The following is a 72089-nucleotide window of genomic DNA, read 5'->3' on the forward strand; positions in this document are numbered from 1 at the left end:
TAGATTGTGCATATGAAAATTGAAAACTCTATAAATACAAAACTATTGCTGGAGTTTTCTACAGCTCTTCTATAATTCAATGTGCTGAAAATTGATAGAGACACCCCAAAGTCTTTCTCTTGTTCTTTTCTCTCAATTCCATCAACTAGTTTTGTTTTTTGAAGGTCAAAGACAATCATCCAACTACGCTCCATTGATCTAGACACATATTCTCATATTATAATCTGATTTAGATCATATTATTAAGTGAACAAAGAGTTGTACATAAGATCCTTTGTGCAACAAAAGGAATCCATCAATTCAACTTGTGGTTTCACGTCGATTAGATCGTCGGCAGATTTTTGAGGAGTAGATCAAGCGGACGTGTTATTTTCTACAACAACTAAAGGTATTTATATTTGTGTTAGAGCAAAAATTTTGTTCTACACGGTTTATTCTTTCGCTACGTGTAGGGATTTTGCTTGGGATTTTTTCAACCTTTCTAACATCAATATAGGTACTGTCCTATTATCCCAAATCGAGCCCGTATTTTGGTTATAGAATTTGAAGGTGTTAGAGTCGGAATGGTTTTCACCCCCAAGCGAAATCGCTACACGCAGCGGAACTAGAAATTGCATAGAACAAAAAATTTCTCGCCAATTTTGCCTGTTAATCCAGGAACCTAGGGACTAGATGATCTGATGGTGATTCAAATAAAAATATAACATATGAAAATACCTTTGTAACTGGCCGTAATATCAACATCTGCTTGATCTACTCCTTGAACTGGCACGATCGTTTCGAACACCGCAAACCTGTAAGTTGAACCGATGGATTCCTTTAAATTGCGTGAAGGGGAGTTGAAGAAATTTTCTTCAAACATATGTAATAATATATATCAATACCTTTCGATGGGAATTTGAATTTTTGAAATTAAGGTCTAGGGAACCAAGGGCGGGGTGAATTGGTTTTCTCAAAAGTTTATCCCATTTTAAATTTAAATATTAAACCTAATTCAAATTATCTTTTCTTGCCTAGTTTTTTTGTTAGCTCAAGAAGTATCAAAATACACAATGCACAACCAAAACTCAAAACAAAGAAAGTGCAAAGAAGAGAAAAGAACACACCGATGTATAGTGGTTCGGGCAAAGTCCTAATCCACTCTTCTCGAGATCGTCTTCAAGGATTTCCACTATATGAGCCCTCCATGATGCCTGGCTCCGAGGTGATTTACAATCCTAAGGGAATTAAATAAGGATGTCCTTGCCACCTTTACACCGACTCTCCTACTTCGCCGAGTTCTAAGCTCTCCTCCCTAGAGTATTAAGAATAGGATGCCATAGCCACCTTTACAATGAGGAAGAAGAAGATTGCTATGCCTTCCTTTAAGGCTTTATGCCCAATGAAGTCCCCTTGAATGCTCTTCACAAAAGATTGAAAATAAAAGCCCTAAATCCAAACTCTAGAGATTATCCAAACTCTAAAGATTTGCAAGTGCAAGGCAAGTTTGGTGGAGAAAGAAAAACCTTACGCCAAAAGGCTTTGCAAGTATTTTTGAATGCTTAGGATTGTTGGTAAATCATTCAAGAGAGTTAAATGAACCTCTTGAATGTGTATTTACAAGCCCACAATAATATATGACCGTTTGAGGGTGGAGATAACAAAAACACCCCAAAAATCAATTATCCGTTTGAAACACAACGGCTATTTTTTTTGCTGTCGCGACGTTCTCGAAGTTCCAAGAACATTTCTCGAAGTTCCGAGAAATTCTTGGAGTTCCGAGAAATTCTCGGAGTTCCGAGAAAACACACTGAAAGCTTCCTGGAATGTTTCTCGGAGTTCCGAGAAATCAAACAGTACATGGGACTTAATCCCTGGAATGTTTCTCGGAGCTCCATGAGATTTCTCGGAGCTCTGAGAATAATTCTCAGAGTTTTAAGAAGCCTATAACCAGCAGATTTTCAAGTTGTTTGAGCTGATTTTCTTTTGGCTTTTGGAACTCTATTTTTATGATAATTTGGAATGTTATGAGGTTCCCAACATATTGGTCCACCACACAAACATTCACTTAACCAGTTAAGTTTAATACGGGGAGTATTAGTCTTTTTGAACAATATATTTTGATAAGCTTGCCTTGACTTAGAAATCCAAAGAGAAAAGGATGTACAACAAGTCTAAGTGTAGCTACACTTCTCTTTGGTCTTGGTCTTCATAGATCTTCCATTTGTGTGATTGCTTTGCTTGAGTGTGTTGAGGTGAGCTCCACATTGATTGTTCTTCCAAGGTAAGTTGGCCCATGTGATCTCTAGCTCCTTTGACTTCTGTGTTCTACGTCTTCAAGCACGACCAAGTGGTGTGTTGGTTCCTTCCATGATTGTCCTGTCTTAAAACAACACTTCAAGGCAAATTGATTAGTATTCAAAAACATGATAAATTTAGTTTGGGAATCATCAAAACAAGGTAAGACGATGAGCCATTGTGCTTACAATCTCCCCCTTTTTTATGAGGACAAACAAAATTGATTATGAGGTGTGTGTGGAGTGACATAATAAGCAAGTGAATGCACATACTCCCCCTCAACATATGCACAAATGAAAAATAACAAGTGAAAGCAGATAGTGCATTTGGAACATGAATAGATAATCAATTTCCAAAATTCTCCCGCTTTTATCATCGACAAAAAGAAGAATTTATCAAGTTTAAGCGCATACATGAACAAGGATATATCCATTAAGTGATTCATGTTGATTAGCTATAAAATCCCCCTTTGAATTTTGAATGAGGCAAACGAAAATGTATAGAGCAAGTGTTAGTAACCTAAGTCTCCAACCATCAATTTTTTTTTTAATAGCATGAGATAGGGTATGAGTGTAAAACTATCATGAGAAGCAAGGGTAAAGTATTGGCAAGTGAGGGACTCACCCGGAATCATTGCATGTGGTACAAAGTAAATATATGTTAAGTAATGCACATATACCTGTTCATGATCGAGATGCTGACACAATGCCAAATTATTAGGTATTTTAATTAAGGTGAAAGTACCTTTCCCTCTTAGAGAACTAAGAAGGCTAAGAGTACCAATTGAGTGACTTTTAAGATTAAGGTGTGACATCTCATTCATGTAGATACTACCAAACAAGGATGATACGTATATACTATATAGATAAGCAGGTGAAAGCCATGAAGTATTTATCTGGCAATTTCTTTGCTTTATCTGCACTCCAAATGTTTAAGGCACTTCTGATATAACATATTATATCATCACTAAGGGATTTTGTAAAGATGTCAGCCAATTGTTCCTCAGTATTGATATACTTTAGGCAAATGTCCCCTTTTGTGAGTGATCTCTAACGAAGTGGTGCCTAATCTCAATATGTTTGGTTCTAGAGTGTTGTATGGGGTTCTTTGTCAAGTTTATAGCACTAGTATTGTCACATTGGATGGGAATATTTTTTAATTTAATTCCATAGTCCATCAATGTGCTTTTCATCCATAGGACTTATGCACAGCAAGCCCCAGCTGCCACATATTCTGCTTCTGTTGTGGACAGGGCGACTGAATTATGTTTCTTACTGAACAATGAAACAAGTGATTTGCCCAAAAATTGACAAGTCCACTAGTATTTTTTCTATCCACTCTACATCCAGCAAAGTCTGCATCTGAATATCCAGTGAGAGTGAAGTCACTAGATCTTTCATACCATAGTCTCAGACTTTAGGTTCCTCTTAAGTACTTGAGACTCCTTTGGATCCGATTGAAACCGAGCACAGAGATAGACAGTAAATATAATGTCTGGTCTATTGGCTGTCAAATAGAGTAGACTACCTATCATACCCCAGTACATTTTTTGGTCCGCTGACTTGCCAAATTCATCCATTTCTAACTTAGCTGCTGTACTTATTGGAATTTTTGATGTCTAGCTGCTATCCATACCATACGTCTTCATTAACTCCTTTGTATATTTTTCTTGATTCGTAAATATCCCATTTTGGTACTGTTTGATTTAGAGTCCTAAGAAGTATGTTAACTCACCCATCATGCTCATTTCAAATTCATTTTTCATTAGATTTGCAAATTCATCACACATCATTTGATTAGTTAAGCCACATATGGTGTCATCCACATAGATTTGGACAAGTAGGATATCTTGATTTTCTTTTTTGATAAATAAGGTCTTATCTATTTTGCCCATCTCAAAGCCCTTTTCTACAAGGAAGGTACAGAGTCTCTCATACCAAGCTCTCTTGTTTCAATCCATATAAAGCTTTATCAAGCTTGAAGACATGATTTGGATCTTTGTAGTCTTCAAAATCTGGAGGTTGCTCAACATACACTTCCTCTTGGATATAGCCACTTAGGAATGCACTTTTGACATCCATTTGATATAATTTAAATCCTCTGTGTGATGCATATGCCAAAAGTATCCTAATAGCTTACATACGGGCAACAGGAGCAAATGTCTCATCATAATCTCCCTTCCTCCTGATTGTACCCTTGGCCTACAAGCCTAGCTTTATTTCTAGTGATTATTCCATTTTCATCCATTTTGTTTCTATAAACCCATCTTGTGCCAATAACTGGATGATCACTAGGTCTAGGCACTAATCTCCACACCTTGTTCCTTTCGAATTGATTCAACTCTTCTTGTATATCTATCAACCAATATTCATCCTTTTCGGCGTCCTTGATGGACTTAGGCTCTAATTCGAATAGGAATGCCAAATTGTTATTCATAGTTCTATAGTATGATCTAGTTCTCACCGGCGATGTGGCATCACCTAATATTTGGGATTCTGGATGATCGACCAATATTCTCCTATCCTTAGGTAATGAGTTGTCCTCTACACTTTCAACTTCCTCACTAGGTAATGTATCACTTGTAGACTCTTGGGGAGGAACATTTGTCTTAGGTAAAAGGAGTTCAATGTGTTCATCCTCATCATGCGGTATTTCTTGAGTTGTTGCCTTTCTCTCATCAAATGTAACATGTATGGATTCTTCTACAATTAGGGTTCTTCTATTAAACACTTTATATGCTTTGCTATGTGTAGAATACCTTAAGAATATGCAATCATCCGACTTTTTATCAAATTTATGGAAGTTGTCTTTGATATTCAAGATGTAACATCTACAACCAAACACCATAAATTAGCTTATATTTGGTTTCAAGTTTTTTCAAAGCTCATAAGGTGTTATACCCTATTTATGATATAGCAAGCGGTGCTAACCACCTCCGCCCAAAGATATCTTGGGAGATTATTCTCATGCAACATTGTTCTAGCCATTTTTTGGAGAGTTCGGTTCTTTCTTTCTACAACCCCATTTTGTTGAGGTGTCCTAAGTGCCGAGAAGTTGTGTTTTATGCCATGATCATTACAATAAGTGTTGAAGTGTATATTTTCAAATTCCGTTCAATGGTCACTTCTATTGTAAGATATGGCTATACCCTTTTCATTTTGGACTTGATTACGCAACTTAGAAAAAATTTCATAGGTGTCATCCTTAGGTGTCAAAAATATGACCTATGTAAATCGTGAATAGTCATCCATAATAACAAGTACATACCTCTTTCCACATAAGCTACTTGTCTTCATTGGTCCAAAGAGATTCATATGAAGTAGTTGTAAGGGGTAAGTGATTGAGATCATATTTTTAGGGGAAAATGAACTTTTTAATTGGTTGCCTAACTGACAAGTTCTAGAAATGTGATCTTTGGTGTACTTAAGCTTAGGCAAACCTCTAACTATGTCTTTTGAGGAGAGGGTTGTGTAGACACCCCCATTTTGCTACGCTTTAAAAAGCAAAAGATTCGGTAGTATCATCGAGTTTTGAATCCGTATTCAGCATTAGATTAGGCATCAATGCATTTTAGGGTAGATTTCATTTCATTATGGGAATTTTGAAGTTGATTCGCGATCCTGAAGGTCTCTAGGGGGTTCCTTTGGCCTCTGGAAGATGAAAGTTCAAGTTTCCAAGCAAATGAAAAAAACCTGCTATTTTTTGAATTTTCAGGGTTTCCCTCATTTTTGCTTATTTTGCACTGCAGGGGTATTTTGGTCATTCCCGATGTGTCTCGTTTGACCCCCGAGTTATATTTGAGAAATCTTGAGTGATTTTACAAATTTTGAAAAAACTACTATTTTTAGAAACTCATGGGGCTTCCACATATTCATCATCTTATGGATATTTCAATCATTTCTCATATGTCCAAAACCATCTCGAGGGTACGGCTGATGGATTAAGAGTAATTTCGTAAGAGTTGGGAAACCTGCTAAATTTAGATCTCCCAAGATTTTCTCTTAGTCTTGCACTTCGGGGGTATTTTAGACATTTCCAAACATATCATATTTGGTCTCTAAGTTGTGTCTAAGAAATCTCGAGTCCGTTCATAAATTTTTGAAAATTTGCTATTTTTATAATTTCACAGGGTTTTCCCTAGTCTCGCCAAATTCTAGCACCTCGGGGTAATTTGGTCTTTTCCTGTGTAATTCTTTTGATCCCCGAAATATGTCTGAGAGATTATGAATGATTTCTTGAATTTTGAAAAACCTGCTAAATTTAGAATTTCTCAGGAGTTTCGCTTAATTTGGAAATTCTAAGTGTTGAGGGCATTTTGGGTATTTTCAGGGAATACCAAATGATCCTGTTTAATATTGCTCACCGAAAGGACCCAATTTTAAAAGTTTCTATTTTTGAAGCTTGACCGCAAAGACTTTCCATTTTTAATATTTTCCTTTAGGGGTGAATCAATCTGAGGGTATTTTGGTCGCATTTGGATGTCTAACAGTCAAATAGGGGCATTTTGGTCCGAAAAGTTATTTTCCAAAAAAGATAGTCCGATCATGTGTGAGGGATGCACCATAAATGTCAAATGGGTTGGGTCCATATATAGAATGTTGAATTTAGAAAGATTTTATTGATTTTTTACGGAAAAACCCGAAACCCGTGTGAAATGGCCCATTGGGCTAATGCCCGCAAAGATGGAGTTCATGTGGGTTCACCCATATGGGTCAACCACCATGGTGGGCGGCCCACATGGTTGACCCACATGAGTTGAGCACCCAACCTTGATGATGTCACAATAGTGACATCATATTTGTTAAAAGAAAAATAAAAAGAATAAAAAATGAAAAGAAGGAAAGAAGGAAAAGATGAATGATTGCTTAAAAAGGTTTTCTTCCAAAGAAGCAATGTGGAATGAGAATAGCATGTCTTGATTGACAAGAAATTAAGATTGGAATCAAATCTAATTTGGAAATAAGAAAGAAAGAAAGAAAGCAAGAGGGGTAAATTGGAAACAAGCCAAAAAGGGAGCTCTCACATTGGAAATTACTATTTCTCTCTTAACCCTAGCTTTTTTTGTATAAAAATCAAAGCAAACAATCCTAGAAAAGATTGAAAAAAATCCAAATTTGTCATTTTTCTCTCTCCTCCGAAGAAAAAAAAAACCTCTTCTCTCTTGAAGTGTGCTCATATCTCTTAAGGGTTCTTCACAAAAGGGATTCTTAAAATCCCTTTTCTTCTTCAACAAATCACACATCAAGGATCTTCGGGGTGTTATTTGGGTTTTCTTCATCATATAAAAGGGTGCGACAAAGCGTATACCTCGGATCTACACACCCTAGAGACAAGAAGCGCGATCAACGGTAGGATCTTTATCTTTGCAATATCAAAAGTAGAAAAACATGCTAGGGTTTTACTTTTGATAGATCAAATCAATGAATTTTTCCTTGAAATTTCAGTATGTTATAATATAGATTATAAGTTTTCAAAATTCAAAATTTCACCAAAAAATTAAATTTCCTCCATTTAATAGTGATTTTCTTTCATTTTTTATTCAATATGGATTTAAATCGAATTATCAAAGCAAGTGTTAGAAAATGTGGGTTTCTTTAAAAACTGATATTTTTTGGGATTTATATAAAATTACTACTGGACACTTAATTTCCAATCGCGGTTTGGCGGTTTTAATTTTCATACTATTTTTCAAACAATAACCCCGGATTGCCTTAGTGATTGCCTTAATTTTCATTCTTAAAATTCCTTTTGCGTGGAATTCGGATTGCCTTAGTGATCCCAAGTTCACGGAAAAGATGAATTAAATCACACCTTGCTAGGCTCGGTGGCTTACCCCTACCCTTATGGGTACTGGGTTGCACGTTTGTTTGCACCCTATGGCTTGGTTGGGTAATTAAAATCAATAATAAAAAGCACACGCCATTCGCGTGGGTATGAGAGACCAAGAGAGAGTGTAGCGCCTTGCGCGCTAGCGACCCTCTTGCGGGATCGGGTTCCACAGGTTGAAATGAGATCCATTCCGGCTTGACCCAACCTCCTATGCCATAGCCAAGAATCTTCACTAATGGCATTGAGACATGTTACATTCTGTAATCTAAGATCATCTAACCCAACGGTGTAAATGTTATTGTCTCTAGAACCTATGAATTGCACCTTTCCATCTATCTTATTTTTAACAATGCATTTGTCAGGGTTGAAGACTACTTCAAACCCATTATCACATAGTTGATTAATGCTAATAAAATTATGAGATAAGCCATCAACATAGAGTACATCATGAATGGATGAGTTAGAATTACTTATGGTGCCTTCTCCTGTAACCTTTCCCTTCTTGTCATCTCCAAAGGTAACTTCTCCACCATCCTTGAGTGAAATAGATGCAAATTGAGTGGGGTCTCGGGTCATGTGCCTAGAGCATCCACTATCAAGGTACCATGTGTTCTTCATGTTGTAGCTTCTAAGACATACTAACATATGAATAGGCAAGTGAGATCCCTTAGGTACCCAAATCTTTCTAATCTTGCTATGTCAATTTGTTTCTACTTTTGCATTTAATTTGATCTTGTCTTGTTTAGCATACATGCAAGCAACCCTATAATGTCCTTGTAGTCAACAATAAAAATAAGTTTTAGTATTACTAGAAGAAGCTTTCACAAATTTATTTTTGTAGTTTGACATTGTAGTATCCCATTTGTGTCCAAGTCCACTCTTATCACGTGACCATCTTTGAAGGTTAACAATTCTATCCAGTTTTAGTGAATCACTCTCAAGCCTTTCAAATAGTTTCTTCAAATCATCATATTTGTGAGATAACTCACTATTTTCATGCTTTAGTTTGTTGTTTTCAATGGATAACTCTTGTCTATTTTTATTCAAATTCTTGATGGTAGCATTCAAATTATGAATTTCAAGTTTAAATTTCTCACTTTCTTCTTCTAGAAATTCATTATCTTTCTTTAACCAACCAAATTTTTTTGGCAAACTACAAAGAGAGATTTTAAGAGATGCATTTTTATCAAGTTCAATTTCTAGTTGATCATGTGCACTTTGTAAAGAATTAAGAACTTATTTTAAAGTAATAACATCATTTGATGTACTTACTTCTTTATTGTCATTTGTTGAAGCCATGAAGCACACATTCCTTGCGATCGTGCAATTTTCTCCATCATCCGGCTCACATTCGCTTTCATTGTCTTCATCCCATGTGGCGATTATTTCTTTCTTGCCTTCTCTCCTCTTGAATTGATTGTTTGGAGTAGGCTCATTGTTGAGTAAACAATCCGGACGAATGTGTCCAAGTTTCTTGCATCCGTAGTATCGGGGTTGAGATGATCCGTCACCGAACTCTTCTTTCTTCTTGAATGGAGGATTGGCCTTTCTATTCTTCATGTTTCCCATATTCCTTTGTAAGAAGTTGATTCTTCTTGTTAGGAAGGCTACCTCATCTTCCATATCTCCTTTCACTTCTTCATCATCACCTATATTACAAGTGAAAGCAACACCTTTTCCTTTTTCCATTTTATTTTTAATTTCGGGTGCTTTTGTTTTGAAAATTATTTCATGAGTTATCAAGGACCCTATTAGTTCATCTAGATTTAATGTGTTCATGTCCGTGGCTTTGGTAATTGCGGAGGTTTTGGATTCCAATGATAGAGGTAGGGATCTAAGGATTTTGGTTACTAAATCTCTGTTTGAAAATTGTTTCTGAAGTCTCCTTAGCTCATTCACTAAGTTAGTGAATCTAGTATACATATCGGCAATGGTCTCATCGGGTGTCATTTGAAAAAGTTTAAATTGCCTAAATAGATGATTCATTTTAGATTCCTTAACTTCGTTAGTTCCTTCATGGGTAATTTCTAAGGTGTCACAAATTTCTGTAGCCGAATTCAAGTTTGAAACTCTATTTAATTCTCCGGGTGACAAAGCACAAATTAAAGAATTCATGGCTTTGGCATTATAGTTTGAGGCTTGTTGTTCGGCTTCGGTCCATTCATTTAGATTTCTCGTGGGCTAGGCATATCCATTTTGAATGGCTCTCCAAATTTGGTAGTCTTGGGTTAAAAAGATTTTTATTTTGGTTTTCTAATATCTAAAATTTGTTCCATCAAAATAAGGTGGCCTAGTGTTTGAGTAACCTTCATGGTGTTGAGGGTAGTTTGCCATTTTAGGATCTTTCCTCTAGACCGGTTAGGGTTTTAAAAAATAGAGACGAGGCTTTAATACCAATTGAAATTAAGGTCTAGGAAACCAAGAGGGGGGTGAATTGGTTTTCTAAAAAATTTATCCCATTTTAAATTCAAATATTAAACCTAATTCAAATTATTTTTTCTTGCTTAGTTTTTTGGTTAGCTCAAGAAGTATCAAAATACACAATGCACAACCAAAACTTAAAACAAAGAAAGTGCAAAGAAGAGAAAAGAACACACCGATGTATAGTGGTTCGGGCAAAGCCCTACTCCACTCTTCTTGAGATCGTTCTCAAGGATTTCCACTATATGAGACCTCCACGATGCCTGGCTCCGAGGCGATTTACAATCCCAAGGGAATTAAATAAGGATGCCCTTGCCACCTTCACACCGACTCTCCTACTTTGCCAAGTTCTAAGCGCTCTTCCCTAGGGTATTAAGAATAGGATGCCCTAGCCACCTTTACAATGAGGAAGAAGAAGATTGCTATGCGTTCCTTTAAGGCTTGATGCACAATGAAGTCCTTGATTGAAATATTAAATAACCGCAAGTGCACGGATCGTGTAAATACGGGTCGAACTCAAGGAAGAGAAATCTAGTTGTCAATCCTATTCTTTTACCGATTAGAATACTAGCTATGATATAATGTTGCCTGGAATGGACTCAGGATTTCCGTGGACTTAGACCTCGGAGTCAACACTATATATAAGCGTATATTCTATTCAATCTAAGAATCAAATTTAACTAAGATCTTTTTTGATTTAAAATCCTAATTTAGGCAAAGTGTACCAAATTTTAATGATCTCTATTAACTACTTATCTAATTTAATTAGAAAACTAAATTCTAAGGGCTTAAGTAAATTGAAAAATTGCAAAAGTAATTTAGAATAGTGTAAAAACCTTAATTCAATATAAAAGATTACTTAGGGTTAGAATCCACCATGGGTTCGGATTAAATTGATTAATTAAAACAACTCTTGAATTGGGTTGAAAATTCGATTAACTAGTCAATAAGGAATAAGATCAAAGGGATGTCATTCCTTATAAGTAATTAATCAAATCCACTTTCCAATTTACATTGATTATATAGAACTTTATATTTGTTAATCAACAATCATTCATACGAAAGGGGAAAGCCAATGGCATGAATGATTGGGATTTTCCAAACACAAAATCCTACACAATTTTTCAATTGAGTAGATTGATTTAATTGTAAATATTTCTCCTTCCCCATGGTTTCAACTAAACCCTAAGTAAATAGGATTTAGTTACTCATGAAGAAGGGAAGAAAAACAAAAATAAACGAGATAGATAGGAGAAGAATTGCCATATAGAACTTGAAAGAAAATTAAACAAAAACTAATTACTTCTTCACTAACTTGAATTGAAACAAAATTACATCAAATTGAACTTAAAATAAATAACAAAAATTAAATAGAACTTAGTCTTTTTCTCCTCCAACTTTGGTTGAATCTTCCTCCTTCAAGCTTTAATGTCACCTTGAGTTTGAATGGTGGATGATGATGCCTTGGATTGAGAGGAGAAAAGAAAAAGAAAAAGAAAGAACAAGAAAACCTAAGGGAGAGAGCTTGAGAGTAGTGGAGAGAAAAAGAGAAAATAGAGTGAGGAAAGCATGGGAGAGCAAGAGAACTTTTTTAACAAGAGGGCATAGGGAGAATATGTAAGAGAGAAGGGTGATAGAGAGGAGAGTTCTTTTTTATTCTTTACACCAATATATGGAGGGAATCTCTTTCTATTTACAAGCCCCAAGGAAGTTCACAAAAATAACTTGGCATCTTTGAAATTTTAGCAACTTCCACCTTGTGTGTATAATTTCAGCAACTTTGTACCTTGTCTTGGTAATTTGGGCCATTTTTGTTGACTTTTTTCCTCTTCTCTTACGTAGAAATGGGTGGGAATTTAGCAACTTTCTCTCATTCTTCATGGTGGGCCCAACCTATATTAAATGTGCAAACAAGTAAAACAAGTTAGTAAGTGGATCCCATTTGCATTATATAACATATAAGACAAGCTATTTTTGAATCCAAAACCGTGGAATGCTATTTTTAATCTTCAAGTGGGTCCCACAAATGCATGTATAGCAATTAGGAAGTTGCTATTTCTTTCAAAAGGAAACGTGGGTTGTAGAGAGTTTTGCATGTATTTGGTAATTTCCAAACTGTAAATGGGTCCCACTATTGTTGTAACACAATATGGCAATTGCCAAAGTTGAGGGCTGCTTGTTGATGATATCCACACTCCTTGTTTATTTTATACTCGCACCCCATTCTAATATTAAAAGTTTCTGCCTTGGAGCACGCTGGATTTGCAAACATCGTTAGAATAACGTGGGGCCCACCATGAATATAAGGAAACTGATATTTACGCCCCCTCAAAGAACCTTCTTTAAATATAATATGTGAGTTGAGAAAGTAGGCCCCAATACATATACGGATATTTCTTCAAATTCGAACCATCTCTTTCTTAGTGCAATTCCTATTTAAGATATTTGGTTATTCTCTAAATGGCAAAACTGCCCCTCCATCATATATATGTCCAAAAATCCCATAAGCAACTTCCATATGATGATGTGACCGTCCATTTATTTAAAACCCCCTTCCATGCAGAGAGGCTATGCCCCTTAATCATTTCTACAAGGCAATCTGAACTGTTCATTGGATGGTCCATAAATAGATCCCTTGGATTATTTCCGTAAGATGATCCAAACCGCTCATTATGTTGGGCTACAAGATAAATTAATGACGCACCTCACCCATTGTCGTATGATGATCTAAACCGTACAAATGATGGGCGATAATATAGAGTGGTTGCACCCCTAATTCATCTTCGTAGAACGATCCACACTGCCCATTTAAAAGTCCCCAAATTGGTTTTCATAGGACAATCCAACCGTCCAATTTGTTGGCTGCAAGGTAAATAGGATTGTGCCTTTTGAATAATTCCAAAGAACAATCTAGACCATCCAAATATTAGTGATAAAAACTACTTTTAGGGGCCACTTGTTCGCTAATCCAAACCATCTAGACTATGAGCTTTGACGGACTTCTCCCAAACCATTTCTATTGGATGATCTAAACTATTCATTTAATGGGCCGTGATGGTAATCAAGTGCACCCTCTAAATCATTTCCATAGCTGATCCGAGCCATCCAATTTAATGGTCCACCATGTAACTTGATTGCTTCCCTTAAATAACTCCAATAAGGTAATCTGAACCGTTAAATTCAACCCAGTTAGAGCATCTTGAACTCGGCCACCAAAGTATCTTGAAATTTTAGATTTTCTTGAAAATTGATTGTTTTCCTTAGGAATTTCATCTCCTTAGCTCTATTTTCCGTGAAAATCCATAAATAACCCTGCAACACCAGAAACACACAAAATACATTAGTAGCACCGCTTTAATTATCAAATATGCATGCTTTTTACACCTACAATTCACACATAAATGTGCTCATCAGATTCCCCCATACTTAAGTTTTGCTTGTCCTCAAGCAAACAAAAAGAAAAACTAAAACAAACACAAAAACTAAATAAAAATAAAATCCTAACTCACTTTCGTAGGAATCACGATTGCACTTAGCGCGTGCAACAAGCCTTTAAACCCCCAGGTTACCCTAGTGGACGAGTTGTGTCTCGTGAGTGTTTGCAGTGAATATACACACAAAATTCTAAAAGTAAACTTTTCTTTTTAAATCTCACTATAGAATAAAGCCAAAAATTTCTAATCCTTTTTATTTGTTTGATAAATTACTCAAAATAGAAGAACAAGAATACATATATACTTAAACTTTGCATCCTATCCCAAGTCGGAAAAATTAGAAAAATATTTTAATCAAGGAATCCTCTTTTGAATTTGTCCTACTTTGCTCCCTTAAACTTGTCTCTGATGTAATCGTACCATAAAAGAAATTTGATTCGGAAACTTCGTAGAAAACTTACAAATTTATATGGTCCACCATACTTTCAACTTTTCCCATAGTTTCTAAGAATAGAACTCATTTTTTTTTTTTGTAATCCTCTACTGCTTTTGGCGTGAATGACATGCAGGGCATGCACCAGACACCCAGGCTACTAAGCAGTGTCCGACTAATCTTTGATTTGCATATGTCATAGACATTGATGCATATGAGTCCAAACTTTACCTTTGATTACGTGCAATGCTTTGATTTATTAAGCTTTCTAATTGACCCATGTATGTAGTTTTCAGTCAGTTGCTCTCAAGCCAGTTGGCTTTGAGGAACTAGGCATAAAAACCCTTCAGACTTAATAGCTCAAGTCAAAAAGGCTACAAATCAAAACTATAATCAAGAAGCAAACTTTCTAAAAATCATTCTTTCTTTCTTTTGTTTCAACCTTTCTTTCCTTTTTATCCATACCATATAAAAAGCAAGTTTCTATTTCTATTTCTTATTCAAATCCTTTTAAAAGAAAGATTCCAAAAGAAAGCAAAACTAAGAAAGGAAAGTATTCTTTCTAATTTTTTAAATTCCAAAATTAAAATATCCACAAACTTTCTTTCTTAAAATAGGAAAACAACTTTCTTTTTAAGAATACCAAGTTCTTTCTAATTTGAAAAATTACCAAAAACAAAAGGAAAAGAAAATTTCTAACTTTAACTATAGAAAAGATTAGAAAAGAAAGTTTCTAAAAGCTACCCCCCCATACTTGAATCATGCAGTGTCCTCAATGCATGCAAAAATAGAAACAAGGACAATAAAGAGAAGAGAGGGGCGTACCTTGTTCTTTTAAGAGAGATTTGAATAAAGAGGCTCATGAAGATCCATGACCTCTTCTAAATTAGATCTTGGTAACTCAACAAAGGACTTCAATCTGAGTAAATGAAACTTGTCCTTCCAAGTAGAGTCCTTATTTTCTTTTAAAAAATTAATTAACTCTTCTTCTTGGGTCGAGTTTAAGTCCATTTTGATTGTCACAGGAGATGTGCAAGTCTTACCCAAATATGCTTTTCTTAAATTTGAATGCAAAGGCGGCAAATTTAACTGTGGGGCCTTTTTGGGTGGAGGCTTGGGAATGGGCGGAAATAGGGATGCTCCAAATTCTATTTGTTGGATGCTAAGGTCATCAGAAAAGGAGTCCCCTATATCTCTTGCATTCTCCAAGCCTTCTTCATCCAGAGCTTCTTCAAATCCTGCATTCAAAATATTTTCACAATTAGTCTCAGGAGAGGAGTGCAACATATTAATTTCTTCTTGTAAATTAGGTTGCTTACCTAATCTAAAAACATTAAAGTCCATGGAAGCATTCCCAAAAGTTAATTTCATTAAACCATTTCTACAATCAATTAAGGCGTTGCTCGTAGCAAGGAAAGGCCTACCAAGAATTATAGGAATTTGATCCTTGATATTAGCAACGGGCTCAGTTTCTAGCACAATGAAATCTACAGGAAATAAGAACTCTCCTACTTTAACTAAGACATCCTCAACCATCCCTTTCGGTTTCTTCATTGATCTATCCGCCAACTGAAGAGTGACGGTGGTGGGTTTGAGTTCTCCTAATCCTAATTGTTTAAAAACAGAAAGAGGTAATAAATTCACACTGGCCCCTAAATCTAAAAGAGCATGATTAATATGAGTATTTCCAATAGTGCATGCAATGGTAGGACATCCCGGGTCCTTGTACTTAGCCATCATCTGTTGAGACAAGATGGAACTAATGTTTGCAGCCAAGAATGCCTTCTTGGGTACATTAGACTTGCGCTTTTGTGTGCACAAGTCTTTTAAAACTTTGGCATAAGTCGGGACTTCGGAAATCGCATCTAACAATGGAATATTAATTTGCACTTGTTTAAACATATTTAAAATTTTCTCCTTAGCAGCCACATTTTTATTATTAGCAAGTCTCCTTGGAAAAGGAGCTTTAGGCACATACTCTTTTTCAGGTGGAGAAACTGCCTGCTCTGTACTTACCGGTTCGGGCTCTTCTTCTAAACCAATGGAGGATGACTCTTTACTTACCTTAATTGGAGATTCTTGAGCATCTTTAGAAGGTTCGGATCTGCCCTCCTCCCTTTGATATTCTCTGCCACTCCTTAAAGCAAATACAGCGTTACAGTGATCGGAGGGCTCCTGCTGCGGCAAGTTTGGTTGCATGGCATTCAACTGATTTACCTGTGGTTGTTGATTCCCATTTATGGCCACATTCCTTGGATTAGGAACTGGTTGACTTGGCATCTTCCCCTTTTCCCTTTCATGCAAGGCCATGGCAAGTTGGGAGATTTGTTTCTCCATATTGTGTTGGCTTGTCATGAAAGTGCTAGTGAGAAGTTCTATGCTCTTTTCTAAGGAAGTTATGCGTGCCGACTCCTCTTGTTTTGGAAAACCCGGTGGTTGCTGATTTGAAACATTATTTAAAATTGGGTTTTGAAAAGGTGGAGGTGTGGTTAGGGGTGGTCGAACATTCATAGAAGGGAAGGTGGGCCTAGGTTGGCCAAATTGGCCTTGACCTTGGAAATTTGATGGCCCTCCTTGATAATTCCCTTGATTCCAAGAAAAGTTGGGATGATTCCTCCATCCCGGATTATATGTGCTACTATATGGATTATTTAAAAACATGGCACTTGCATTTTCATTAGAATTACCAAATTTAGCAAGAGTTGGGCACTCTTCCATGACATGGTCCGTGGCTTGACACCAATTGCACATAGGAACACTATGTGCAATTTGATGGACCTGTGAAGGTCCTTTGACAACTATTGCTTCTAGCCTTTTGATTAGGCTATCAAGATGGGCCTCCTTAGCCACGGCACCCTCTATTAGAAATCCCTTACCTGTGTTGGCTCTCTCACCTTCTTGAGTGGATTCCCACTCTCTTGTTTTTTCCGCCAAATCAAGTAAGAAGTTCCATGCCGCGGCCTCATCTGTGAAAGATGTAAAACCGTTAGGACACATGGACTCAAGAAGTTGCTTTGTTTGGTAATCTATGCCCTCATAAATAATTTGGCATAAATGCCACACATCAATTCCATGGTGAGGACACTCTTGGAGTAGGTCCTTGAACCTCTCCATAAACTTAGAAAATGACTCTAATGGCTTTTGTTTGAATTGTAAAATATCATTCCTAAGCTTATTAGTTTTATGTAATGGAAAAAACTTTTTTAGGAAAGCGACGGCGAACTCCTCCCAAGTGGTGATGGAGTTCGTTGGTAAGCCATAGAGCCACTTTTTAGCTCCCTCCTTGAGTGAAAACGTAATAAACCGCAACTTTACCGCATCATCGGTAAGTTGTTGCATCTTAATTAAAGCACATACATCTTCAAACTCACGCAAAAATAAATAAGCATCCTCCGAAGGGAGGCCATGAAAATGAGGAAGCAAAGAAATAAATTGCGATTTTAGCTCAAAATTATTGCCCTGCGCAACTGGCAATCTAATGCAAGAAGGTTGCGCGGTTCGGGCCGGATAGAAGCGATCGCGTAAACTTTTTGGCGGCTCTTGTTCTTCCGCCATGGCTACTTGATTTGGATTTGGTTCGATGTCTTCCTCCGTCTCTAACTGGTTTGCTCTTTCTAGTCGATTGGCCGAGTTCCGCACCCAACCTTCACTCATAAACACAGGAAAACCAAGTAAGAGAGATGGATAGCCAAGAAACCAAAAAATATAACTAAAATAAAAATAACTACTAATCTAACACTTCGAATAATTAAGATTCTAATGCAACTCTCTTCCCCGGCAGCGGCGCCAAAAACTTGATTGAAATATTAAATAACCGCAAGTGCACGGATCGTGTAAATACGGGTCGAACTCAAGGAAGAGAAATCTAGTTGTCAATCCTATTCTTTTACCGATTAGAATACTAGCTATGATATAATGTTGCCTGGAATGGACTCAGGATTTCCGTGGACTTAGACCTCGGAGTCAACACTATATATAAGCGTATATTCTATTCAATCTAAGAATCAAATTTAACTAAGATCTTTTTTGATTTAAAATCCTAATTTAGGCAAAGTGTACCAAATTTTAATGATCTCTATTAACTACTTATCTAATTTAATTAGAAAACTAAATTCTAAGGGCTTAAGTAAATTGAAAAATTGCAAAAGTAATTTAGAATAGTGTAAAAACCTTAATTCAATATAAAAGATTACTTAGGGTTAGAATCCACCATGGGTTCGGATTAAATTGATTAATTAAAACAACTCTTGAATTGGGTTGAAAATTCGATTAACTAGTCAATAAGGAATAAGATCAAAGGGATGTCATTCCTTATAAGTAATTAATCAAATCCACTTTCCAATTTACATTGATTATATAGAACTTTATATTTGTTAATCAACAATCATTCATACGAAAGGGGAAAGCCAATGGCATGAATGATTGGGATTTTCCAAACACAAAATCCTACACAATTTTTCAATTGAGTAGATTGATTTAATTGTAAATATTTCTCCTTCCCCATGGTTTCAACTAAACCCTAAGTAAATAGGATTTAGTTACTCATGAAGAAGGGAAGAAAAACAAAAATAAACGAGATAGATAGGAGAAGAATTGCCATATAGAACTTGAAAGAAAATTAAACAAAAACTAATTACTTCTTCACTAACTTGAATTGAAACAAAATTACATCAAATTGAACTTAAAATAAATAACAAAAATTAAATAGAACTTAGTCTTTTTCTCCTCCAACTTTGGTTGAATCTTCCTCCTTCAAGCTTTAATGTCACCTTGAGTTTGAATGGTGGATGATGATGCCTTGGATTGAGAGGAGAAAAGAAAAAGAAAAAGAAAGAACAAGAAAACCTAAGGGAGAGAGCTTGAGAGTAGTGGAGAGAAAAAGAGAAAATAGAGTGAGGAAAGCATGGGAGAGCAAGAGAACTTTTTTAACAAGAGGGCATAGGGAGAATATGTAAGAGAGAAGGGTGATAGAGAGGAGAGTTCTTTTTTATTCTTTACACCAATATATGGAGGGAATCTCTTTCTATTTACAAGCCCCAAGGAAGTTCACAAAAATAACTTGGCATCTTTGAAATTTTAGCAACTTCCACCTTGTGTGTATAATTTCAGCAACTTTGTACCTTGTCTTGGTAATTTGGGCCATTTTTGTTGACTTTTTTCCTCTTCTCTTACGTAGAAATGGGTGGGAATTTAGCAACTTTCTCTCATTCTTCATGGTGGGCCCAACCTATATTAAATGTGCAAACAAGTAAAACAAGTTAGTAAGTGGATCCCATTTGCATTATATAACATATAAGACAAGCTATTTTTGAATCCAAAACCGTGGAATGCTATTTTTAATCTTCAAGTGGGTCCCACAAATGCATGTATAGCAATTAGGAAGTTGCTATTTCTTTCAAAAGGAAACGTGGGTTGTAGAGAGTTTTGCATGTATTTGGTAATTTCCAAACTGTAAATGGGTCCCACTATTGTTGTAACACAATATGGCAATTGCCAAAGTTGAGGGCTGCTTGTTGATGATATCCACACTCCTTGTTTATTTTATACTCGCACCCCATTCTAATATTAAAAGTTTCTGCCTTGGAGCACGCTGGATTTGCAAACATCGTTAGAATAACGTGGGGCCCACCATGAATATAAGGAAACTGATATTTACGCCCCCTCAAAGAACCTTCTTTAAATATAATATGTGAGTTGAGAAAGTAGGCCCCAATACATATACGGATATTTCTTCAAATTCGAACCATCTCTTTCTTAGTGCAATTCCTATTTAAGATATTTGGTTATTCTCTAAATGGCAAAACTGCCCCTCCATCATATATATGTCCAAAAATCCCATAAGCAACTTCCATATGATGATGTGACCGTCCATTTATTTAAAACCCCCTTCCATGCAGAGAGGCTATGCCCCTTAATCATTTCTACAAGGCAATCTGAACTGTTCATTGGATGGTCCATAAATAGATCCCTTGGATTATTTCCGTAAGATGATCCAAACCGCTCATTATGTTGGGCTACAAGATAAATTAATGACGCACCTCACCCATTGTCGTATGATGATCTAAACCGTACAAATGATGGGCGATAATATAGAGTGGTTGCACCCCTAATTCATCTTCGTAGAACGATCCACACTGCCCATTTAAAAGTCCCCAAATTGGTTTTCATAGGACAATCCAACCGTCCAATTTGTTGGCTGCAAGGTAAATAGGATTGTGCCTTTTGAATAATTCCAAAGAACAATCTAGACCATCCAAATATTAGTGATAAAAACTACTTTTAGGGGCCACTTGTTCGCTAATCCAAACCATCTAGACTATGAGCTTTGACGGACTTCTCCCAAACCATTTCTATTGGATGATCTAAACTATTCATTTAATGGGCCGTGATGGTAATCAAGTGCACCCTCTAAATCATTTCCATAGCTGATCCGAGCCATCCAATTTAATGGTCCACCATGTAACTTGATTGCTTCCCTTAAATAACTCCAATAAGGTAATCTGAACCGTTAAATTCAACCCAGTTAGAGCATCTTGAACTCGGCCACCAAAGTATCTTGAAATTTTAGATTTTCTTGAAAATTGATTGTTTTCCTTAGGAATTTCATCTCCTTAGCTCTATTTTCCGTGAAAATCCATAAATAACCCTGCAACACCAGAAACACACAAAATACATTAGTAGCACCGCTTTAATTATCAAATATGCATGCTTTTTACACCTACAATTCACACATAAATGTGCTCATCAGATTCCCCCATACTTAAGTTTTGCTTGTCCTCAAGCAAACAAAAAGAAAAACTAAAACAAACACAAAAACTAAATAAAAATAAAATCCTAACTCACTTTCGTAGGAATCACGATTGCACTTAGCGCGTGCAACAAGCCTTTAAACCCCCAGGTTACCCTAGTGGACGAGTTGTGTCTCGTGAGTGTTTGCAGTGAATATACACACAAAATTCTAAAAGTAAACTTTTCTTTTTAAATCTCACTATAGAATAAAGCCAAAAATTTCTAATCCTTTTTATTTGTTTGATAAATTACTCAAAATAGAAGAACAAGAATACATATATACTTAAACTTTGCATCCTATCCCAAGTCGGAAAAATTAGAAAAATATTTTAATCAAGGAATCCTCTTTTGAATTTGTCCTACTTTGCTCCCTTAAACTTGTCTCTGATGTAATCGTACCATAAAAGAAATTTGATTCGGAAACTTCGTAGAAAACTTACAAATTTATATGGTCCACCATACTTTCAACTTTTCCCATAGTTTCTAAGAATAGAACTCATTTTTTTTTTTTGTAATCCTCTACTGCTTTTGGCGTGAATGACATGCAGGGCATGCACCAGACACCCAGGCTACTAAGCAGTGTCCGACTAATCTTTGATTTGCATATGTCATAGACATTGATGCATATGAGTCCAAACTTTACCTTTGATTACGTGCAATGCTTTGATTTATTAAGCTTTCTAATTGACCCATGTATGTAGTTTTCAGTCAGTTGCTCTCAAGCCAGTTGGCTTTGAGGAACTAGGCATAAAAACCCTTCAGACTTAATAGCTCAAGTCAAAAAGGCTACAAATCAAAACTATAATCAAGAAGCAAACTTTCTAAAAATCATTCTTTCTTTCTTTTGTTTCAACCTTTCTTTCCTTTTTATCCATACCATATAAAAAGCAAGTTTCTATTTCTATTTCTTATTCAAATCCTTTTAAAAGAAAGATTCCAAAAGAAAGCAAAACTAAGAAAGGAAAGTATTCTTTCTAATTTTTTAAATTCCAAAATTAAAATATCCACAAACTTTCTTTCTTAAAATAGGAAAACAACTTTCTTTTTAAGAATACCAAGTTCTTTCTAATTTGAAAAATTACCAAAAACAAAAGGAAAAGAAAATTTCTAACTTTAACTATAGAAAAGATTAGAAAAGAAAGTTTCTAAAAGCTACCCCCCCATACTTGAATCATGCAGTGTCCTCAATGCATGCAAAAATAGAAACAAGGACAATAAAGAGAAGAGAGGGGCGTACCTTGTTCTTTTAAGAGAGATTTGAATAAAGAGGCTCATGAAGATCCATGACCTCTTCTAAATTAGATCTTGGTAACTCAACAAAGGACTTCAATCTGAGTAAATGAAACTTGTCCTTCCAAGTAGAGTCCTTATTTTCTTTTAAAAAATTAATTAACTCTTCTTCTTGGGTCGAGTTTAAGTCCATTTTGATTGTCACAGGAGATGTGCAAGTCTTACCCAAATATGCTTTTCTTAAATTTGAATGCAAAGGCGGCAAATTTAACTGTGGGGCCTTTTTGGGTGGAGGCTTGGGAATGGGCGGAAATAGGGATGCTCTCCACAAAAGATTGCAAATAAAAGCCCTAAATCCAAATTCTAAAGATTTGCAAGTGCAAGGCAAGTTTAGTGGAGAAAGAAAAACCTTAAGCCAAAAGGGTTTCCAAGTATTTTTGAATACTTAGGATTGTTGGTAAATCATTCAAGAGTGTTAAATGAACCTCTTGAATGTGTATTTATAAGCCCACAATAATATATGACCGTTTGGGGGTGGAGATAACAAAAACACCCCAAAAATCAATTATCCATTTGAAACACAACGACTATTTTTTTTGCTGTCGCGACGTTCTCGGAGTTCCGAGAACATTTCTTGGAGTTCTGAGACAAACTCTTGGAGTTCCGAGAAAACACACGGAAGCTTCCTAGAATGTTTCTCGGAGTTCCAAGAAATTTCTACGAGTTCCGTGAAATCAAACAGAGCATGGGACTTAATCCCTAGAATGTTTCTCGGAGCTCCGAGAATAATTCTCGGAGTTCCGAAAAGCTTATAACCAACAAATTTTTAAGTTGTTTGAGCTAATTTTCTTTTGGGCTTTTGGAACTCTATTTTTATGATAATTTGGAATGTTATGAGGGTCCCAACATATTGGTACACCACACAAACATTCACTTAACCAATTAAGTTTAATATGGGGAGTGTTAGTCTTTTTGAAAAATAAGTTTTGAAAAGCTTGCCTTGACTTAGAAATCCAAAGACAAAAGGATTGTAGACACCCCATTTTGACCTACCCTGAGCCCTCCAAGTTAAAGAAAAACCCCATCAAATGAATGAACTAGGGTCCCAAATTTCACCCCAAGGTAGCTTAGGGTCCCAGCTAGGTCCCTGCAAAATTTCGTCAAAATCCGAGCGCGTTTGCCTAGCAAACGAACCAAAGAGGTGTTTGTAGTGTAAATCAGAAAGGAGGGTGAGTTTATCCTGAGAGGGGGGGCGATTTTATTCCAGAAAGGATATAATTTCTTTGCGCGCTTTATCAAAATCCGCGTGAACCGCGCGCTCATCAAGCTTGGAGTGCCAATATCACCACCCATTTTTTTTTACTTATAAATGCGAAAATCAAAAAAAAAAAAAAAAAAGGAAAATCGGCAGAGAGAGAGAGAAGGTTTTCCCCAAATCCAGGCTTTTCCCCCATTTTTTTTTCCGATCAAATTCTTCTCCGGCCAAGCTCCGATTGAGCTCCGGCCGATCATTTCTCCAACTAAATTCTTCTCTTCCATCGTTAAAATCATCTCGTTTCAACAGATCTTTGAGATCATCCTCCAAACCCTTTTTCTCCGGTAAAGTTCCATCTTCTCCGGCGGGATTTCACTCTCCGGCCGGTCATCGTCAACACCTCCATCATCTTCCCTACCAGATCATAGATCACAGATCCCTCAGATCTCATTTATTTTCCTAACCCTAGATCCATTCTCTCAAACCAAGATCCATCACCTCCGATCGCCTCTCCGACGGAATTCACTGGAATCCGGTCACCTAATCTCAGCCACTCGGTTAAGATTTCCGCGAAACCCCTCTTCTCCATATAAGATATTAGAGGAGCTTCAAGATCTTGTGGAATAGAGCAAGAAGAAAATCACTAGAAGAAGAAGAAGAAGAAGGAGAATTCTGATGTTTGAATACTGTGAGAATTCCGGGCAAAAGCTGAGGCAAATGGTTTGCTAGACCAGAAACCTGGAATGCAATAACCATGAGTTCCCACCAGAGGAGACTCGAAGAGATGAAGAAGCAATCACTACACAGGGTAGGATTTTGAAATCCGAGTAGTGTTAGTAAGATTTACTTTGACTCCTTTCTAAACTAGGGGCATTGAAACTGAGCAATCCAAAGGGGGTAATAACCATGACAAAAATCCTGATGGAGGAAATTAGTGCCTCTTGACATGGTTTTCGAAATTATTCTGAGAGCGGCTAGCCTTACCATTTAAAAATACACATCAGGTCTAAGGGTGAATCAAAAGTGAGTCAAGTCCCTTGAATAATGTATATCTTCTTTGATAGAGTCCTTGAAAGTCTGTTCCTCATTCATATTCGTTTTCCTTCAAGGTTCAAGTCGTCTGGCACTGGAAGAATGGGTGTATACATTCTGAAGTTATAAAAATGAATAAACCCCTGGTTTCGGTATCAGAGAAAGGCAAGAAATATCTTGTTCGGACAGGTTGAATATGTTAAGTTTCAAGCAGATGGTGGTGGAAAGAACGAACCTCAAATAGTGGTCAATGAAAGGAGAAGTCTTTGAGCTTAGCCATTCTCCCATCTTTATTCCAAAGAAAAAACCTATGCAAACCCAAATTTTCCTACCTATCCTGGTTCTACTTTCCTTGGGACTCTTGTCATGGAAATACAATACACTAGGGGCATCTTTTATGACTTGCGTCATAAAAGATATCGAGCGCACAAAGGCAATCAGTGCCAATGTTTATAACAAGTTGAGATAAGAGAGATACGAGCATGTCTCGAGCCAAATCTCTAAACTCCTCAAATGAAGACTCTTTCTAAAAGATTTAATTTTCAAAGAAAATTAATTTCCCCAGTGGAGTCTAGAATTTGCTCCCACAACCTTCAAAACCTCAGCAGAATGCTTTTTACTTGTCAAAGAAGGGCCAATATCCAAATCCCTGCAAGTTATCTGAGTCCAATTCTCAGCAAGGAACTCGTATTCCCAATTTCCTCGGCAAGAGGCGATCAGTTTTTTTTTTTTTTTTAAAAATCATCATCATTCAAAATTAATCAATTCTCAGCAATATCCTTGTCCTTCCAAGGCTCTTCGTGGTCTACTATTCAGGTATACCATGGACTCTTGCTTCCTGAGTGGCTCTTCATGATCTGTCATCGAGGCTGTATTCTGGACCCACTATCCTTGCTCATTCTTGGTTCTTCGTGGTTTGCCAGGCAGGCACATCATGGACCCCTGCTTCCTGAGTGGCTCTTCGTGATCTGTCCTTTAGGATATATCATGGACCCACTATCCATGCTCATTTCATTCATCTCCATTACTTGTTATTCTTGTTGGGCTCTTCGTGGCTTATTGCCATGGACCCCAAATTCAATGCTTGGCTCTTCATGGAGTATTGCCGTGGACCCTTGATTCCTTTCTGCTGGGCTCTTCATGGTTTCTTGCCATGGACCCTAGATTCATTGCGTGGCTCTTCACGGCTTGTCACCGTGGACCCTCGATTACTTCTTGGCTCTTCATAGCTTATGGCTATGGACCCTTGATTCCCAGTTTTCTAATCCAATATCACCTCATATCTTTCTGGCGAGGCTCTTCGTGGCTTACTACCATGGACCCTCGATTCCCGTTTGCCTGGCTCTTCACGGTTTACCACTGTGGACCTTCGTTCTCTGCAAGGCTCTTTGTGGCTTATTGCCATAGACCCTTGATCAAAATTTTCATTCAACTATTGTTCTTTCTTATCTAATTTGGTGAAAAGCTGGACCGCAACTCTATCTAGTTATTTTGTTGTTAGCAATGAAAAGTCAAGTCATGATCCGTCGTTCCACAGTGTACCGACACCCAAGTGCGGAGTCAGGAATACCTGTGTGATCGATGTGTTACTCGAGTTATGTGTCTGGTGGGAGGCTATCTCACCAATATCTTTTGAATGCTGAGTTATGCGTCCAGTGTTTCACCAAATTAATTTTAAGTCATGTTGAATGTGAAATTTTAAAACCAATTTCTCCTTGAGAGCATTCGCCCCGAGCGTAGAAAGAACCAAAGTCTCTTTGAGAGCATCAAGCAAACAATCAAAAACCCATTCTATTCAAGACCCCTGAAGCATTACTTCTTTCCAACAATTCAATCTTTCCAAAATCACTTTCTTCATTCTTTTTTCTCTTCAATCCATTTTGGGCCAGTCAAAATGTGTTGTCAGTTCAGCTTTGACATTCGCACGACAAGCACGCTCTGCCAAAGAGGGGCATCTGTAGACACCCCATTTTGACAGTACCCTGAGCCCTCCAAGTTAAAGAAAAACCCCATCAAATGAATGAACTAGGGTCCCAAATTTCACCCCAAGGTAGCTTAGGGTCCCAGCTAGGTCCCTGCAAAATTTTGTCAAAATCCGAGCGCGTTTGCCTAGCAAACGAACCAAAGAGGTGTTTGTAGTGTAAATCAGAAAGGAGGGTGAGTTTATCCTGAGAGGGGGGCGAATTTATTCCAGAAAGGATATAATTTCTTCGCGCGCTTTATCAAAATCCGCGTGAACCGCGCGCTCATCAAGCTTGGAGTGCCAATATCACCACCCATTTTTTTTTACTTATAAATACGAAAATCAAAAAAAAAAAAAAAAAGGAAAATCGGCAGAGAGAGAGAGAAGGTTTTCCCCAAATCCAGGCTTTTTCCCCATTTTTTTTTTCCGATCAATTTCTTCTCCGGCCAAGCTCCGATTGAGCTCCGGCCGATCATTTCTCCAACTAAATTCTTCTCTTCCATCGTTAAAATCATCTCGTTTCAACAGATCTTTGAGATCATCCTCCAAACCCTTTTTCTCCGGTAAAGTTCCATCTTCTCCGGCGGGATTTCACTCTCCGGCCGGTCATCGTCAACACCTCTATCATCTTCCCTACCAGATCATAGATCACAGATCCCTCAGATCTCATTTTTTTTCCTAACCCTAGATCCATTCTCTCAAACCAAGATCCATCACCTCCGATCGCCTCTCCGACGGAATTCACTGGAATCCGGTCACCTAATCTCAGCCACTCGGTTAAGATTTCCGCGAAACCCCTCTTCTCCATATAAGATATTAGAGGAGCTTCAAGATCTTGTGGAATAGAAAATCACTAGAAGAAGAAGAAGAAGAAGATTTTATAATTTTCTCTGCTTGCTGGAATCCGGCAGATCCGTCGAAATTGTGACTTTCTTTGACCTTAATTCCGACAATTTTTTCATCCCTCGAAAACCTTTCTCAATTCAGGTAATTCAAAACTCATTCTATTTTGATAAAGACACAAGATCTGTAGGTTTTGTCTCGTTTTGATCCACATGATTTGATTTTGAATAAAAAACAATTTCACATGTTTTTGTCTCTGTTTTACGTTTGGTGTTGATAATGGATCGGATTTACATGATTTGTTTTGTTAAGATTTGCATCGTTTGGTTTGAATTGTAGTGCAAAATTCAAACGCCTGATCTCTGTTTTGATCAAACATGAGTAGTTTTTGGAAAAAAGTTGTAAAATCTAGATGTCTTCTTTCAATGAGTTCACATTGTTTAGCTTCAATAAAGATACGAAATTTTTACATATTTTATTTTGTTGGAATCTATATCATTTAGGCTTTGATAATGATACAATATTCACCTGTTGCTATTGGTATGTTTGGCTGCTATTCACTGATTGAGAGTTTAAATCTTTATCAATGACAATTGAGAGTACTCTATTCATTCTTGACATAAATCAATGACAGTATGAGTATTATGCTGTAAATACATAGTTTTGTCCTATATGATTCCTTGATCATATATATTTCAGTTCTTGATTATATACGATTTAGTTTGATAATTCTTTATCCGCAAGCAGGTTTTTGGCTATCCAATAACTTTAAATGAGAAAATCATTTTTCTCTGTCTTGATAAATATATTTAAAACCGAATAAAGAGTACTTTGAAATAAAATTTGAGAAGATTTCGATAAGGATTTCCAAAATTAAGCCTATAGTCCAGTATTTATAAATTTAATACTTCTCTTTCATACTAAGCTTTGAGTTAGGGTTCGAAGACGGTAATAAATGGATTGTTCAGGTGAGATTATCTCAAAGCTTATTATACTCATTCATTTTTATTTAAATAAATTTTTTAATAGGAAGAAGGAGATCAGATGACTACTCTATTCGATATTATCGACATGAGTACTGTCTGATTTCACGGCGGGATATAGAAATATTATCATGTGTATATGATATCAGATGATTACTTTAGCATCATCTGATTTCATCCCCATATTGGGGTGGTGTTTGTGGTTGGGCATAGAAGTGTTTGATATTGTTTTCTTTTACTTTATTAGGCTATCCAGCGGCTGGTCTGGACTAATTAATGTTGTTTATCATTTTATGATTGCTATAGATTTTTTTTTATTGAAAATTCTTCTTTGCTTAGCACTTAATTTATTTTTATAAGAATAGAATGGAATTTGCGATTATCTGGTAGCCTTTTCTTCTCTCTTTGATAGACTAACACAGTCTTATAGATTTCTGTTAATTTTTTTTAGATACTAGAATCCCCTCTCATTGCAAGGGCTATGAAGGAGTCATCCCGAGCCCATTATTTTAGAGGACTTGCATAGTCCTAGTAATGTTTTTCCTTCTAATCTTTTCTTCATTTTATGAGACTGTTTAAGTCTTTCAGGTTTCTTTCCTTTGTCATTTCAAGCCCATCTCTAGGGGGACTTGCACAGTCCAAATAGCGTTCCATTTTCTCAAAAGACTTGCCTAGTCTTTTAGATCCAAATCTTTGGAGACAGGCATTGTCTCATTAATGAATCAACCTGAGTCAACCCCTAGGAGACTACCTCTAGTCTCACAGGTCTTAAACCCTCTTCTAGTCGAAGACCAACTTGGTCTGTCAGTTATCTCATTTTCTTATCATTGTTTAGGCAATGATAAGGTTACTTGGAGCCCATCCTTATGCTTAGGAGACTTGCCCAGTCTTGCTAGCATTTTTCTCTATCCTACCTCTGTGTCTAAGAGACTTACCCAGTCTCATTCTCTTGCTAAACCTCCTCTTTGTGCGTCGTTTGGTTTTGGGAGAACACCCTACTCGGCTTGGCAGCATACCCCTACCCTTATGGGTATTGGGTTGCACATTTGTTGCACCCTAGGGCTAGGCAGTTGTCCGGCCCGGCTGGGTGTTTTACCTTTGCCAAATATGCACAGGGTCTCTTTTTCCTTATTACTTGTGAGCTTTATTTTGGTTTGATAGTCTACTAGCATAGGAATCCGTCCTTAGTCTAGAGAGTCAGTCCTTTTGTTCAGGAATCAAATTCTATCATCATAGGGGTTAGGATTTTATCCAACCTTTCATCAGATCATGTTCTTCTATCCGCTCTTGCAAGGTATAGGATGCTGTCCAACCCTTGCAGAGTCGTGTTTCTGTCTTTTTCCCCCGCAAAGCATAGGATGCTGTCCGACCTTTGCGGGATTCCAGAAGTCTACCCTACCCTTATGATGATAGGATTCTATTCTCTGGTGTCAAAAACAACAAAAACATTTCAAAAATACTTGAAAACAACAAAAATATTTCAAAAACACTCAAAAACAACAAAAACATTTCAAAAATACTTGAAAACAACAAAAATATTTCAAAAACACTCAAAAACAACAAAAACATTTCAAGAACACTCAAAAACAACAAAAACATTTCAAAAATACTTGAAAATAACAAAAATATTTCAAAAACACTTGAAAATAAAAAAAAAACATCTGAAAAATCGAAAATATCAACAATCTTGAGTGTTTAGGAGAGTAGTTAGGAAAATCTATTTCCGAACTACGTTGGCTTGATCCCTTTCACGGGGTACGTAGTGCAGCTTGGGATTCACATCCCAAGTCCAGCCAAACCTTTAAAAATAAACTCATTTCAAACTTTCCAAAAATACAAAACTTCTTAATAACCTTTTCAAAAAGATCTTCCCCTAGAGTTAGGAGTCTGTCCTAGTTTGTTTGGGGTGTTTTAGAGTTAGGAGTCTGTCCTGATTTGTTGATATGGTGTGTGCTGTCATGTGAGTATCCCTAGAGTTAGGAGGCCTCGAGTCGATCGGTTAGACATTTAGTTGAACCGATGGCTAGACTAGGAAGCATATAGTCAGCCCATGGTTTTCATTAGGTTGCACAGCCTAGTTACACATAGGATGTAGGACCTACCTACATTAGCTTAAGGCTAATCAACTTGCATTAGTTAAGGCATATAGAGAGTCCTGAAAATTACAATTCACCTGAACTTAAGTGATCGTGCAATAAGCTTTAAAAATCAGTCGAGTCTAGTGGAATCGAGTCTAGGATAGCAGTTCTAGATGGTTAGGCATTGTAGTTTAGAATAGGTCATCGAACTACGTTGACTCCGATTCTTCTCGAGGCCGGGATACGTAGAGCAGCTGGGATGGACGGCCATCTTGGTCCGAGTCAATGCATTAGAGTTTTAGGATTCATCTTGTCCAGTCATGTTTAAAATTGAATTGTGTTGTGTGTTTTGCTGTGTTTTCTTACTTTCATGTACAGATCCTATACCTTTAGCTGTAGCGTGCATGTGTTTGCACACCAGAACTCAGACACCAATTAGGTATGACACTCATAACCTAGCTCTTTAGGCTTGTCACTCAGAATCTAGCTACTCCTAGGTGACACTTATTTCATTTCTTTTATGTGTGGTTATTTTTTTCATCTCCGAGACATGCATGATTAGATAGACGTCTTCTCGGAGATATGTGTTCCCATTTCGTATGACTTTCACCCAAAACTCTTCAAAATCAATAATAAATGGCATAAGAGACTAAGTGTTTGCACTTGGGCGGATGAGGTGCTCTTTAGACCTTCCGATTTCGTAACCAGGCACGAACCTTCTTTTTATAATCTCTGGTTATATGTTGCAACAGAGCATAGGATGGGATCCTTGGCCCACTTCCTTGGATGGCGACTCTTCTTTTGTTTAAGGTACGCCTCGAATCTGGGCTAGTCCCCGAATCGAGAGGTATCTCACCCTTTGTATCGCCACTCATGCTGTGAGGGGCACATTCTTTCGAGAGTTCCTTGGTAGAGCTCTCCATTCATGTGGATGATCCATAGAGACTGCACTTGTGGGGCTCCGTCCCGGCGCCTCTCTCGGATCGGGGTCCACAAGGATGTACAACAAGTCTAAGTATAGCTACACTTCTCTTTGGTCTTGGTCTTCATAGATCTTCCATTTGTGTGCTTGAGTGTGTTGAGGTGAGCTCCACATTGATTGTTCTTTCAAGGTAAGTTGCCCCATGTGATCTCTAGCTCCTTTGACTCCTGAGTTGTACGTCTTCAAGCACGACCAAGTGGTGTGTTGGTTCCTTCCATGATTGTCCTGTCTTAAAACAACACTTCAAGGCAAATTGATTACTATTAAAAAACATAATCAATTTAGTTTGAGAATCATCAAAACAAGGTAAGAAGATGAGCCCTTGGGCTTATAATTTTCTTGATGGAGCTTTAGGTTTTCTCATGACAACTTGAACAAAAATTAAAACTCTAGGAGATAAAGAGAGAAAACTTGAAAGGAGAAGATAGAGATTGTCTTGGATGCTTCTCCAAGGAGGGAGCACAAAATTTCCATCCTTTCTTAGCCTCAAAAAACATGCTATGATGGTTTATATAGAGTTGCTTTCCTACTTTAAAAAAGTCATAAAGTTTCTCTCACAATTTGACTCAAATTGGGAAAATTAGTTAAGTAGACTATCAATATTAGAAACGAACACAAAGTGAGAACCTATGGAGTTTTCCTACTAGCACTGGGCATGTTCCCAACCTTGGAAAAATGTGGTTTGCTTTGGCTGGGCATTTTTGCATGTGGGGCCAACCCTGATGCAGGTGGATTCCCACTACAAAGCAGGTGGCCAAATTGCGACTTAATTTTTAGACTACTAGATAGAAGAATTTGGACAAGGCATAAAGTACAAAGTTGTCTCTTTAAAAGTACTTCGAAACGAGTACTTACAAACTCATTTTTGCTAAAACGAGTATATAAGCTAAAGACACACTTGTTATTTAATTTTTCTAATTAAATAAACTTATTTCCTCCAATCCAATGGGATAAAGGCTCCATCCAAAATATTCTATAATTCTGAAAATTACCCCTAAGTTAAAAATTAACCCTTTGGGTATTCCAAATGCGTTCTACGGTGTGTATACACCAAATGAACTACGTAATCTTTTCTCTCACATCAAATGCGATGAATCTAGTCCATCCGTGCAATTTTGTAAATGCGGGACCCTTATCCAAAGGATATAAATGGGTCATCATAGTTATGAGTGGGATCGTTGCAGGGATCCGACGGTCGATCCTGCAGAACCCAATCATGGGCCCCATTGCGATTTTGCTTGATAGTCTATAACTACAATTGCATTAGATCAATGGCCTCCATCGAGACGTAACCTTGAAGATGACTGTCAAATCATCGTACACCTAATCACATCTCAAATGTGCAAGTCCTTTCTTCATTCTTCATCTACCGAGTTGGGTCCTACGGGAGTGGACAAGTAACACCCCCTGGACCCACTCGTGGTATACCTTCCAGTTAAGCAGTTAGGGACTACAAATGCATTTGCAAAATCATTTCGAAAACATGTTTTAAGAAAACATTTGATAAACAATTTATCAAATCTGCTTGGCCACGCTATTTTTATAAGCCTACTGCTCTGACCGAAACTGTAGATGATCTTCCCGTAATTAGGATGGAAAATTCCATGTTGGGTATCCATATTAGCCTCATGGGTTTGTCCAAGACTCCAGTACTACCCTTTGGTGACCCGTAGAAGGACCACGGTTAGATAGACCAAGAATCTTGGATGGCCCCACAGACCAATATGACCCCTCAGGTCTAAAGACATGTAAAGGGTCATGTCTGGTAGAGTAGCCTTACTAACTCCTGTCCACTAGCTATTCAAGTATGATCCAGTTCAGTGCGGAATCCCTATTATCCCACCCACTCTTCTTACTTAGGTGTAGACACCCCCATTTTCCTACACATTAAAAAACAAAAGATTCGGTAGTTTCATCGAGTCTTTAGTCAGTCTTCCATATTAGATTAGGTATTCTTGCATTTTAGGGTGAATTTCACCTCATTTTAGAAGTTTTGAAGTTGATTCGCAATCCTGAAAGTCTCTAGGGAATTCCATTAGCCTCCTAAAGATGAATAATCAAGTTTCCAATAAAGTAGGAAAAACTGCTATTTTTGGGTTTCTCAGGGTTTCCCTCATTTTTACCTATTTTTGCACCTCGAGGGTAATTTGGTCATTTCCAATGTGTTTCATTTGATCTCCAGAGTGTGTCTAAGGAATCATGAGTAATTTCATAAATTTTGGAAAACCTGCTAAATTTAGAATTTCTCAGAGGTTTTACTTGACTTAGAAATTTTATGTGTCAAGGGCATTTTGGGTATTTTCAAGGCATATCAAATGATCCTGATTGTATTGCTCACCAAAAGGACCCAACTTTAAAAGTTTCTATTTTTGAAGTTTGACCAAAAAGACTTTCAATTTTTAACTCTCCCCTTTAAGGGTGAACCAATTTGATGGTATTTTGGTCGCATTTGGATGTGTAATGGTCAAATAGGGGCATTTTGGTCTGAAAAGTTATTTTTCAAAAAACGAAGGTTCGATCACGTGTTAGGGGTGCACCATAAATGTCAAATGGGTTGGGTCCATATATAAAATATTGAATTTAAAAGGATTTTATTAAATTATCATTGAAAAAAAAACCCAAAATACACATTGGGCTAGAGCCCACAAGGTGGAGGTCCATATGGACCCACCCATATCGGTCAGCCACATAAGTGGGCGTCCCACATGAGGAAGCCACATGCAAAAATGTCCAACATGGGATGAGGTGGTTAGTGACATCATATTTGGTTTGAAAAAAAATATAAAGAAAGTAAGAGTTATAATTAGAAAGGGCTAGTATGGTTAGGTTAGTAAAATGGCCATAACTATTTACCTTCATGCCCAAAAAATTCTTTTTTTATACTTCTTTTGAATATCTCGAAAAGATCTACAATTTTCTAGTTTACGACTTTGCCTGAATCAACCTCTAAATAGGTCAAAAACCAGCTCAAACATTGGGCAGCCCTCTTTGGACGAAATTCATTCATAAAAGCTAGTTTTCTATGTGCGAAGGCTTTTAGATTGATCTTGAAGGATCTCTATTGTGTAATTTAGCATTGCTTAGGTTGTAAGAAACAAGGTTTAGAAATAAGTTCAATATGAAAATCAAAGAATGAGAAAGTCAAAGCATAAATTGGAAACAAGCTAAAGAAAGCACTACAACAAAACCGGGCTTTCCCTACGGAAAAAACCGTAGGGAAAAGTATCAAAATCCGTAGGGATAGACCTTTCTCTACGGATTTTGCCGTTCCCTCCTTCCGTAGGCTAGGTGGGGGTAGGGAAAGCCTTTTCCCTACGGATTTTGTGCTCCGTAGGGATATACTACTTTTACCTACGGAATAATCCGAAGGGGAAGTGTTGAACATTCCCTACGTAAATTCATAACTCCGTAGGTAAATGTGTGTTTATTCCTACTAAATATCCAGAACATCCGTAGGGATAATGTGATTTTCCCTACGGTGTTTCATAAAATCCGTAGTTAAAATGGTGTTTCTCCATACGGGATATCTAAAAACTGTAGGTAAAAGGTTTTTTCCAATTAGTTTTCCTTACTAAAATTTAAAAAACCGTAGGGTAAAGAGGGATTTCCCTACGGATTGGTAAAAATCAAGTAGGCAAAAGGAGTTTTTCCCTACATATTTTCAGGGAAAAAGTAGGAAAATGGCACTTTTCCCTACAGACAAGTTAAATTCAGCCGTAGCTAAAAGGTTTTTTCCCTGCATAAATGCAAAATAAAATATGTAGGGATAGACTTTTCAATTTTTTTTTTAAAATCCATTATAAATAACCATTTTCTGTGACCTATATGATACCTGTACTTTCCACAGACAATCTAAACATATTATCAAAATTTCTATTATAACACCCATTTCCCACAACATATAAAAATAAAAAAAATTATCTAAATTTAGAATATATATGAATTCACAATTCGTCCATAGCTAACATCTTATAATTGTTCCATCAACAAAATACTACAATGTTCCGAACCACATATCAAAACAAAATACTATATTATTCCCATCCACATCAAAACAAAATAGTAGCTACATTGTTCCCAACCATATCAAAACAAAATATTATATTGGTCAACATTCTTTATCTTCTCCTCTCTTCATCATCTTCTTCATCTCCTCTTCATCATCTCCTCAATTCCCATTATCATTTGCGAGTTAACAATTTAACCTACAAACACATACCATGTATAAATTAATGTTAAATGAACAGATGCATATAAAGTAAACCCATTTTAAGAATTTAAATTGCCTTTCAAAACAAATTATACACTTACAAATGCACGAGGCCAAGCAACATTACTTCCTAAGACATCGCCGATGACTTGAAGTTTTCCATTCGATCTTGGCAACTTTGCTTTTCGGGATATACCTCCATTGATCGTTACTTCACACCATCCCTCACCCAATTTTTTTCCCCCTACAATTTGGTTGGGATCTTCACTTTTGAGGAACCCTTTTGCCACAGCATCGCCTTCAAAATTCATCAACTTACAGGGAATACATACATGAATCTGAAAACAATTAAGTCATAAATATGGTGCCCATAAGAACTTCATTCATTCACTAATAAGAACTACCATATATTTAAAGTTGGACAAAAAATAATTAAATACCTAGTTATTACGATCCTTAGTCTGAGGTGAAGCACGAGGAGTCTTAGCAGCAACATGAGCGGTATGCTGAATCTGAAAATAATTAAATCATAAATATGGTGCACATAAGAACTTCATTCAATCAGTAATAAGAAGTATCATGTACTTAAACTTGCATAACAAAAAAAATATAAATACCTGGTTATTACGAGCCTTAGTCTGAGGTGAAGAACGAGGAGTCTTAGCAACAACAGGAGTGGTATGCCGAATCTGAAAATATGGTGCACATAAGAACTTCATTCATTCACTAATAAGAATTATCATGTACTTAAACTTGCATAACAAAAAATATAAATACCTGGTTATTACGAGCCTTAGTCCGAGGTGAAGCACGAGGAGTGTTAGCACCAACAAGAGTGGTATGCTGAGCAATAGGAACATGAAGATTGGTAGGAAGAGCAATTGGAGAATTAGTAGTAGCAGCAACAATAAGAGGCCTTTGAAGAACAGAGGGAATACTAGAATCAATAGGAGCGGAAAGGGGAGCAATGTGAGTAGGAAGAACAATATGAGGAGTAATAGGAGGACTGCCCATAGCATTAGGCTGATCAATGCGACTTGCAACAGACGAGTGCAGTTGATTCAGTGAATTATGTTCCCCTCCAATAATACCCTACCATTAATTAATAAAAGAATCATACATTTGTATGCCATATACATAAAAGGAGCGGATATATCACTTCCCAACAAATATAAACCATAATATAACTATGAATACTTACATTTTGCATGAATATGTCTTTCATCTGCCTCATCTCCTCTTTCATCGCGGCTAATTCCTTCTCTAATACCTCACATCTAGACTTACTGCTTGTCTCACGACGGGGTTTTTTCCCCCATAGAGAAGATGGGGTTGGGCTCAGCCCTAAACAACGAACACGACCATGTTTATCCGGACCCAAAGCTTTGCTGAGGATGTCGTCTTTGGAAGCCAGGTTACACTGTGAGCTCTCCATTGGTTGTGTTTCCTGAAGCTCGCGTATTTTTGCCTACAATAAGAATGCAAATAAATTGTTAAAGACTGCCTTATCAATAAGTGAGGAATGAAAGTGAACCGTTTGGTATGCACATTATTAACATACAATAGCATCTCTTGAATTTTCAACAAAGGTCCCATCACTGTGAGTACGGGTCATGATCCATAATTCATCCCGCCCATATGATTTCTTCGTCTTTTCCTCCTATCATCAACATAGAAGAAAAATTAAGGTTTATTAATTAAGATCAATTGCAAATTCAAGAAAGAACAAATATTCAAATTAAAAGTTACCATTTCCTCGGTAATAACAGTGAATGCCTTAGATCCCCCCGTATGTGGTGTCCAAGACTGATTGCGATTTGAAGTATTTTTTGTGCTTTGAGCCTGCAATATCGAGTTCATAGTCTAATTAGTTGGGAAGGTCACCCTTCCAATAGTTAATTAAGAACTATATAAATACCTTGAACTCATCACTCTTCCAATGTTCCCACAACTTAATGTATTGTGACTCGACAATCTTATTAGGCTGAGGTGGAAAAATCACTTCATCACTTGTTTCATTGAAGTATTTTCTTCTTAATTGGTACTTGTGGTCCTTCCATTTTTCATTTAATTGGATCATCGCCCAATCTTTTCCATCTTTTGGAACATCAAACTTTTCCTACATATATCAAAATTAAAAGTGGCATGGTTAAGATATAGTTACAGCATAAGATAAAATAATATATTCACTATAGAAGGATAATCAACTTTATCTCCTAATACATACCAATAATGTACTCCATGCATCCTCTTTATTAGATTCCGGCATATTTTTCCAAGAAAACACCTCAATGGGTAGTAAAGTCCCAGTCTTAGCAATAATACCCAAGAACTTTCCACATTTGCCAGCATTTTTTCCAACCACTTGTTTGTATGCATTTAGTGTGACAGTAAAGTGACCTTCCATCTTGTATAAATAGTCCAATTTTGTGGGTCCTCTCTTTTTCTTACTTTTCGATGAGGTCTCCTCTTGGGGTTCCGATGCCACCTGTTGTAAGTCCATTGAGTCATGTTGATGGGAGTCCTGGGCTTCGATGACCCCCTCTTCTTGAACCTGTGACATATTTAACTCCCTGCCTCTTTTCATACTGTGAAGCTGTAATGGACAAAATTCATCATAACAGTATGCATGCTCATTTATGATAATAATGAACCAAGATAACCATAAGAATAAAGAAAAATATGATAATATGTTTTTAAATCACTTACATAAAATGTGGATGGGGATACGAAATGCCTGCTTCCTCGTTGATTATTTTTGTCAATGTAATTGGCCAAGATTCAATGGTCGAAATCTGTACTAAAAAATCTCAATAGTTCAGCAAAATTGGCTCAAAGGGAAAAGAAAATGCAAACAATCGACATATTGCCATAATAAAAAGTGTACTTAAGTATTCCAATCAATTCCAACAATCAAAACAAGGCAAAAATCATAGCGTGAATGGGGTTCATTATTAAAAAACATTGCATGGAGCAAATATTGAAAAATCACAAAAAACATCGTATTAGAACCAACTGTCATAAACATGTCTTAAGTATCAAACAAGTGTGTTCATTACAAAAGGATATAAACATCACAACAATATATGCCCCATCTTCACTCCGACATTTCCCAAATATCTATAAGATCATCAGTAAGTGGTGCCTCGCTTGCATCGACAGTCTCAAAATCATCCCTACAGTCTTCCTCTTCTGTATCAAAGAAGTCCCTAGGTGTCGTCTTCTTAACCACATACCAATCTATATTTGTGGGATCTTGTACGTAGAAGACTTGATGTACTTGAGCTGCCAACACAAAAGGATCATCCTTGCGACAATGCTTTAAATTGACAAGGGTGAATCCAAGGGGGTCCTTCTTAACACCCCTATCAGCTTGATAGTCAGCCCATTCACATTTGAATAGCAGTGCTTTTCTGCTTCCACAATAGTCTAATTCAAAAATATCTGTCAAAACACCATAGTAACTTTTGTCCGCATGAATGGGGTTTTTGTCTTTTCTACTTGAATAGTTTGGAGTTCTCGCAACCAAAATGACGCCACTATTCTGCGTCTTCCTTTTCCTCTCGAGCATTTTGGTATGAAAACGAAAACCGTTTATGAGACAACCATTGTACTTCTTTACCCTTAGTGATGGACCACGCGCCAACCACTGAAGATTTTCCGACACTGGCTCATTCCCCTCATCCCGCAACTTCTGAACCTATTAATGAAGCATAACATTTCAATACTATGAAAATTAGTTAGGTGCATATTAACATTTGATTACAATGAAACTATTATATTATTTACTTACTTGGCCTTTAAACCATTCCGGAAATTCTGCATTATGAATGCGTTCTATGTCCCATTGTTGGCCACGGGGATGTTGCTCCCGAATGGCATCGATATGTGCACTACATATAAATTGTAAGGATGTCTAAGTTTTAGAGGTGATATAATCGATTCGACAACATTAGCTAGATTTGCTAAGTTGAGAAATTAACTCACAGATGGAATTCACTGATCTCATTGCAGTTGTCTAACACATATCTATGTGCTAGTGTCAATGTGGCTTCATCAAGATCATCAATGTTGGGACCACCAAACAAACGACCTGTGTGGGAAAACACACCCCACACATGTTCTTCGGCTACATGCGCCCTATTGTCGTCATTCCTCAATGGTCGGTTGAAACGTGTCTCAACACTCTGCAAGTACCTTGAGCAAAAGGTGAGGCATTCGTCCGCTAGGTACCCTTCTGCAATTGATCCCTCAGGACGACTTCTATTGCGCACATATGACTTTAGCGTGAGGAGGTACCTTTGAAGATACGATATAGATTTATCTTTATTTTAGAAGTTGAAACACTACCATTAAAATGATAACTAATAGACTTAATAATATTTACCTCTCGACGGGGTACATCCAGCGGTAGTGTACAGGTCCAGCTAGTTTAGCCTCATATGCTAAATGAATGGGTAAGTGCACCATAATATCAAAAAAACCAGGGGGAAATATAGTCTCGAGACAACAAAGAGTCACGGCAATCTGAGATGATAGTCTTTCGAACTGTTCTCCCGTCGAAACTTTAGAACACAACTCCTTGAAGAAATTACATAAATCAATGAGGACTGAACTGACTTTCTTTGGCAACGTTGGTCGTACAGCTAATGGGAGTAATTGTTGCATCAGAACATGAAAATCGTGGCTCTTTAGTCCTGAAATCTTCAGTGATTCAAGATTGACACATCTTGAAATATTAGCAGCATACCCATCTGGGACCTTAACTCGCTTTAAAACTTCGCAAAAAAATTTCTTTTGTTTCCTACTCATCGTGAAGCTATCCCTTGACCTTAGAGACATTTCTTCTAGGTCGAGACGAGCTTCTTCAGTGTCCTTTGTTTTCCCTGTAATATTCAACAACGTACCGAGCACTTTGTCGCCCACATTCCTCTCAATATGTGATCATCAAGATTATGAGGCAAAAGAAGAGTTTCCCAATATGGCAACTCAAAGAAGATACTTTTTTTCTTCCACGGTGGATTTTTCTTCTTCACCCATTTTTTCGGCCCTAGTAAAAGTGTAATCTTCGGTAATTTTTTCTTCTTCGGTGAATTTTTATTCCCTGTTGAACTTTTCTTCTTCGGAAATTTTTTCTTCCTCGGCGATTTCTCTTGTCTCTTCTTCTTTTGACCCTTCCCTAATGTGAATTTTAAGCCCTGTAGTTGCTTCAACACATCAGAACCATACAGCCTTCTAGGTGGAGATCTCCATTCTTGTTCACCGTTGAACTGGTTTCTATTTGCCCGAAATTTATGATCTTCTGGTAGAAATCGCCGGTGGCTCATGTAACAAAACTTCCTTCCATGGGTCAACCACTGAGAACATGTGTCAACATTGCAACAAGGACAAGCCTTTTCCCCTTTAGTGCTCCATCCTGACAACATAGCATAAGCGGGAAAATCACTAATAGTCTATAGAAGTGCTGCACGCATTCTAAAAGATTCTTTTTGTGAGTGGTCATAAGTATCCACCCCATGCACCCAAAGTTCCTTAAGCTCTTCAATCAAAGGTTGCAAGTACACATCAATTGCATTACCAGGTGAATGTGGGCCAGGGATAAGTAAAGACATCATCATATAAGGTTGCTTCATACACATCCATGGTGGCAAATTATAAGGAATAAGAATGACGGGCCATGTGCTGTGTGTAATGCTCATGGTCCTGAATGGATTGAACCCGTCGCTTGCTAACCCAAGACGAACATTGCGAGTCTCCAAACTAAACCCTTCATGTTGTACGTCAAAATCTTGCCATGCTGGGGAATCAGCAGGATGTCTTAATACACCGTCTTCCTTCCTGCCCTCATCATGCCATCTCATGTAGGCCGCTGTTTTTTATGACATGAATAGCATCTGAAGCCTTTGTTTCAAGGGGAAATGGCGAAGAACCTTTGCAGGAATTTTCTTTCCTTTCTTGCACGAATCTATTCCGTCATTATCTGAGTTGTTCTCAACCGTTTTCCATCTCGAGATACCACATTTGTAACACGAGGTAAGATTGGCGGTCTCTCTCCAATATAACATACAATCGTTCGGGCATGCATCAATCATGTCGTAATGGAGTCCCAATTCCCGAATGATTTTCTTCGTTTCATACATGTTCTTCGGCAATAATACGCCCTCAGGAAAAGCACGCTTTAACAAATCTAGTAACATGTTGAATGATTTATCACTCCATCCACATAGGCACTTAATGTGAAACAACTCAACTATAAAAGACAACTTCGTAAACATCTTAGAACCAGGGTACAACTCTTGTTCGGCGTCCCTTAACAAATTGTAAAATGAAAGACCTGCTTCATCAACACCCCCCTCCCCTCTATCTTCATTTGTTGGATTTCTACCTTCCATAGCTTCTTGCATGTCATCCAACATCTCATGCATGTCGTCATTCGCATCCTCTTCTTCAACCACACTATTCCGGCTAGTAGAGGTATAATGTGATGATTTTTCTCCATGGAAAACCCAAGTTGTATAATTCTTCATCATTCCCCTCCAAAATAAATGCTCCTTTGCCGTTTTAGCATTCACCCGGTAGGAGCAAACACATCTGGTACATGGGCACAAGATCTTCCCATCAACACAGTTTTTGAAAGCGTATATTAAAAATTCCTTTATCCCATTCACATATTCAACTGTATTCCTACATAATCCAATAAAACTGGCGTTATCTATAAAAAAATTTACAAATTCTATAAACAGGACTTGAAAATTTAACCAAGCGTATGATTCACGTTATACCTTTTCTTGTTCATCCAACTCTTGTCCATTTCATATATCTTCTAATGGTCAATAAATCTGTTGAAGAAGTATAAAAAGAGAGAAATAAAAAACTACGATCATAAATAGAATTTTTAATTTTTAACGCTAAATCGTAGGGGAAAAATGGAATGATATACTTACGGCAATGTTAACTTAACAGTAGGGAAATGTTAGTGTTTCCCTGCGAGAAAATAGAAATTTCCGTCTGAAAAATTATTCGGTAGGAATATATACTATGCTTTCCCTATGAAAAATGAAACGCTATATGGACTAAGCTAGTCCCCTAATGGGAATGTTACAGCCTATTTAATTAGAGATGTGCAAAATAAGAAAACGAGTGTCATTATAAAAAGAAGAGGGGGCAGATATCAATTTTTAGTTGGTCAAGTAAAAATTATTTTACTTTGGCCACACTCTACAGTCAAGCAGGACCAAAACCAAGACCATAGTTGAGTCGAGTTAATTTATGGATTTTTTAAACTTTAATTATTATGTGGGATTTGCTAGGTTATTTCGCAGAAAGTTGCTTCGCAGCTCACGTTTGCAAGAAAAATATAGCTTATAATACTTGGCTATAAATTATAGAAGTTTTATCACGCTTACCAGATTACAAACATCATCTCTCAAATGAAATGACGATAATATTAGATAGACCTACATAATTTATTATTGAAGCTTCAGCTAAGAGTGCAACTGGGGTGCATAAAAGATGACATAACAGTATTTGAGAAAGTGATATTTCATATGTGCTAAGATATAGTGATAGATACTTGACTTCAAGATTGTAACAATAATTGATGATCATATCCCAAAGAAAGAAATTTCTATATGACTCTTCCAATGTAAAGGTCAGGATCAAAGCAAGCAAAGAAAGTAACAATACAAACACAAAGAGATGACTGATGCTTCCTCTTTATATCTCCTATTATTCTAACCATAAAAATATCCCTCAGTTCTTTGTAATTCCATGAATCCAAGGGCTGATTCAGTTCAATTGTGTCAGTACCTATATATATTAAAAAAAATGATTGCCTAATCCTTGCGCATCTCAAAATCTTAACACCAAAATGAAATCTGAGTGGAGAACAGGGCTACAATATCAAGAGTATGTGGGCTGCTATTATGGGATGAGGGAAAAATCTTTGAACGAAAAATAAAAATAAAAAAGTTACGAGGAATATTCTCATAGTCATTCGACGTAGAATTGATGGCATAAGTACGGTTGACAAGTCAAGCTCGAGGAATGTTGCAATAGCCTGAAACTTTAGTTACAAATTCAAACCAGTTAGCACTAGTCTGAAGAAGTACGGATGGGAAAAATCAGATTATGGCACATTAAAACAGATTCTGACGCACCATTAAACAGTGATAGAGGTGAAACCCAAAGAGGAAATGATGGCCGAAGTGAGCTTGGATGGTCAAAATACATTGCAAAAAGTTCAACTATAGCCAAACATATATAATCTGATGATTTTCTTAGATGGGAATTAAAGGGCTGTTAGATGTAAAATTGAATGTCTCTCAAATTTTGAGCAAATTACAAGATTGGAAGCTAACAAAGACAAAAGTGATGTTTTCCTTATAGGTCTGAAATTCAGGGGTGGAAACAGAATCAACATATAAAAGAATTAAAACCTCGTCCTTATGTCTGTTCTTATGTCAGAAATATAAAGAAACTAAATTCTAAAACACTGAGACATCTCTAATTTTCTCCCCTTCTAGTTCTAAACAACTATCGGGGAACACACTCAGAATGAAAGGAACCTCGAAAATTAGGGTTGGACGCTGAAATACCTTCAAAAACCAAGAAACCCAGGCAGTGAAGAGAAAGATAAATGTCCATTTTACTCAAAAATAAGAAACCCTAATCCCAGATTATACAAATCCTAGAAAAGAAGAACAATAAAAATGAAACATGCACCGTATACCCTAATTGATTTCTAATTTGGGCAAATAAAAGAAATAAGAAAGAAACGGTAAGGTATGAGAATATAGAGTGAAAGGATACCTTTAAGAAAGTTTTTTTTGTCCCTCTTCTCGTCACCACTGCTTAGAGGAAGATCGAATTTCTTTTTTTTGGGAGGGAGGGGCTTTGAAATCGAACGAGGCGAGAACAGAGGGCTTTCTTGGGATGATTTTTTGCCGTAGTGGTGCCTCGCTTGGGAGTATTTAGAGGAGGGAAATGCCAAAGTAAGGTTTCAAAATGAAGGTCAAATGGGACTAAGGTTTCTGCTCTGGATGGAGAACGAGGATGGAGGCTAGCGGTGGAGGCGAGCAATGGAGAGTAGAAATTCAGGGGTGGAAACAGAATCAACATATAAAAGAATTAAAACCTCGTCCTTATGTCTGTTCTTATGTCAGAAATATAAAGAAACTAAATTCTAAAACACTGAGACATCTCTAATTTTCTCCCCTTCTAGTTCTAAACAACTATCGGGGAACACACTCAGAATGAAAGGAACCTCGAAAATTAGGGTTGGACGCTGAAATACGTTCAAAAACCAAGAAACCCAGGCAGTGAAGAGAAAGATAAATGTCCATTTTACTCAAAAATAAGAAACCCTAATCCCAGATTATACAAATCCTAGAAAAGAAGAACAATAAAAATGAAACATGCACCGTATACCCTAATTGATTTCTAATTTGGGCAAATAAAAGAAACAAGAAAGAAACGGTAAGGTATGAGAATATAGAGTGAAAGGATACCTTTAAGAAAGTTTTTTTTGTCCCTCTTCTCGTCACCACTGCTTAGAGGAAGATCAAATTTCTTTTTTTTGGGAGGGAGGGGCTTTGAAATCGAACGAGGCGAGAACAGAGGGCTTTCTTGGGATGATTTTTTGCCGTAGTGGTGCCTCGCTTGGGAGTATTTAGAGGAGGGAAATGCCAAAGTAAGGTTTCAAAATGAAGGTCAAATGGGACTAAGGTTTCTGCTCTGGATGGAGAACGAGGATGGAGGCTAGCGGTGGAGGCGAGCAATGGAGAGTAGAAATAAAAATGTAAGTTTAGAGGAATTAGGGCAAACATTCGAAGGAAATTAAGAAAGGGGGTCTTTTTGGTCATTACGAAAAGTGGGCATGGGTATAAACGGAATAAAGGACACGAAAATTTGAGTTCCGCCTTTCAGCTTTGCGCGCAAAAACACACCCCATAAGTGAAATTTCCGTATGCAAAACTAAACAGGATTTCCTTACGGAATTGTTCTTGTAAGGGTAGGCAAAACTTAATATTTTCCTACGGCAATATAGTAATTTCCGTAGCTACGAGGAAACCATATGCAAAAATGTCAGTCTTTGCCTACTTAATATTATAAAACCCGTAGGTGTAACCTATATCACTACGGCAAAATTAACACCCGTAGGGACATATTGTATGTACCTACGGATTTAAAAACCCGTAGGGACATAGTAAACTTTTCTCTACAGACGAAATTAGATTCGGTAGGGAAATCCCAGTTTTGTTGTAGTGAAGGAGCTCTCACATTGGAAACTACTAATCTTCTCTCAACCCTAATCTTTTATATAAAAGCAAGCACACAACGTTTGGCCCTCCTCTTGAAAATTGGTCCCTCTCTCTCTTCCTTCTTGGAATTCATTCCACTTTCTTTGGTGCTTTGGTGCTCATATCTTCCACTTGGTTCTACACAAAGTGCTTTCATATATTCAACATATTCAAACATATTGGAGGCTATATTATTATTCTTCGGGGTTTTCTTTTAAGATTAAAAGGGTAAGTCAAAGTGTATATCCAGGGATTACTTATCCTAAAGACAAGGAGAGCTAGCAAGATTGGTCTTCTAAAACCCTCTTTTATGTAGTTTAAACTACAAGCAAGCTAGGAGTAAATTTAGGATTTTCTTTGAAAAGCTATGAAGATGAATGTGTTTACATGTGAAATTTTGAGGAGATAAGATCAAGTTTATGTTATTTCATAATCAAAAAATTTTCTTAGAAAATCTATTTTTGAATATTAAAATCTGATTTTTGAGAATAAGAGGGTTTAAATCCACTTTACAAAGCAACTCTAATAAGCCTTTGAAATTTCTTAAAATTTTCAATCTCTGAGTCTTTTGTGTATTAAAAAGCATAGAAATATGGAATTTTCAGAAATTTTGACTTCGTTTTAACCGCGATTTGACCTTTTGAACTTTACCCTTAAAGGAGTAAAATTCCAAAGATCGAATTTAAAAATGTGTCAAAACATATCCAAAATCGATGAAAATTTTAAAATAACAGACTTTTAAGGTTTTGAAACAGTAAGAAGTTTTTGAAGAATTTTGAATTTAATTTAAGAGATTTAAAAATTAGTTTACTTAGTGATATTTTGGGTAAAAACCAATTTTCAAAAAGTAAATAGAGTTTTCAGAAGTTAAATTTGGATGGAAAGTAACTAAAATCTGATCTGACCTCCTTTAAATATTTCAAGATTTTTGGTTACTGTTAGATATGTCTTATGATTTTTTATGCCAAATCAAGCATGCCATATTAAATCCAAAAAAATAGCAAATTGCAGTAAACAATTCTGGAAATATTTGATTGAGATTTACGTCTATACTTACATATTTTCACAAAGTTTGGATTGATTCAAACTATTTTTGCTATGTGTTTCATTGTAATGTCATAATCTGGACAGATATCTTTAAAATCAAAAATTGATAGTAAATCATCTTGACAATCCATGAAAATTTTACAATAGTCTTTTCTGGTCAAGATAAAGCTACTGTAAAAATTTTAGCTTATTTAGGTCAGATTTCCTATAAGTTGATGTCTAAATCTATAATCTGAACTGAAAATTTTAAAATCCTTAAGGAAATCGAAATAGATTCAAATTGTTAAAATTTTTTCCAGAGAATTCAAATTCTCCATCATGTATTCAACCTTTAAACTATGGAAGTAGAAACCTTAGGAATCGTTGATTTCCTTTGCAAATTTGCTATTCTATGCTAGTTTAACCGCTAAGATCGCATTCATAATCATATTCCAATTGCAATTGATCCTTGATAATTTGGGTATTTCAATTATAGTATGTCATTGGATCCGAGATTATAGTCCACGGAAATCCTAAAAACCATACCAGGCAACAATATACTATAATTTACGTGCTAAATTGTGCAAGGGGAGAGCGCACGATTCCCTTTCATGAATGCAATCTAAGTATGAAATTCATCAAGCCTAAGAGCTTTTGGCATTCCTTAGATGTTAGGAATAAAAAATCTTTAAGGAATTGAAAATCATTAACTTCAACAAACAGAATTAATTTAATCCATGTCTTTCGAACCGTTGAATTACGGTATCTCTTCGTAGGAACACTTAAGGCCCTTTAGGACCATTACGTCACGTTGTGTTCTAGGTTTTAAGATGTCCTAGAGTTTGGAGTCTAGCATCATCACGACCGTTTGCTATGGATAGCAATCGTGCCATAGATCTAGTTAACCTAGGATGTAGGTTCTCCTGCATTAGTTTAGGGGAACGTCTTGCATTTAGATAGGATCGTATAGTATCTTAGATGGAGTCCCAGGATAAAAAATCTATTCAACTTGAACTAAATAGTTTCTCTTAAACTGTCAAAACAGTCAGTCCAGTCTAAATCGGTGTCCTAGATGTCTTAGGCATGTAGCTTTGTTTAGACCACCGAACTACGTCGACTCTGATCCCAGTGAGGCTTGGGTACGTAGGCAGCTTGGATGCTTGATGGCATACCAATCACGAATCGGCCCCACACACAATCAGTGGGATTTTTATGGTAGTTTTTATTTTTCTTTCGTCATTTACAACCTTAAATTAAAATTGATTAAATCACTTAGGACTTTTTCCCAAATTAGAATTTTATGAGAACTTTCACATAGATTGGATCCAAACTAATTAAGAAAATCAAGATACACATTAGGAAATGCATTGAAATTAGATCTTAGGATGCATGTCATATAGTTCGCACATTAATATAGAGTTAAATGAACAATTTAAAAGAAAATCATGAGAGTTAACTTTTGGAATTGAAGACCGGATTATCGGGCAAGATGGTGCATGTGGTGGTAACTCCCCACACCTTTCATTCTCGTAATCAGGTAACGAATCTAGATTTCTGGTTAATTATGGGTTCTAGACCTCTCATCTAGGTGGCGACTCTGTCATTCTCTTTTGCGTGAAATTTGGATTGCTTTAGTGATCCCAAGTTCACAAAAAAGATGAATTAAATCAATAATAAAAAATGGCACACGCCATTCGCGTGGGTACGAGAGATCAAGAGAGAGGGTGTGGACCTCGATCCGAGAGAGGCGGGGGACGAGCCCCCACACTAATCTCTATGGATCATCCACGTGAATGGAGAGCTCTACCAAGGAACTCTCGAAAGAAGTGCCTCTCACAGCATGAGTGGAGATCAAGAGAGAGGGTGTGGACCTCCATCCCAGCTGCTCTACGTATCCCGGCCTCGGGAAGAATCGGAGTCAAAGTAGTTCGATGACCTATTCTAAACTACGATGCATAACCATCTAGAACCGCTATCCTAGACTCGATCCACTAGACTCGACTGATTTTTTAAAGCTTTTTGTACGATTACTGAATTTCAAGTAAATTGTAATTTTTAGGACTCTCTATATGTCCTAACTAATGCAGGTTGATTAGCCTTAAGCTAATGTAGGTGGGCCCTACACCCTATGTGTGTCTAGGCTGTGCAACCTAATGAAGATCATGGGCTGACTATATGCTTCCTAGTCTAGCCATCAGTTCGACTAAATGTTTAACCGATCAACTCGAGGCCTCCTAACTCTAGGGACACTCACACGACAGGACACACCATAGCAATACAAATCAGGACAGACTCCTAACTCTAAAACGCCCCAAACAGCTAAGACAGACACCTAACTCTAGGGGAAGATCTTTTTCAAAAAGGTTTTGAAGAATTTTATATTTTTTGAAGGTTTAAAATTTTTATTTTTAAAGGTTTGGCTGGACTTGGGATATAGATCCCAAGCTGCACTACGTACCCTATGGAAAGGGATCAAGCCAACGTAGTTCGGAAACAGAATTTCCTAACTACTTCTAATGACTCAAGATTTTTGAGATTTTTTATTTTTAGATGTTTTTGAATTTTCAAGTGTTTTTTACTCAAGAGGACAAATTCCTATCATCATAAGAGTATGACAGACTCCTGATATCCCGCAAAGATTGGACAGCATCCTATGCTTTGCGGGGGAAAATGACAGAATCACGACTCTGCAAGGGTTGGACAGCATCCTATACCTTGCAAGAGTGGATAAAAATTACATGATTTGATGAGAGGTTGGAAAGAATCCTAACCCCTGTGATGATAGGACAGACTCCTGAAAGATGGACTGACTCTCTAGCTAAGGATAGACTCCAATGCTAATGGAAAGACTCCTATACGAAAGGACTGATTCCTAGTGCGCAACCTCAAGAGGGGAGTGCAAATGAGACTAGGCTAGTCTCCTAAAAGAAAAGGAGATAAAAAAAGGGTGTTAGCGAGATTAGGCAAGTCTCCTAAACACAGAGATGGACTCTAAGTATCCTTATCATTGCCCATACAATAATGCAAGGAGAGGCAACTAATAGACAGAGTTGGTCTTCTAATAAGGATACAACTACTTGTGAGACTCGGGCAGTCTCCTAATATGCGACTCACTAATGACACAGAGCTTATCTCCAAAAGGTTTGATTTTCTGCCGAAACATAGCCTGTCTCCTAAAAGAAGGCTCTAGATGACTCTTTCATCGCCCTTATAATGAAAAGGCTCCTAATGCTTAAGGGTATCCAAAAGGCTAGGTAAGTCTTGAAAATAAATGAAGGGACGACTACTTGGACTAAGCGAGTCCTCTATGGATGGGCTTAGGCTAGCGCCTTCATCGCCCTTGCGATGAATGGAAGGATCTAGGAAGGATCTAACGACTTGAGGCTGCCTTTATAAAAGACAAAAGAAAGAGGGATACTACATGAACCAAGTAGGTCTCCCTAAAAGATGGGCTTGGGATAACTCCTTCATCGCCCTTGCAAAGAATGGATTACCTAAAGTGTAAGGGCATCTAAAAGATGAGAACTCTCTACCTAAAGAAGATAAGAAAAGAACAGAGGGTACTACCATATCCGGTAAGTCCCTCTAAGAATGGGCTTGGGGTAACGCCTTCATCGCCCTTGCAATGATAAGGGAAAACTCAAGAGAGTACTAAAAATGCTATCAGGTCACTCCTTTCCAATCAATGATTACTATTAAACCACAAATATATTTAACAGATTTCTAATATGTCATCAAATTGTGCCATGCTCAAATAAAAAAATCTACCAAATAAACATTAATTAAAAGAGATATGCAAAGGATTTTTAGAATTTCTATACCCATTCATATGTGAAGGTCTAACCTGTTGAACAACATAAGCACAATTATATGCTTTCTATCATACATATTTTTTACTTTGACTTGGTTATTATATTATAACTTCCAAGAATGATCCTAAAGAAAACAGAAATAGCAGATAACCATACTCCAACAAAATTTGAATCCATGCACCACAAATCAATTGGCATATCTTTATTTGGGTAACCATATCAACTCAACCTATCTTTCATTATCTGTAAAGTATTCCAAGGACTTTACCCTTCTTACAGCCTCATCAAATTCTATGAATTTTGATTAAAACATGACAGTGCTTAACATTATTCCTCATGAGCAGATGAGTCATCCAGGTGTATTTTCTAAACAAAACCATATGACCTCAATGAATCCTTTCAGCTGACTTTGTTCTAATTATGCAATTATCTGAATTCAATCCACCTTCGCACATCAATTGATATAAAATATATCGTGACACATAGTATGCTAACTATTTTGTTTTTTTTTTAAATTGATTTTTGTTACTACCCTGTTTCATAACCACATCAAAATAGAGTTCAACATAAGAAGAGTAACAAAAATGAGATTCAACTTTCGAATGTCGACAACATAAGCTATAAATTCAAAGTGGTAGAAGGGCTGCAAATACCAAAGTGATGGCTATTAAAATACAAATGAAAAAGGGCTACAAATATCATGGTAGTGGCTACCAAAATGAAAGTGAAAAAAAAGTTGCAAATATCAAATTGAAGTGAGGGCTGCCAAGATCAAAAAGAAGTGAGGGCTGCCAATATCAAAGAGATGTTATGGGGCTGGACATATCAAAAGGGGTTGCCATTACCAAATGGATGTGGGGGTTGCCATTATCAAAGGTGTAAAGGCTGCTAGCACCAAGGGTATAGGGGCTGCTGATATTAATGTGAAGGGGTGGTGATAATTGACTCATATTTGGTGGAAATAAGAAATCAGGTTGGAGTTTTATTAGAACAAGTGGAAGGTTATCTTGGGAATTCTGTGCTATTTATACACGGTGGGATGCAATGTCCATGTTGTATATACTATGGTAGCTAGTTTCTTTTAATAAAATGAACAGGAACACCTTCTCCATGACCGCTTGTGTATTTAGACTAAGAACCGAGCCTCAATATAATTAAAGAGAAAAATAAGACATCTTATCCCTGGCCCAAAAATCACGCCAATTGGACAATCCTAATATGAAGTTATAAACCAAAAGGAATAATAGAATCAAGCTTTATACTCAAAAATTTTCAGAACTTCTATAATCTCAACTAAAATAAAGCCTCAGCTACAATCTCACATCATTCCTTAATTTTTATACAAAATAATCAAGCATCCAAACCACTAACAAGATGCCTCTTACAGATAGAGATATATAACCAAAACTTTTAACTACACGATACTTTTTGAGCCACACACAATCACAGACAGATCATGTTAAAAAATTAAAGGTTCAATGCTAAAATCAGAGCATGTAGCTTATCAAGAGCAAGATCAGGTGGCTAAAAAAAAAAACAAATAATCATCACTTCTTTTCTTAAATCAGGCAAGCAAGATATAAATTTTTTTAATAGCCTTTCCAAAGAAAACCTGAGAAATCGAGCCACACAAAGTCATCCCACCACTCAGTCCCACAAAAATAAAATTAATCGAACAATTATGTTCATTTTCTTCTTATGATGTCAAAGGAAATGACGAAACTTCAGCTTAATAGATCAATAGATTCACAAATAATAAACAGAGTAAATTTGGATCAAAAGCAAACAAATTTCAAAAGTTCAGTTCTTAGATTCAAAGAGATTTAGAGTTGAAATTATTATTATATTTTAGATAATAATGAATCTAAAAAGAAAAAATAATCTGCTTAAAGAAAGTTTAACAAAAATCACAGATCCAATGAAAAACAAATGAAATTTAAACATCTACTTACCTCAGACAAGCCTCTGATCAAAACCTGTAAACTTTAAGCTCCCTTTCACTTCTCCTTTTTTTTTTACTTGTAACTTTTCACTTATTGAGACCTTTTCTTCAACCAGCTTCAAAACCTCTTCAACTTCCGTCAGTAGGAAATGACCGAAATCGGAAAATGGCCGGAATCAATGGAGTCTGCCGGATTTAGGATCACAATGACCGGATCTAAGGTTTCACTACTCAGATCTAGGGTTTTTAGGGTAGAAATAGGTTTTAAATGAGATGGAAATGGAGATAGAAAGGATTAATAGAAGAGAAAAGGAAGATTGATGACCGGACGGAGCTTGATCGGAGAGGAGAAGAACTTGATCGGAAAATGAAAAGAGGAAGGGTTTGGAAGTTTAAAAGGAAAAAAATCTGAGATTTTAGGTTTGAATCAAAGAAAATAAGAGGATAATGAGGATTCTAAAGACCATGACACCGGATTCCAGTGAAATTCTGGCGGGATTACTGGAGAAGGTGACCGGACCTCTCTCTCTTTCTCAGATCTGCTTTCTGTCTCTCTTTTCTCTCCCTTTCTCTCTCTAAAAGGAAAACGAGAGCTTTTTTTTCTTCTTTCTTTTTTTTTCTCAAAAAAATGAGGGTAAAGTCGATATTTATAGGTATAGCAAAGTGTTGATATTGGCACTACTGGAATTGATGGGCGCGCGGTTGCGCGGATTTTGATAAGCGCACAGTGCTATCGTGTCCCATTCCAAATCGGCTCTGTACCGTTCAGGATAAATGCACCTCCCTCTGCGAACTTGCACCACGACATTGCATGAGTCGTTCGCCAGGCAAACGTGCTCGGATTTTGATGAAATTTTACGGGGACCTTGCTGGGACCCTAACCTACCTTGAGGTGAAATTTGGAGTTTTAAAACATTGGTTTGATAGGGTTTTGCTTAAACTTGGAAGGTTTAGGGTACGGTCAAAATGGGGTGTCTACAGAGGGTCACGCGTCGAGCCCCTCTCTGGGGATCGGGTCCCACATTAGGGTCTACTACCGAAGTGACTGAGATAAGCCACTCCACGACACGTGCATGTAGGCAAGACTGGTGCTGGTTGTGTACATGAGGAGATGTCAAATCTCGGCCCAAACCAGGAACCTTTAAGATCTACAAAGAACTGGGATACCATATCTCCTTGCTCCCTAGGATCTATGAATCCTTGAGCATGGTATTCCTACTTTGCTACCTAAGGACAAATATGTGATGAATAACAAGCACATCTATGGGCCCTCGAGGTGGAATGCGGGTATGAAACCCCGCTCCTTGATCTCCACGTAATGGAGAGCTCCGTGTGGCCCTCGAATGCTTCCCTCACAGTATGAGTAATGGCATACGACACCACTTGATTTGGGATCAAAAGACCCGAAACCAAGTCGTACCTGAATAAAATTCCCACACAGATCCAAAGATCCAATGGGAAATAAGGACTAGAGTCGCCATCCAGGATGATGGCCTGTAACCCATAAATGAACTTTGTTATATGGATAAAGCATGTCTCAGAGGGAAGGGTCTATGTCTGGTTATGAATGGGGAAGATGTTAAGCACGCCACTCGCTCAAGAAATTGGTCTCTAATGCCATTTTTATTAATTTTAAAGAATTTTGGGAGAAAATATGTAAATAGGAACCATCATCCCCGAGTAGATGACCTGTCTACAGCATACATAGCTCGGGGATGAGCAATCACAACCACAAAGAAAGGAAAAACACATCCACATCCTAAGGAGGGTTGATATCAGTTTCACCCAACCTTGGAAGGAACACTAGAGTCTGTCATCTCCCCCTCTCAAATATACAGACCATATATACAGAATAGATCAATAATCCTCACATCTCTCATGGGAAGGTGGAAAAGACTAGAGCAACTCCAACGTAGTGTGACCCTAGTACTTATCTCCACTATAGCTAAGAAGGTATAACAGGGAAATCAGTAAATAATCATGTGCTACAGCTAAGCAGATAATGAACAGATATAAAGAGATAATGATGAGAAAGCAAATACAAATATCATATGTAAACAGATAAGCAAGAATAAGCATGTGATCTAAGTAAGCAGATAATGAACATATATCAAGAGATAACGCTAAGAAGTAAAATAACAAATATCATGTGCTAACAGGTAAGCAAGAGTAAGCATGTAATCTAAATATGGCTATGTAAGAGAGTGATAATCTGTCTAATGCTAGAGATAATCATAGATGAGCAAGCAACAGTCATGCAAGCAACCAATCAATGAATCAAAAAATCAATAGAGAAATGGTAAACAAAAGAAAAGGGGTAAAGGCATGGTAGGCTAGAGACGAAAATCATCATTATCCATCGCCTAGGTCTAATGTCCTGAAAGAAGTCGATCTCATTGTGATGCTGACAAGGGGGAGAAAAACCTTCTCTTTTTTGTTTTTTTTTAAAAACTGTTTTTCTATAATTTTCAAAAACCGTTTTATTATTTTGAAAGGTTTTGAAAATGTTGATTGGACTTGGGTGGATCCAAGCTGCCTGCGTACCATATGGAAAGGGATCAAGCCAACGTAGTTCGGAAACAGCTTTTTTGAAATGTGTTTTTAGTGTTTTTTTAATCTTTTATAATTTTTAGCATTTTAAGTGTTTTTTTAATTTTTATGTGTTTTCACCCTTTCAGCTAAAGGGAACATACAAGAGACACTCTGTACTCACCACGGTCTGGCAAAATGTTGACACTGAAGGAAGGAATCCTAGAAGCTAAGGGAATCCCAAAGATAAATGAACAAGAGTCCCTAAATGATGGAATGAATGATCCGAAGAGGTGAGTAAGACAGAATCTAATAAGACTAAGTAAGTTTCTAAGAAAGGCGAGACAATAGTGGGCTCCAAGTATCCTCATCATTAACCCTGTGAAAATGCAAAGAGAAGAAATATCACAAAGAGACTAAGCCAGTCTCAGAAAGGTTAGAGTCACATTTGGAAAGAGATATATCCTCGAGACCAATAGTGTTACTCAACAAGGGATTCTTCGCCCTAAAATTTAGGGATTGACATCTACAATTTTTTCAGAGCGGTAGGCCTATTAAATAGCCTGGCCAGGCGGATTTGATAAAATGTTTATCAGAAAGTTTTATGAAACATTGAATTGTTCTGAAAGGATTTTACAAATGCATTTGGAGACCGAACACCGCTTGACCAAAATGGTATACCAAGAGTGGACCAAGGGGGTAAATGGTGTCCACCGTCCTTATGACTCAACTCAGTAGATGTAGTTACGATGAAATGACTTGTACATACATGATGTGATTAGGGGTAAGATGATCTGACGGTCATCTTTAGGGTTACGTCTCGATGGAGGCCACTGACCAAATGCGAGTGTAGTTTGACTACAAATCGAGATCGCAATGGGGCCCACCATAGGGTTCTGCAGGATTGACCGTCGGATCCCTGTAACGATCCCACTCATAACTCAAATGACCAGGTAACATCCAAACAGATCAGGGTTCCGCATTTTATGTAATTGCAAGGACGAATATGATCCATTAGATTAATGTGGATATTAATTAAGTATATATATATATATATATTTATATATGTATATGTTGATATATGTATATATATATACATGTCTTTGTTAAGTAACAAGAGACAGTAAGAGAATTTTTCGAAGACAAATTAGAGCTGAAATGACTCACATTGGATGTGAGTTATTAATTAATTAAATTGTTAATTAATTAATTAATTATTTTACATTGTTATGTATTATTAATTTGATTAATAATAAGCATAATAATGTGTAATCCTAATGCGGATAGTTATTCCCAAACCGGTTTTGAAAAAGTTACAGAATTGTAATGGAATTGGGAATTGGGATAGGACTACACATTTGGATAAGGTTTTTGGGGCCCACAACACTCCTAAATCAGTTGGAGAGCTGAGAAAAAGAGTCCCAATTGCTTAAGGACTTTGAGTTGCACTCTGTAGACACCCCATTTTGACCGAACCCTAAAAATCCCAAAATCGAATAAAGTTCCTGAAACTCGAGTCTCAAAATCAAATTCAAAGTCCTTGAGATCACGTCTCAGGTTCCCGAACAAATTTTGAACCCGAGCTCCAAATGCAAAAGAACCTAAAAAATCCACATTTGTAAATGATTTTCAAAATGTTGGAACCCGAGTAGTCCCTAAATTCCCGTTAGGTCCTTTAGTTTAGTTACCCAAATTTTCTCATTTTTTGAAAAATTATAAAAAAGCCTTTCGCCTTTAAAATTTTCCGTTTCTCATTGATTTTTTTTTCATTTTTTCCCTTTGTTATTTTGATATTGGCATCTCATTGGTGGGACCGCTAGATGTAAAATGGTTGTTTTATGAAAAAATGAATAATTGAGTTGATGAAAATAATTTGAGCTCCTTTGTGTTTGGTAATAGCACTCCGTCCCTTAATTTTAACTAAGAGGGAAGTTTGGACAAAATAGGACAAGTGCCCATATCTTGAATGAGACAAAGCAGTGGGGTGTGGCTTCAGAAATTAAGAGCTACCCACCTCATTCCAATCAGAAAAATGAAATCTGCAAAAGGTAGAGAGGGTGTTGAATATATCGCTTCCCATTAGACCATTATGAGTTTGGTATAGGGCTACATGTCCATGCAAGTAGATGTAGTCAGTTCTCATCATTGGATGATCCAGAGACTTTCGGGGGCTCATCACCCGCCTCTCTCAGATCGGGGTCCACAGGCTGGCGACTCCGCTGGAGATCTTTCGAGATATTGCCTAACTCTGTTAAAATGTCATTTTAATTAATTTTTGAAGAAATTTGGGCCAAAAATCAAGTTAAATGGGAATTTAATCGTTTAGAAATCCAACGACACCAACTAGATGCTTAAAACAAGGGATCATACACTGCCCAACATGCATTATCATATTCTTTACTTCTTTCATTGTTTTTCATTATTGGCTCAATGAGATAGATACAGTATGTGATTACCCTGATGGGACTGTTGTATCTATTTCCAAGCTATGCGCCAGTGCTGCGGCTGTAAACACTCGGTGTACCTGTGTTTACAGCAGCCGATGAGCAATGAAGCATACTATGTATAACACTCGGTGTACTTGTGTTATACATCTAAAGTATGGATCATATGCATAGTGCCTTATAGATTGAGTCCGGAGCTCTACTTTCATTTTACATATATTATGTTCATAAATATATTTGCTGACTTAGTGAAACCCAACTAGGAGATGCATGTGTTGTATATATATGTATATATATTGCATTCATATAGGGACGAAAATGTGTTGCTTACACATGTGGAGCCTAGAGTTAGGAGCCTTGTCCCATTTATAGACTAGGGTAGTTCACCTTACATGCTACAACATGGTCCTAGTACACTCATCAATCTGTCATAAGTCAAGACCTTCTTAACTCCGCTAGATTAGACTAGGGTTGGTGCCCCTGGTTAGGATATATGTATATATATCTATATCTATTGATTATTAGATTAGGGCCTTCTTATTTAGTAGATATTCCGTATCTAATTCAATCAATTATATCGATTCATCTTTCCGATATAAATTTGGTCAATGGCTTTTACTTACCACCATTATGACCATAGTCTATTCCATAATCCGTTGATCATAAAATTTGATTATATCTTGTATTATTGATTCCTATACTGTATATTCCTTATTAAATTAGGGTATATTTCTTAGTTAGGTTTTCCTTATAATTTAATCAATTCTTTCTATTTATTCATTATGTGGATAATCATTAGATTATTGGCTCTTTATCTGTAATCTATCCCTTGATCTATTGTTCATAAAATTGATCTGTGTTTTCTATCGTGGATTTACATGATTAGATTAGGGTTTACTTATTAGATTAGGTTTTGCTTCCTAATCTAATCAATTATCCTTATCCATTCATTTTTTGGAATATGATCATATCGATGGCTTTTAATCACCATTCTTATTGCCATGATCTATCCTTCGGTCTTTTTGTCGCAAATCCGACCCATGGCGTCGTCATTCATGATCAGTCCTTCATTTGATTACATCTCTTCGATGACCATATTCCTTCTACCGATTGTGTGCTTATCTTGCATCTTGCCACCATCATTTGAGTGCAAGTATCCTTGTTGAGAGTCCTACATTATTGAGTTTCCATTCGTATATACATTATTGAGTTTCTATTCACATACCCTTATGATGACTTGTGGGGATCACTTTATACAACCGTCTTGTCGCCAAATTTTATCCAATACACTTTCAGTGTGATTGCTATCCTTTTAGGTTAGTTGATAAACCATGAGTTTACCTTACCACGATCCTTTTTCAGGGCTGTCATGCTGCCGGATTTTACTCAACACATTTTCAGTATGATTGCTATCCTTTAGCGATATTGATAAATCATGTGTTTATCTTACCATGATCCTTCTTACAATTGTTATGCTGTTGGTTCTTACCCAAGGGAGAGATGTGTTTGTATTATCTCTTGTTTCAACTTGTGTATAACATTCAACGAGATTGCCCCACGCTAAAGTTAGTGTTTGTCATTTCCATGACAGGAGTCAGACTTAATTGACCTCACCCATCTGCTGCACCGGTTTCCTTTCATTTTACCCAGACAAAAGATTTTCTGAGGGAAAAGATTTTACCTATGGACATCCTAGCGAGAGTGGTAGAATTTCTGAGGGAAAAATCTAGAGAAATGTCAAGTGTGAAGGAGGAAGTGGCCTTTCTGAAAACAAAAGATGATGAAAAATTCGTGATTTCTGAAGTGGTAGAGTTTCTGGGGGAAATATCTAGAGAGATGTCAAGTGTGAAGGAGGAAGTGGCCCTTCTGAAAAGATGATGGAAAATTCGTGATTTCTGAAGTGGTAGAATTTCTGAGGGAAGTATCTAGAGAAATGTCCAGTGTGAAGGAGGAAGTGGCCTTTTTGAAAACAAAAGATGATGGAAAATCTGTGATTTCTGAAGTAATAGAATGTCTGGGGGAAGTATCTAGAGAAATGTCCAATGTGAAGGAGGAAGTGGCCTTTTTAAAAATAAAATATGATTGAAAATCCGTGATTTCTGAGGATGCTGTAGTCCAAAATCATCCTCCTGTGATCCCCGTTCCTGTCCAGACCATGAAAGCACCAATTAGTGATTCTAAAGACAAGGAGCATGTTGAAGAGAAGAGTCTCCCACCTCCCACTGCCGTAAGGAAGGAGGACGAACTTGCTAAAGAGGTTGAGAAGTTGCTTCCTATGATCCTTATTCCTGTCTCGGTCATGGTAACACATATCGACGATTCTAAAGGCAAGCAACAGGTTGAAAAGAAGTGTCTCCCATCTCCCACGTCAGTAGGAAAAGTGAAAGAACGTGTTAAAGAAATTGAAGAATTGACCATTGATCACCAAAGCGTGAAGAATCCAAGGAACGATAGCAAATCAATTGTTAATTCTAAGAAGATCAACATTATTGAGTCATCTCATCAAGCATCTTGACTCGTTGTGCTTAAGCTTGGTCAATGAGATGAAAAACCAGCACGAAAACCTAAGAAGTTCACTCCACTACCGAGACCTCTAGCGTTCATTCTCAAGAAACTTGTTAAGGATGGGCAGTTGAGACTATAAGAACGAATTCTGTGAATATCACCAAGGCCATGGTCACATCACCAATCGTTGCCGCTCCCTCAGATTTGCAATCCAGGACCTCATAGATAGGGACCGTCCCATTTGGCCCGGGTTTAATGCTACTCAGAATTCTTCACCTAGACATGTTGCAATTCTCTCAACTGCTACAAAAGCTAACTCGACGGTTGAGCCTTTTGAAGATCCCTTCGTCATCATTCATCTCACATTTGAACTAGGAGATACTTCGGCTGCAAATTTGGGAATGTCAGAGCTAGAAATGTCAGGAGGTAGTTATATGCCACCGAGATCATTACCAATCCCAGTTATTGAAGATCAGCTGAAGCCAGGTCAACAGGACCTACACCAGGGTTGAACCCCTAGTTATGGACATCATGGAGGAAGGAGTGCTACCCATAACCTTTCAATGCCAGTTCATTTACCATTGAAGAAGTGTCTTGTGTTTTAAGTTTGTCTTTCACTAAGTATACACCAACTTTCTTCTCTCAAAGTTGGTAAGTCTTATTGTGTCGATGTCAAAAAAAAATGTGTGTCATGTTTGTCAGTCGTGTTCATTCAGAGTCTGTTGTTTTCGTCCTTTGTCAAGTCCAATGTAGAGCCCATTGAGGCGCATCAAAAAAAAAGGGAGTTACTGATATACTTAAGAAGTCTTCAATTCAATAAAGTTGTTCATTTTGTATCTTTGATGTTCTATGATTCACTCTTAGATCTAATGTTTAAAGTAAAACTAAAGACACCCTTCTCGGATGAGAATGCAGACGAAATTCCCCTCGAGATCTGAAAGATGGTCAAACGACAGGAAGAGCGTCGAGCATAGCCACTCAAAGAAGAAATCGAAGCCATCGATAGGGGTATCGAAATTCGAAACTCGGGAAAGATGGATTGGCAAAACTTTATCTCCCGAGGAGTGCGGAGAATTGATAAACCTATTTAGAGGGGTTCAAGGTTGTCTTGTTTGATCCTATAAGGATAAACCAGGGGAATGCCCTGATGTGATGAAAAGTAAGACTCCATCAGCTTTAGATATTGAGTCAAAAGGCAAAATTTGAGAGAAATATGAGCATCAAACATCAAGTGAAGCTGCTGAAAACACCGAGAGAAAACTGTCAGAAAATGAAGTCATAGATTTGATCCCTGAGAAAAACATTTGGGTTGTACCTCGTAGTGGGATTTCAAGTCATTGTATTCAGAGAGTAGGAACAGTTCTTATGTCCAAAATAAAGTGAATATTCAAAAGAAAGAAAAGCATGAGAGAAACACAAAAAGGAGAAGGGAATGTGTTCCTAAGATAACTCTTTAGAAAAATCAAAGACCCAAGTTATGGAGTCGATGAGATAGAGTGAATATGAGAATTGTCTTCGGCATTTGGAGACTCGTAAGAGTTGTAGAATCTTGAGTACCGATTCAAGATCTCCAAGATTCGAAAGTGGAGCATCGTGATGGAAGTCTTGCCCAAGAATACCGCAAGACTCCTCGACAAAAACATTCAAAGTCGTGGAACCTTATTCCTCAAGAGCTTGCACGTCAAAACATCAAGAGGCCATCCTTGGACGTTTTAGCCTTTTTAGCCAAAATTCCAACGTTTAAAAAATTCTTTTGTGAGCCCTTTGAGCCAACACTTTAAAACCAAACAATTCTTTCAACCACATTATAAACCAGGGGCATTTTATGCACCTGAACTACGTCGGACCTGATCCCCAGCTCTTCAGGGGTACGTAGGCAACCTGATCAATTCAGGTTCTGTCAACCTTTGGGATAAATGCTAAATCATCCATCTTCCAAAATTTTGAAGCTAAAAAGCTAAACCATTCTTTGTTAAACCCCAAAGCAAACTACGCAGACCTGATCCTCCATTTTTGGGGTACGTAGGTAGTATGGCTAGACTAGATTCGATCCAAATTCTTAGAACCTTAGATATCTTACCCTTTTGAACCAAAGCCGACCTAGAAAGTCCTTCTGGTGAAACAAGCAGAGGTTCAAGGCAAAAACAAAAACAGAAAGAAAAGAAAAGAACGAGAGTCTGAAGACCCACTAGGTTGAAAATCCGAAAGGGCGGTTTAGACAAAAATGATAGTCATGCATTTTCTAAGTCAACACCCAAAGGAGTTGACTTATACAAAAGTAAGGGTAGCGGTTTACGGGATTGAAAAACCTGAAAAAGGAATCCAGTCAAGGGCAAAGACTTCCCACAAAGATAGAGTTGATGAAATACAGAATGAGTCTCCTTCTTCAGTTATGAAGAACTCAAGAATTCAGGTAGTGTGAGAATTCCAGGCAGAAGGTGAGACAAATGATCTGCTAAATCAGAAACCTGAAAAGCAGTAGTCATGGATTCTTGTGAGAAGAGAATCAATGAGATGGAGTAGTAATCACTACACAAGGCAGGATCTTGGAATCCGAGTAGTGTCAGTGAGACGTACTGTGGCACCTTTCTAAACTAGGGGCATTAAGACTGAGAAATCTGAAGGGGGTAATAACCACGACGAAAATCCTGATAGAGGAAATTAGTGCCTTTTGACATTGTTTTCGGAATTATTTTGAGAGTGGTTAACCTTATTATAAAAAAAAACACATGAGGTCTAAGAGTGAATCAAAATTAAGTCGAGTCCTTTGAATAATGTACATCTTCTTTGATAGAGTGTTTGGAAGTCTGTTCCTCATTCTTATCCGTTTTTCTTCAAGGTTCAAGTTGTATGGCACTGGAAGAATGGGTGCATACCTTCTGAAATGAAAGAAAAAAAAAGAATAGACCCAAAGAAACACAAGAAATATCCTGTCCAGACATGGTGAAGATGTCAAATCTCACAAGCAGTGATTATTGGAAAGAAGAAAACCTCAAGTGATGAACATCATTGAAAGGAGAAATTCTCGAGCTCAGTTATTATTCTATCTTATTCTGAAGAAAGAACCTATGCAAATCCAAATCTTCCTTACCTACCCTGGTTTTGCTTTCCTTGAGATTCTTATTATGGAAGTACAACACACTAGGGGCATCTTTTATGACTTGCGTCATAAAAGATATCAAACACACAAAGGCAATCAGTGCCAATGTTTACAACAAGTTGAGATAAGAGAGTTACAAGCACGTCTTGAGCCAGATCGCCAGATCTCTGAACTCTTCAAATGAGCCCTCTTTCTAAAAGAGTCAATTTTCAAAGAAAATCAATTTCCCCAGCGGAGTCTAGAATTTGCTCCTGCAACCTTCAAAACCTCAGCAGAATGCTTTTTCACCAGTTGAAAGGGTCAATACCCAGAAAAACCCATCCAGTTATTTGAGTCTGATCCTCAGCAAGGAACTCGTACTCCCCAATCTTCTTGGCAAGAGACATTTAATCCCAGAAAAATCATTCAAAATCAATCAATTTTCAACAACACCTATTAGTTCCCAAGGCTCTTCGTGATTTGCCAGTTAGGTACACCATGGACCCTTGCATTCATGTGTGGCTCTTCATGATCTATCTTTTGGGTTGCATCATGGATTCATTACCCTTATTCATTCAAGGCTCTTCGTGGTCTACCATTCAAGTACACTATGGACCCTTGCTCCTTGAGTGGCTTTTCGTGATTTGTCTTTTAGGTTGCATCATGGACCTACTACCCTTATTCATTCAAGGCTCTTCGTGGTCTACCATTTAGGTACACTATGGACCCTTACTCCTTGAGTGGCTCTTCGTGGTCTACCATTCAGGTACACTATGGACCCTTGCTTCTTGAGTGGCTCTTCGTGATCTGTCTTTTAGGCTGTATCATAGACCTGCTATCCTTGTCCTTTCTTGGCTCTTCATGGTTTACCGATCAGGTATGGCATGGACCCTTGACTCCTTTATGGCTAGGGGTGGACATGGTTCGGTTCGGTTCGGTTTTGGGCTAAACCCAGAACCGAACCATGTATAATCGGTTCCCTGGAATTGGAACCAGAACTGAACCATATATGTGTGGAACCGAACCGAACCAGAACCATATATAATCGGTTCGGCTCGGTTCGGTTCTGGGTTTACCCAACCGAACTACAAACAGCCAAACAGGTATATATGCCTATCAAACATGCCCTATCAAATTATATGTGAACAGTATATATGGACTACAAACAGGTATATACCATTCGTATCAAAGTTTTGGGCAATTCCTAATATACAATATCCAATGCATATCAAAGTTGGGATATCATTTATATATGTGGACTACAAATAGGCCCTATCAAATTATATATGAAGTTATGAACTACAAATCGGTAAAAGGGGGTGAGTAAAATTTTAAAGGCAAAGGAAAACGTTACAGAGGGGTGAATTAAATGGGGGAGGACTGATTTTATCAAATCCCTAAGTAAGTAGTGTCGGTTCTCGGTTCTGCTCTCGGTTCCGGGATCCCAAACCCAGAACCGAACCGAATATCCACCGGTTCCAAATTTTTAGAACCGGAACCGAACCATATATAGCTGGAACCAAACCGAACCGAACCAAATGTGCCGGTTCGGTTCGGTTCCCCGGTTCGAACCGGAACCATGTCCACCCCTATTTATGGCTCTTCGTGATATGTCCTTTCAGATATATCATGGACCCACTATTCATAGTCATTCCATTCATATATTTTACATGTCATTGTTTCTGCATGCTGGGCTCTTCGTGGTTTATTGCTATGGACCCCAGATTCAATGCTTGGCTCTTCACGGGGTATTGCCATGGACCCTTAATTCTTTTCTGCTGGGCACTTCGTGGTTTATTGCCATGGAGCCTAGATTCATTACGTGGCTCTTCATGGCTTGTCACCGTGGACCCTCGATTACTTCTTCGCTCTTCATAGCTTATGGCTATAGACCCTTGGTTCCCAGTTTTCTAATCCATTAATCACCCAATATCTCTCTTGCGAGGCTCTTCGTGGCTTACCACCATGGACTCTCGATTTCTGCTTGCTGGGCTCTTCGTGGTTTATTACCACGGACCCCAGATTATGGCTTGGCTCTTCATGGCTTGTTGCCGTGAACCCTCGATTACTTCTTGGCTCTTCGTACCTTATTGCTATGGACCCTCGATATCCAGTTTTCTGAAAAAAAATGTCTTTTCCGCGAGGCTCTTCGTTGCTTATAGTTATGGACCCTCGATTCTTGCTTTTGAGGCTCTTCATGGCTTATTACCAAGGACCCTCAATTCCCACTTGCTTGGCTCTTCGTGGTTTATCACCGTGGACCCTCATTATCCGCAAGGCTCTTCGTGGCTTATCGCCATGGACCCTTGATCAAAATTTTCATTCAGCTGTTGTTCTTTCTTGTCTAATTTGATGAAAAGTTGGACCGCAGCTCCCTCTATCTAGTTATTTTGTTGTTAGTAATGAAAGTCAAGTCATAATCCGTCGTTCCATAGTATACCTCCACCTAAGTGCAGAGTTAGGAATACTTGTGTGACCGATGTGTTACCTGTGTTATATGTTTGGTGGGAGACAGTCTCACCAATAGGTTTTGAATGGTGAGTTATGTGCCGAGCGCTTGACCAAATTAGTCATAAGTTATGTTGAATGCAAAATTTTAAAAATAGAATCCGGTTTACCCGTATGAATATCGTCTTCAATCTTTTTGCTAGTCTACCCTTGTGAATATTATTTTCAATCTTTTTGCTAGTCTACCCTTATGAATATCATTTTTAGAATCGAAAACCCAAAAAATTATTTTGTATTGATTTCGGGTCGGCCAAAATGTGTTGTCTGTTCCGCTTTGGCATTCATGCGACAAGCGCCCTCTACCAAAGAGGGGCATCTGTAGAGACCCCATTTTGACTGAACCCTAAAAATCCCAAAATCAAATGAAGTTCCCAAAACTCGAGTCTCGAAATCAAATTCAAAGTCCCCGAGATTACGTCTCAGGTTCCCGAACCAATTTTGAAACCGAGCTCTAAATGCAAAAGAACCTGAAAAATCCACATTTGTAAATGATTTTCAAAATCTTGGAACCTGATTAGTCCCTAAATTCCCGTTAGGTCATTTAGTTTAGTTACCCCAATTTTCTCATTTTTTGAAAAATTACAAAAATGCCTTCCGCCTTTAAAATTTCCCGTTTCTCATTGATTTTTTTTCCTTTTTTCCCTTTGTTATTTTGATATTGGCATCTCATTGGTGGGACTGCTAGATGAATAATTGAGTTGATGAAAATAATTTGAGCTCCTTTGTGTTTGGTAATAGCACTCTGTCCTTTAATTTTAACTAAGAGGGAAGTTTGGACAAAATAGGACAAATGCCCATATCTTTAATGAGACAAAACAGTGGGGTGTGGCTTCAGAAATTAAGAGGTACCCTCCTCATTCAAATGAGAAAAATGAAATCTACAAAAGGTAGAGAGGGGGTTGAATATATCACTTCCCATTAGACCGTTATGAGTTTGGTATAGGGCCACATGTCCATGCAAGTAGATGTAGTCAGTTCACATCATTGGATGATCCAAAGAGTTTCGGGGGCTCGTCCCCCGCCTCTCTCAGATCGGGGTCAACAGGACTCAAACTCCTTGTTTCATAAGAATTACTAAATTGTAGGATCTACAAAGCAAGCAATTTGTTTCCAACACCAACTCTTATGATATAAGGCCACAAGGGCTTGAGGGAGGCATCCATACATGTTCTCCCATGTATCTTGAGTGTCCCCACACGGCCTTGGAAGTTTGGGAGTCCCATTCACTCGAGGATTCTCAATTGGATTGGAATTTGGAGAGAGAAACAAGGATTTATCAAAACAAAACTCTATTTTCTATATATGAGAGAGGGTTGAACGAAATTTGAAGTTGGAAATACACAAAAATTCATTCTCCCTTGCTCCCCCTTTGAAAAAATTGTTTTCCTTCTCTCTCTCTCTCTCTATCTCTCTTCCAATTGAAATAGTTTCAAACGGAAAGGTTTCCAATCAATTTCTCTGTTCTCTACAACAAAGGTATTGATTAGATCAGACCTTAAAGAGATGAATAAGAGTTATTCACATCTACAATAGTCCAAGCAAAGAAAAAGAATCCATCGGTTCAACTTGCGGGGTTCGCGGCGTTTAGAACGTTCGCAACCAACCGAGGAGTAGATCAAGTAGCGTGGGCCCTTGATTTCTTCTTCGAAGAGGTATTTCTTTATGTTTGATTAACACAATTAACTAATCTAGAATCTAGGATCTTGGGCGATTGCAAGATCAAAAAGAAAATTTTTAAGTTCTATGCGTTTTCTATTCCACCTTCCTTCAAGTGGAATCAGAGCAACTAGGGCTCAGATTAGGAGATTAAATTAACCAAAGATAGATAATGCAGTATATCCGTTGTGAGTCCGGACGTTCTATCCTGACTATCCGAGGTTGTTAGTCCATTGTGTTAATTAATCAACATATGGACTGTTGTGTAAAGATCAGTAATTTCGATCTACTCATTTTTTTGATCTAATCAACCTTGATGGTTAAAAATTAGACTCAAATACGAGTCCAACGCATCAAGAATCATCAAAATCCTATGAGCGAACTGGGAGATATGATTTTTACAAGTTAGGCCAAAAGTACAGTCTTTTGCTGATTTTTATTTCGAGAATTTCATGTTTTATTTCAGAATGACCCCAAAGTTGTGTGAAATATTTATAGCCAAAGATTAAAATTTTCAAACATTATTTAGGTATATTCTTAGCATAATCAGTAACTAATATGATCGCCTGAATCATTTTTCTCCCGCTTAAAATATTTGAAAATTATGCTATTATGAAAGGGTTCCTGAAAACTACTATTTTGAGCTTTTCTCGCTCAAACGATTTCGTTTTTACGAGAAATTTTTTGTGGTAACTTCTGACATCGTAAGGATTGATTATATCAAGTTTCTTTAGATGTCAGTAGTTTTTATGACTGAATTAAAAATTATTTTATTTAATTTCAGCATGATTTGATCTCTATTGGTGAAAATTGGGCACAGAGGATTATTCGACCTCTATCCATGCATGAGATGCATATGGATAATATTTGTGGATTTTTGTTATTTATTTTTATGGTTTGATATTGCTGAATATGTAGCAATTAAAAGTCCGCAATGTAATAATTAATGATTTTATTGGTTAATGTACTCCCTTGAGGCAGTCGTGCGGACAACTGGTTTCCCATGGAGAATTTCTTTTGATGTACATATTATTTACACTAGTGTAGGACACCAGGGTAGTTTATTTTCATATTACATTAGAAGTAATGAAGAAAGAAAATCGCTCTTAGGGTGGTCAATCAAAGAATCAAAGAGAACTTGGACATGGCGATGCTTCAAGAAGGCTATAGATGGTGGCGAACCTTGATTTTGTCTATTCAATGGAGGGAGGACGCATTCTTCATGATTTTTATTGATCTAAAATACTTCATAGGATCAAGTATATCAGTACCAATACCTTTGCAAAATCGCCTTGAGTTCGGCAGATTTTTTCCTATTGCAAATAGCAAATAGTTGCGCAAATTTCACCCTTAATTTTGGTAATAAGGAATTATGAGGATTAACTAACTCTAAAATGATTAGATAATTTTAAAATAGTTAGTTAGAGAATCCCTATAAATCCAAGATGCCAAAATTACGCTTATGGATGTGTTAGTTTTACTTTTTCGTGGTTTGGATGTGTGATGGATGATTCCATTTTACTTTCCTTATGTATGTATTTCCATTGGATGGTTTATTTTAGATGCATGCATAGGAATAAGTTTTTCCCACTTAAAAGAAACCCTCTTTAGAAAGTATTAAGTTTTAAATGGGGATTTAAATCGAAATGATTAATCTCCATGGCCTTCCATAGCATCTATTGGTTGGCTAGTTTAGAGAGTAAGACGGTCAGATGTCAAAGCAGAAGCTGATCTTGATTTTCTATCTAGAGTAACTAATAGATTCCTATAAGGATAAGGGATATTTTCAAAATATATTAGTCATATGCCAAAGCTGAAGCTAGTATGTTTTGTAAAATGATTTTGAGGCAGTGGGTGTTAGCTTAACCAAGCAACGAGTGTTGATGCCCAAAGGATAGATAAACTATTATGCTAGGAGGCCAAAATCAAATCAGATATCATATTAATAATATGATGGATTAGATGAATCCACTCCTACTTAACAAAGTTGTTGTTAATGAGCATCCAATTTCCATTGGAGAAATTATGCTATTTCTTTTGATTTATGTGTTTGATGGGCACATAAATGAGACAAGATGTGGGCAATACCATTACAGATAAAAAACCCAGATCTAATGGTTATATGTCTTGATAAATCTAAAATGGTTATTTTTGCCTATATTGTGCCTCTTTCCTTTGCAATAGATATGGCATCCTTCAATCCATTAGCTAGGATTCTTGAGGACAACAAACTTACTGGTTCAAATTACATGGACTGGAAGAGGAACTTAACCTTAGTGCTCACAACAGAGAAGGTTTATTAGGTCTTGACTACTGAGGCACCTGAGTTGCCTGGTCCCGATGCTCCCAAGGATGTCAGGACAGAGCCACAAATTGGCATGAAGATGACCAAATGGTTAAGTGCTATATCCTTGGGTCGATATCGAACGTGTTGCAACAACAACATGTCGAAATGTCTTCGTCCATTGATATTATGCACAATCTTACAGAGATGTTTGGAGAACAAAATCACAGTGCCACACAAATAGCGATTAAAGGTCTAGTTTCCACTAAAATGGTGGAAGGAACCCTAGTTATAGATCACATATTAAATATGATGGTCTATCTAAATGAGCTTGAAGTTTTAGGAGCCATGTTAGATGGAGAGACGCAAGTCAACATGGTGTTAGCTTCCCTACCACCATCATTCAATGACTTCGTCATGAATTACCACATGAACAAACTGTCAATGACGTTGATAGAGTTGTTGAATCATCTTCAAACTACTGAGGACCTTCAGAAAAAGAATAAAAAATCCTCTTTCTTAGTTGAAGCTAATGTTGTCTCAACTCCCAAACCGAAAGGTAAGCAAAAAAGAAAGAGTAAAGGACAGGGTTCTAAGAAAAATATTATCAAAGTCAAGAACAAAAAAACTTTCAAGAAGAAGTCAATTGTAAGCCCAATGGTTCCCACCTTGGCAATCTTCTATGTTTTGATGATTCCAATCACAAGTTGATTTGTGTTGTATTACTAATGTGTTTGATGTTTAAGTGCATGTGTTGGAGATTCAAGCAATCAAACACAAAAGTCAAGGACATTGCATGGATCGTGGCATAAACCAAATGAAGAAGATCATTGGAAGCCAAAGGAAATTGAAACGTTCGAGACATCAAGGAGACATATTGAAGAGCCAAATAATCAAAGAGAAGATCCATGGAAGTAACCAAGACATGAAGATCTTCAAAGTTGAAGAATTGCTTGTGTTTGTCTTGAGTTAGATTGTAAATCTAATCCCACCTAGATATCCCATTTAGAGGCATAATCGAGTAATCAAACAACCTAAATGGATAAGTGAATGATCATAGTGGTGTACCAATATATTGGACCCATATGGCATTCCAAATCAATAGAGAAAGTATCGAGTTCTGAAGGCCAGTATGAGATCAGCATCTAAATCCTATCATAACTGATCCAAGACATTTTCAAATATTTTTAAAAATATTTTCAACAGAAAGATCTCATCGTTTTCTTTCAAATCAAGTATAAGAACACCGAAATCCAATAAGAAACAAATGAGATATGAACTTTAAAAGTTAATGGGTATAACTTGAAAATCAAGGAATATGAACCTGTTGCAACCAGATGTTGAACCAGACGTCTGGTGTTCCATCTGGTTTGAAACCAGACGTCTGGTACGGCAAAATATAGTCGTTGGAGGTATAACGGCTAGTTTCAGGAACTTCACAGTATTTACTGTTTTGCCCCTGTAACGGCTAGTTTTGGATTTCCTCTATATATATAAGAGTTCCCTAAGCCTTTGAACTCATCTCTCTCAGCCCTAAACATGTTGTAATCATATTAGAGAGTGGTTAACACCCTTATGCCTCATTTGGGAATATCTAAAAGGGATTAGATCTAGGCTTCATCTTGTACATCTTTCTAGTGAGATTTGCTTGAGAGCTTGAGTGTTTGATCTAGCCTTTTGAATAGGCTTGAGAGCTTGAGTGTTTGATCTAGCCTTTTGAATAGGCTTGAGAGCTTGAGTGTTTGAGAGCTTTTAGTTTCTTTTTATTATACTTGTAATTGGAGAGTGTGTGTGGAGTCGTGGAGCCATCTCCACAGAGGCAAGTGAAGGAGATGTAGAGCCTTTCTCTGGATTGTAATTGGATTGATTCCCCTCCGTTAAGGGAATCAGAATATTGAAGCCATCGAAATTCTCGGTGGAGTGGACGTAGGCCTTGGTGTGGATCCTTGGACCGAACCACTTAAAAATCCGATGCACTCTCTCTTTACTCTTAATCTCTCTTTATCTTTATGTTGTTGTGCATTTGCGGTTTTTTACTTCTATGTGCTTGATTATTTTTTAGCTTCCGCATCGTTTTTGGCAAAATTGTTTTAAAACTGAATTCACCCCCTTTCTTAGGTTGCCATCTAGGGCCTCATACAATTTCAATTGATATCAGAGCTATTGCTCTTTTTTTTAAAAGCCTTAACCGGTTAGAGTTAAAGATCATTTTTGGCAAAACCCATGGATCTTGAAGTTGGACAT

General features: G+C 37.3%; 2 protein-coding genes and 1 non-coding gene across 3 annotated transcripts; 1 reads left to right on the plus strand and 2 right to left on the minus strand.

The window, feature by feature from the left end:
* Window positions 1–17461: 17461 nt before the first annotated feature.
* On the plus strand, window positions 17462–17568 carry LOC143870155 (small nucleolar RNA R71). The gene has a single exon (XR_013244948.1). It is a non-coding gene; the product is annotated as a small nucleolar RNA R71 (small nucleolar RNA).
* Window positions 17569–38856: 21288 nt separating this feature from the next.
* On the minus strand, window positions 38857–41620 carry LOC143868769 (uncharacterized). Its single transcript, XM_077376215.1, has 6 exons — window positions 41338–41620; window positions 40762–41175; window positions 40147–40645; window positions 39747–40058; window positions 39553–39652; window positions 38857–39459 (listed from the first exon to the last, which is right to left on the minus strand). Exons 1-6 carry the CDS (start codon window positions 41618–41620, stop codon window positions 38857–38859), a joined length of 2211 nt encoding a protein of 736 aa, XP_077232330.1.
* A 15-nt stretch (window positions 41621–41635) lies between these two features.
* LOC143868786 (uncharacterized) lies at window positions 41636–42570 on the minus strand. Its single transcript, XM_077376216.1, has 2 exons — window positions 42542–42570; window positions 41636–42443 (listed from the first exon to the last, which is right to left on the minus strand). Exons 1-2 carry the CDS (start codon window positions 42568–42570, stop codon window positions 41636–41638), a joined length of 837 nt encoding a protein of 278 aa, XP_077232331.1.
* Between the last annotated feature and the right edge of the window lie 29519 nt (window positions 42571–72089).

The sequence above is a fragment of the Tasmannia lanceolata genome, unplaced genomic scaffold (assembly GCF_043159265.1).
Source record: "Tasmannia lanceolata isolate RefF3 unplaced genomic scaffold, GAP_Taslan_0.1 ptg000003l, whole genome shotgun sequence".
Taxonomy (NCBI): Eukaryota; Viridiplantae; Streptophyta; class Magnoliopsida; order Canellales; family Winteraceae; genus Tasmannia; species Tasmannia lanceolata.

Coding starts and splice junctions, on each gene's coding strand:
- LOC143868769 (XM_077376215.1), bottom strand. CDS start 41,620: ATGAGATGGCATGATGAGGGCAGGAAGGAAGACGGTGTATTAAGACAT. Junction 39,653..39,746: donor GAGATCAGTGAATTCCATCT/GTGAGTTAATTT, acceptor ATTTATATGTAG/TGCACATATCGATGCCATTC. Junction 39,460..39,552: donor CGGAATGGTTTAAAGGCCAA/GTAAGTAAATAA, acceptor CTTCATTAATAG/GTTCAGAAGTTGCGGGATGA.
- LOC143868786 (XM_077376216.1), bottom strand. CDS start 42,570: ATGGACAAGAGTTGGATGAACAAGAAAAG. Junction 42,444..42,541: donor AGTTGGATGAACAAGAAAAG/GTATAACGTGAA, acceptor TGGATTATGTAG/GAATACAGTTGAATATGTGA.